The sequence below is a fragment of the Asterias amurensis genome, chromosome 12 (genome assembly GCF_032118995.1).
Source record: "Asterias amurensis chromosome 12, ASM3211899v1".
Lineage (NCBI taxonomy): Eukaryota > Metazoa > Echinodermata > Asteroidea > Forcipulatida > Asteriidae > Asterias > Asterias amurensis.
The window spans coordinates 13635669-13696616 of NC_092659.1; the positions used below are offsets into that span (position 1 = coordinate 13635669).

A 60948-nucleotide genomic window follows, 5' to 3' on the forward strand; every position below is an offset into this window, starting at 1 on the left:
CTTCTCAAAAACTAAAGCACCCCCGCAAGTAATTATAATAGTTAAAAGGCAGTGGACACTATTTGGTAATTACTCAAAATAATTATCATCATAAAACCTTTCTTGATTACGAGTTGGGGAGAGGTTGATGGTATAAAACATTGTGAGAAACAGCTCCCTCTGATGTGACGTAGTTTTCGAGAAAATAAATTTTCCACGAATTTGATTTCGAGACCTCAAGTTTAGAGTTTGAGGTCTCGAAATCAAGCATTAGAAAGCACACCGATTCGTGTGACAAGGGTGTTTTTTCTTTCATTATTATCTCGCAACTTCGACGACCGATTGAGCTCAAATTTTCACAGGTTTGTTATTTTATGCATAATTATGTTGAGATACACAAACTGTGAAGACTAGTCTTTGACAAGATTACCAATAGGGTCCACTGTCTTTAAGGGAAGCCTTTTACTATCATTGGCTTCAAACTGTGTTATTATAATGTAAATCTTAGGCGCTGTGTTTAGGGTTTGATTACCCCACTCCTTTAAAGGTCACGTTGCCTTGGATCGGACGAGTTGGTCTATAAAAAGCGTTTAAACCGTTCGTTATGAAATTCATTATGGTTAAAAAGATGTAAAAGTAGAATATAATGACCCAAGTATAACTCAAAACTGCACGGTTTTCCTTTTACGTCGCGAATTAACATTTATGGTCAAAAATTTGACTCCCATAAATGGCCGACCGTGTTAGTCGACGGGGTAAAAGGAAAACCACGCAATTTCGAGGCATATTTGTGTAGATCCAATTCACTTCAATTCAACTCAATTCAATTTATTATAAACATCACTTTAAAAACATGAACATTGTTTTTTAAAGTGCATCTTTCTTACAATAAACAACCCCGAATGGGGATAAATTTGTAAAACAGAAAGTAAAAAGATAGGCGGGAGAAGATCGGCTTGCGATACTCATTATATGTATATTTATTCATATGCAAATGAATAGGCGAGTTCTCTCTATCTCCCTCTTTTCAAACCTGTAAAGGTATTATTGAATCACTGTGACATTTGCTCTCTTGTTATAAAACCAACCCCTAAGTTTCTAGTTCTAATGTTACCTTGTTGTTCCGTCCTAGCTTGTTAATGTTAAAGGCTTCGCCTCGGGAAAATAGAACGCTCCGGGGATCCCCTCGGGAGTCATAGTTTTAACCATAGCACTCGAAGCAGTCAATATTTGTATAATAACACCCCAAACATTTCTAAATACTTTACTATTATTATTAAGTTACAGACCTGAATGCTACAATCCACGGACGACGCGAATACAGATTGCAAACACTTTTACTAACTGTGTTGCATGTAGTGCCGTGCAATCCGAAATGGTTACAGACTATTAATTTATCATCCTCGTACACGCAACGGACGTCTGGGTACTGCACGCCGTGTGCTAGTCTGTTGGACTAGCGCACGGCGCAAAACTAAGACAGGTCATGTGACGCGCTCTAAACCAATGAGCAGGCAGAATACTTGCAAGGGGTGTTATTATATAAAACATTATGAGAAACGGCTCCCTCTGAAGTCACATAATTTTCGAGAAAGAAGTAATTTTCTACGAATTTGATTTCGAGACCTCAGATTTAGAATTTGAGGTCTCGAAATCAAGCATCTGAAAGCACAAAACTTCGTGTGACCATGGTGCGACGAGGGTGTTCTTTCTTTCTTTATTATCTCGCAACTTCGGCGAACGATTGAGCTCAAATTTAACAGGTTTGTCATTTATGCATAAAATATGCCGAAATACACCATTTGTGAAGACTAGTCTTTGACAATTACCAATGATAGGGTCCAGTGTCTAAAGTAGCGATGTGTTTTTCTGTCGAGTTTCGTCCCTGTCTGTTTTGTTTTTCTGTTCAGTTTTGTTGTCCAATTTGTTGTTGTAAGGCATGGTTTACAAGATTTCGTCTTTTGAATATGCCTCCATAACTGCACCTGTTTCATTGTTTCTCATGTAGTTATTATTCTAGTAGTTAATTACATATCTTTGTTCAGTTGACATTCTTCACATATGAGTTTCTAAGTTCTAAATAGCCATATTGTGCCGTCCTGGCTCGTATAGGTTACGTTTGCTTTGTTTGCTGTTCTTCCGTCCCTGATGTACGTTATATTGTTCTGTTCAGTTGATACAAGAATTTGGCCCAATATCATAAAGCTGGCTAAGCACAACAAATTTGCTTAGCATGAAATTTCCTCCTTGATAAAACAGGATTACCAACCAATTTTACATTTTTTGCATATTGCTTGTTACTGGTACTCAGATGTTGTTTGCTTATCCTAAAAATCTCGTGGAAATTTGGTTGGTAAACCTGTTTTCATCAAGGAAGAAATTTCATGCTGAGCAAATATGAGTAGCTCTATAAAATTGGGCCTTGGTCTTTTGACTATGCCTCGATGTCTTTATTTCATTGTGTCTCCTATGTGGTTATTTATAAACGATTGTTCAGTAGACATTATTTGTATTTACTTATACACAAGTACATCATTGCAGTATAGAAATAAACGTCAACTTGAATTGAATTATGAGCTGAATTAAACAACCTCTTATATAATCCCCTAATGTTGTGTATTTCAATTAAAACCTTTCGAAAATGTTATTTTAAATAAAAGGCGGTCAATTATGTATTTAAACAAGATTCTTATTTACATTCATAATACAGAATGTGAGGTTTAAAATGAAGATGTAGTCAAGTGTTAACTACCAACTCCGTTTTCATTAAAACCGCCAATGGGGCCCATTTTATATTTGTTCACGTTCAGCTGGAAAATAAACAAGCTGCCACCAGCCATGTTCCTCCCGAGGGCAATTAAGTCCCCATGGCATCTCAAGAAACTACACAAAACTTGTTACTCCCTCAGAAATATTGAATATTATGTCTAGTCATACGAGTCAAAATCATAAAATGCTCTTCCACCAACAGGGCCCATTTTCACAGCGCTGCTTACGGCCGGTTTTGTACTTACTGTACAATCATACAGTGCTGCTGCAGTAAACGAATGACGTCACAGTGCAAATCCATGGCGAATGTGCAAGCTGGGCTCAAATTCATAAAGTCTGCAAGCATAACAAATCGCTTAAAATCAGAGAAAAGTATTGCTTTAGCAAAATCAGGTTACCACTCCAAATTAGTTTGCATTGTTGTGGCTGGTTCCCTGCTCAATTTTTGATTAGCAAAGAAGTTTCTTATAGAAGGAGTATTTTCTGCTTAACAGCTCTAGCAATGGGCCTATGAAACTTTTTTTCTTGCTAATCTGTGAAACACGCTTACAACTGAGCAGTTTTGTCTGTTATAAGCACGATAATTTGTTCACCGTAATGCAGTGCAGTGCTATGGAATTGGGCACTGCACAATACGCGGCTATACACTCGACATTATTTGGGAGCGAAAAATGCGCGTAAAATTTATTGTCATGTGTGTTGAACGCCTCCCTGTATTAAACAACAAGACACAAACCCATAACGTGGCCAAACCAGGGCTGCCTTTTCGCGGTTGTAACCAAGAACCGTTTAAGTCAACGGTCAGTGATCAACCAAAATGGAAAGTTAAACCGTAACAGTTACCGACACCCCAAGACTTGTGTGATGACGACGGTAGGTCAACTCAATCGAAAATTTTAAAGTTTCGTGAAGCAAACATGGAGTGGTGTTGTCCATAACTAGGCCTACATCGTATTGTTTTAAAAGGTTACTCGCAGCACGACTTAACAAGGCTCGAACTTCCGCTTTCTCGTGCCAGTTGAATACGGAGGGGAAACAAATCGCGCACTCGAACAGTTCTAAGGACACTCGCAGACTATTGCATAGTATTTAATTAAGTTCAATTTGGCCACCCAAGGGTGCGTGCTCAGCAAACCATAGCAGAAAAGAGCAGACTTTCTCTGAAAGGTGGCAAGGTGCCGATGAACGACTCACCTGAATGCAAATTTATCAAGTTAGTATTTTCAAGCAGCGCCATTTTTTACGTTAATTGCCCGTTATCTTGCACGTGATTGAATTCTACAATCGAACGCAACGTTTGATCTTAGTTGCCATTGATGTTGATAGTGAAACACAAAATAAATAACACTACCATTTATAGGCCTTGTAGAGAGTAGTGTTGTTTATTTAAAGGACATGGCTTGGAGTCAGATTATGTTTTACCCCAAATGTTGTATGCATTGAACTTCCTTCTCTTGTGATTAATTTGGTAATTAATACTTTAAATATAAATCACAATTAAAACTTACTTTGCGATGTGTAAAGGAGGAAGTACTTTTAACTTTTGAAGGCACTGGACACTATTGGTAATAATTGTCAAAGACCAGACATATGAATAACGTACGTAGTCTGTGAAAATTTAAACTCAATTGGACGTCGAAGTTGTAGGAAACAATGAACGAAAAAACAACCTTATTGAATAAACTTGTGTGCTTTCAGATGCACAATAAAGGCTTTAGACCTTAAGGCTTTCTCAGACTCAAATATTAGTGAAAAAAATTTTCTTTCTCTAATTTAAAAACCATTCCAGAGGGAGTCGTTTCTCACAATGTTTTGTTCAGATGCATGATTAGATAAAGGCTTTGTTCAACAAGGGTGTTTTACTTGCATTGTTTTCTTGCAACTTTGATCACTTTTCGGATTTGTTATGCAATGCAGGTAACACCAAGTGAGCATACCTGGTCTTCGACAATTACCAAACGTGCCCGATGCCTTTAAAGGTTAAAAGTACTTCTTGTGAGCGATTGCTTTGGCACGTTGTGATTGTTCATAAATTGCGAAATTAATCATCCAACTTCAGCTCCCCCTTAAAGGCACTGGACTTTGCTCTACATTTAAGGGTGTCCGACACCTTTGGTAATTGTCGAAGACCAGTCTTTTCACTTGGTGTACATGCACAAAATAAGAAACTTGTGAAAATTTGAGTTGTCGAAGTTGCGAGGAGAAATGGACGAAAAAACACCCTTGTAGCACAAGTTGTATGCTTTCAGCATGATGCTTGATATCGAGACAACAGCTGTGAGGTCTCGAATTCAATTCAAATATTATTTCAGTAGGAAATTATTGCTTTCTCAAAGACTACTTCACTTCAGAGGGAGCCACCTCTCTCAATGTTTTATACTAATCAACAGCTTCCCATTGCTTGTACGTTTTTATTCAAACAATTGTTTGAGTAATTATCAATAGTGTCCACTGACTTTAAGTTCACGAAGTACACGTTGTGAGGGTTGACAAATTATTGATGAGGTCGACTCAATTATTTATAAGCAATCAAGTGTTCGTTTGGAAGATTCATCAAATAATTGGCAGTGTTATCTTCCTTTCGTTTTTATTTGAAACTTGATCAATATCAGCTTTAGTTAGATTATTAATGAACTGCGATACTGATGAACCGCTGTAGTGTAAACAAAAACACATCAGCGAGGTTTCGTTGGTGCACGGTTAGAGTGTACTACTATATATCAGGAAATTGTTTTGTCAAAAACTCACACGTTTTTAGCATGTGTGAAGTTACCATTTTTCACGTTAGGTACGCACGAGCAGACGTCATAGTATGTAACAAGCTAAAAATGGTGACGTCACCTAGAAACAACACATTGTTTAACGTTTAGGTTCAAGATTTGCTCGCGTAACGTGCAGCATATGCTCCCTACTATTAGCTATCCGTACGCGTAACCGTTCCGATACGGCCGGTTACGTTTTAAAAAAGCTACAGAGAGCGCAAAATGACAAAACAGCCTACCGAAACTAACATAATTATCCCCAAAGAACTCAAACCTATTATGAGTTAATAAAGGACCATCAGTATCTGTCTAATGGTAAATTTATATTTCTTTTGAAAAAAAATACAGGACATATTGATGTATTGTAGTAACGTTTACAATTTTCTTTTTAATGCTTAAGCCGCAAATACTAGGAACGAGGAAACCTTTACATTATACACTTAACCAGATTGTGTAAAACGTCACAAATGCGCAAAGAGTGATGACGTCACAGACACTAAAACTCGTCGCTGCGCTAACTGTACGCCAACGTAACCAAACTTTAAAGACCTGCCGTCGATTTCACAAAGAGTTAGGACTCGTCTTATCTCGAGTTAGGACGAGTAACTCGTCCTATCTTAGGATTAATCTTAAGGTCTGCATGCTACAGTGCAGGGTTGGGACACGTCCTAAGTCCTAAGATTAATCCTAAGTTAGGAAGAGTTTTGTGAAATCGACGGCTGGGCACCTTTGGTAATTATCAAAGACCAGTCTTCTCACTTGGGGTAACTCATCATATGCACACAACAACAAACCTGTGAAAATTTGAACTCGATTGGTCGTCGAAGTTGCTAGATAATAATGAAAGAAAAAACACCCTTGTTACACAATACTGTGTGCTTTCAGGTGCTTGACTTCGGGACCTCAAAATCTGATTCCGAGGTCTCGAAGTCAAATTCAAATATTTTAGTGAAAAAAAAACTTCTTTCTCAAAAACTGTACTTCAGAGGGAGCCGTTTCTCAAAGTTTTTCAGACTATCAACAGCGCTCCATTCACAAGTTTTATGGTAACATTTTTTGAATGACTATAAATATTATATAAAACTATAATTTGTCGTCGTGTCTGTCGATTCGCCACGTGCACATAACGTAGTTATATAAATAGACCTATCCCATTCGTGCCCTACTTCCATCTCCCTTTTTTTGTTCCATTTTCTTACCCGAACGCCTTGGTTTTTAGCGCCAAAAAGGCAATCACAAAAGCAGAGTTAAGATGTTAACAAAACAGACGTGAAAAGCAAGTAGACCTACCTACTCAGAGTCAAAATGCATTTCACTTGGGAATACAGAATACCGGACGTATCAAGTGCACTCCCAATACGTGTTCATCCTTATTGCATGCCAAAATTAGAAACGACTGTTAAAATGGTATAGGCCTACTTCAGATCAGATCTACATACGAAACTCGCCATTGTTTAAAGACCGAAACATTGTCCAATCCAATAATCTGCCTATCGAAGGTCAAGGCATGACTTACATTCAATCGGGATTATTGCGGAAAGAGTAGTCCAGGTAAAATAAGCCGACATCCGATTTTATCAGTTTTCTGTCCTTGATAACTCCAAGTTTTAAATGTAGATTCACGTGTGAGGGGAACTAATTGGTAAGGGGGGTCAGGCCCTTGCGTTTTAAGTCTAACGTATCTGGCACGTGCTTATTCACTTTGTAGGTGCACAATGCTTAAAGGTGCACAGTTTCCATGAATGACATTTAGGGGAAAATGCTGTTGCTGGTGTGTTTTCTCTTTTTTGGGGATTCAAATGAATGTACGCCATTGGTGATCCTGGACGATTGCTGCTCCTTGCGCGAGTAATAAAGGAATCAATGTGTGGCGAAGAGGTTTTCAACTAGTGGTTTAATCCCAACGAGGCCTGGTTCTTGATAATTTTACCGAGACGAAGTCGAGGTAAATTATAAAGAACCAGGCCTCGGCGGGTTTAAACCACTAGTTAAAAACCGATTCAACATACTTTGATTCCCATTCATAAATACCTTTTCGTTCAAAAACGTCATCACTTTTTGGTCAAAAAGTAAAATAAATGCAAAAATTATAATTGTTTTAACAATTATAAAATGACTTCTTTCAACACAACACCCCTCCAGCTATGAAATGGTAAAGCCCTCCACCGCCCTCGGGTAAACACCTCCTTATAAGGGAATGCTGTGCGCGTCGCGCGTATCGCGTGATGTGACACAACACTGTTTCAGCCGTTGCTCTCGACCAATAGGAATGAAGAAACTGTCTTAAAAGAACAGGTGCACGGTCGCGTGTCACGCCCATGAATTAACCCTTTTTACCGGTCATAAACAAAGGTTTATACACACCCACGTGACGCGCTCTCCACCAATAGGAATAGCGAAACTGTCTGAGGTATTTATGAATATCCATTTAAAGAAAATATACTGTACTGAAAGTGTTGGCAAATTGGCCACTACTGGTGAAAAAATACTCTTTAACGAGGCTGTAAATGTACGTTATCTTGATTCAAGGACATGTAACAAAAACACGTTAACAACTGTGCACTGAAAATGGTGGCAAAGCGGGCACTATATGATTAATATGTATAATGTACTTTATCTTGAATCAGGAACTGGTAACAAAAACCATCAATGTGTCAACAACTGTGTACTATCTGAAGATTCACAACATCAGCTGCTTGTAAAACAGATATGGCCTCATTTATTGTTGATAATATTAATATATAAATACAAGTTTTATTTAACGATAGTGACTGCGTCATCTCTAAAAAGAAGATTTTTAATTGGGCCATCCTTTAAAGTAGTATCAAGAAACTATATATTAAGTACAAAATACGATATAACATTACAAGAAGGTAATAACAAGTTTGATAAAATTGCAAGAAGAAACATCGAAACAAAGTAAAAACGTAGTTTAATAAACCATCACAGCCCTGATGGAAAGGCATGGCACATTATTTAAAAACATCGAAATTGAAAATTTCTCTATCTGTAAATTCCCGTATAGCAAAAATAGGTTCATAAAATCATCTGCTATAGGAATATAGACATGGTGATTCCTCATTTTCTCAAGAACACGTCACTGAAGGTGGAAGTATCTCAGGTTCGACAGGTCGAAGGACTTCATCGTTGAGTCCTCATGGCCAGGAATTAATAAAATGTTCCATCATAAATACACGTAGGCGTGAATGTGCAGTGAATCGGATGACTGGAGGCCTTATATAGTGCCAAGTATTAATGTTTAATGACAAGCTGTGAATTTTCTCTTGATTAAGGAAGTATAGTTTTACACATTACTGAAGATATCAATCGGCTTCTGTGTTCACCCCATGTACATGTGAGGTTATGGTTGCCAAATTGTAATCTAAAAACTTGACCTTTGGAAGAACAATTCCGTGTGATGCTGAATATTAAAGACAAGCTGTGGACCGGAATTCTCTTAACGATTGCATCTTCGTGAAAACGGTGACGATTTGGAGCAGATGGTAATCTGTAAAGTCAAGACGTGCACGAGAGATTGCCATTTCTATGCAAGCTGGTTGGCCTCCGTACGCGCGGGTAATCACCTCATAATTAGAAACCTTCTTAATTGTCAAAGACCAGTATTCCCACTTGGTGTATCCCACTTGCTGTGATCATTTTTGCTCAATTGGTCATCTAAGTTGCGAGAAAATGATGAAAGCAAAAACACTTTTGTTGCACAACAAAGGCTTTCAGATGCCCGCCGAGAAAGGCTCTGGCCTTTATGAAGTCTTTCTCACAGATTCAAAAATTGTAGTACGAAGTCACCCCTTTCCCGAAAGCTACGTTACTTCAGAGTGAGTCCTTTCTCATAATGTTTTATACTATCAACAGCTCAAAGTATTTTGTTTATGCTAATAAATATATTTATAACACCCCTTGCAAGTATTGTGCCTGCTCATTGGTTTAGAGCGCGTCACATGACATGTCTTAGTTTTGCTAGACGACGGCCGTGTGATAGTGCGTCGGTTTGCCATGCGCTAGTCCGAAGACTAGCACATGGCGCCGTGCGCTAGTCCGACAGACTAGCACACGGCGTGCAGTACCCAGACGTCCGTTGCGTGTACGAGGATGATAAATTAATAGTCTGTAACCATTTCGGATTGTCCGACACTACATGCAACACAGTAGGTAAAAGTGTTTGCAATCTGTGTTCGCGTCGTCCGTGGATTGTAGCATTCAGGTCTGTAACTTAATAATAATAATACAGGTTTTAGAAATGTTTGGGGTGTTATAAAACAAATATTGACTGCTTTTACTCGTGCAATGGTTAAAAACTATGACTCCCTCGGTGATCCCCGGAGCGTTCTATTTTCCCTCGGCTTCGCCTCGGGAAAATAGAACGCTCCGTGGATCACCTCGGGAATCATAGTTTTAACCATAGCACTCGAAGCAGTCAATATTTGTATATTAGCTGTTTCGTAGCGCAGCGCAGCGAAAAAGCTATTGTTTTTGTTCGGTTTTTTATTTGGTTGTTTCAGGATTATTCAGTACTCGCATTTTTTTGCATGGTTCCTAAAGAGCAATTGCAATGAAACTTTCAGTGGTGAAGGGCATTGGTGCAAGGAGGGTCCTAAAATAAATTCGTCATGATGACGTCATCACCGGTCACGTGACGTCATCTTAAAGGTGTTTTATATAAATCTTTGAAAATCTATATCAAATCAACCACAAGAGACCGTAGCTTTCTGTTAACGGGATTGGGTAGGGATCAATTGGGTCTTCATTTTATTTTATGGGCGTGACCTCACATGACCTCTACTTCCGGTCGAAACGGGCCAAAAACGGAAGTGCCCTGTAACTCAAAAGTGGTAACTATTATGAAGTTGCTTTCCCTGGACGTAAGTGTCTAGCGAGGGTGGGCAGTTCAAAAAAAGTATTGATGACGTCATAAATTGCAACAGCGCCCTCTAGTGGCAGGTTGAAATTTCTTCAAAATGGACTTTTTGAAGATGTCTGTGGCGAAGTTTTTTGTAATCACTTTAAATTGTACACACACGTTTACTGTCTGGCAGGCATCATATGTGTGAAGTTTCAGATCAATAACGTCATCGGGAGTTACGTGACGCAGTATTAAAGGTGCACTTTTTGAAGTCGTATAACTCTCAAAGTAATGACGTCATTATGTTGAAACTATGTACATTGTTAGATATTGGTAAGTTCTCGTGAATTGTGGAATGACGTTATGATGACGTCATCACATGATTTTTAATGATTTTTTCAATGTTTACACCTTTAACACATCAATTGCTATCTGAACATGGTATAATCCAAATTATTTCTTTTTTTTATGCCACTTTGGGCAAATTGCTTTGAATACACAACAAATTTAAAACTCAAATGAGAAATTTGAAATGTTATTGACGAAACAGCTATGTATTTGTGCAATGCCATAAGGTTGCGTGCCATAGCCTCACGCACACATTGCCATGCCAATGTGCGTATAATGCCATGCCAATGTGCGTAATCATTTGTACACGCAGTCAATGCCATGCCAATGTGCGTAATCATTTGTACACAAATACCATGCCGTGTCCTTTGTACACACACCCGATTGCGTGTATTCCGTATGTAGTTGCATTTTGTACAGAGGTAATAGCCTCATGCACATTCTTAACTGGACACAAGCAATGGCAAGCTCCGTCATGAAAGGTATTGGTCCTATGATGATGATCCTAAAGCAAGGATTCCATGATGACGTCATCACCGGTCACGTGACATCATCTTAAAGGTGTTTTATGTTAACTGTTTGAAAATCAATCTATATCAAATCAGCCACAAGAGACCGCAGGTTTTTGTTTGCGGGATTGGGTAGGGATAAATTAGGTCTTCATTTTATTTTGTGTGCGTGACCTCACATGACTTCTACTTCCAGTCGAAACCGGAAGTGCCCTCTAATTCAAATGTGCAAAAGTGATGAAGTTGGTTTAACGATGATAGTGTCTAGCAAGGGTGGGCAGTTCAAAACAAATATCGATGACGTAACTAAACGCAACAGCGCCCACTAGCGGCAGGTTGAAAACTCCTTAAAACGGACTTTTTGAAGATGTGTGTGGTGAAGTTTAGTGTAATCACTTCAAATTTTATACACACGTTTACTGTCAGGCAGGCATCATATGTGTGAAGTTTCAGATCAATGACGTCATCGGGGATCACGTGATTGCACTTTTTGAAGACGTATAACTCCCGTAGTAATAATGCGACTTTGTTGAAACTTGGTTGGTTGTAAGATATTGGCAAGTTCTTGTGAATTATAAAATGCCGTTATGATGACGTCATCACACGAATTGTTATGATTGATTAAATTTTTGCACCTTTAAGTCATCAGTTGCTAACTAAACATGGTATAAAAGGAATTTCTCTTTTATTTATGCCTAATTGGGCTAACTGCTTTGAATACACACAAAAAATCTAATTCAGTTGAGAATTTGAAAATTTATTGACGAAACAGCTATGCATTTGTGCACAAATGCAATTATGTCTAGTTTGTATTTGGTTTGCGGTAACACCATGTGTGTATCTACTTGCCAGGTAGAGTTGTTCTTAGGGAACTGTCTTGCTTTATTCTACTGCCGCGGAGTAGATAATCGGAGGTTCGGGAGACTTCTTAGTTCTGAAAAGAACTGTCCTGCTCTTTAACTATTACCAGGGCGGATGGTATAGAAAATAGACTGGACTAAAGCAAGACAGTTCCCTAAGAACAACTCTACCTGGCAAGTAGAAACACACATGGTGTTACCGCAAACCAAATATATATTGATACCTCACCATGCAATGCCTCAAATCCTATATAAATATATTTTGAGTAACTACCAAACGTAGCTAAGGCCCATTCACACGAGCGCTGCAAACGAGGGTCCCGTGCGATTTCATAACATCGATGTTATGAAATCGCAAATCCACGTCGTGTGAATTGTTTGTATGTTACGAAATTACCTGGGTCCCGTGTTGTTCATAACACAGATCGAGACCTCCTCCAAAAAATCGCATCGATGTTATAATCATGGGGAGCCATCGTCTGAACCGAATGCCTGCGATCGTAACGAGGGACCGCTGCGTTGACACGTGTAGAACTATGGAGGAAGAAATGGGCGAACTATAGCATGCATATGTTGGGCGCGATCGGTCAATCTGCGCGATCAACCGATCGCGCTGCGCTATTGAACGATCAAATTATGATCAATTGGTCGCGCAGCAATCGGTCGATCGCGCAACAATCGGTCGATCGCGCAATGACATCTTTGCGCGATCTTTGCGATTGACCGATTGCGCTACGAGTATTTTTTCCCGTAATCAGCGGATCGCGCAGGAAAGGCTTTGCGCGATCTACCGATCGTGCAGGAATGGGTTTGCGCGATCGACCGATAGTGCAGGAAAAGTTTTGCGCGATCAACCGATCGTGCAGGAAAAGTTTTGCGCGATCTACCGATCGTGCAGGAATGGGTTTGCGCGTTCGACCGATCGTGCAGGTAAACTATTCCTTGGGGCAATTTCTCAAAGCAATAAAATTCATAGCAGGACAAATTTTTAGTATCACCATAGTGATTTATATAGTGACGTCATACTACGATTGATTTGCAGTTACAAAGAATGTTACACCTTTGTGAATTCGGCCCCTGAACATCAGCCGATCGCGCCAAACAATTCCTGCACAATCGGCCGATCGCGCAAAACCATTCCTGCACAATCGGCCGATCACTCATAACCATTCCTGCACAATCGGCCGATCGCGCAAAATCATTGCTGCACAATCGGCCGATCGCGCCGAGCCATTCCCGCACGATCGGTTGATCGCGCATGTTCGTTGCCGAATGTTGCGCGATCGACCGATTGTTGCGCGATCGACCGATTGTTGCGCGATCGACCGATTGCTGCGCGATCGACCGATTGCTGCGCGACCAATAGATATTTCAATAGCGCAGCGCGATCGGTCGATAGCGCAGCGCGATCGGTTGATCGCGCAGATTGACCGATCGCGCCCAACACATATACATGTACATGTACATGTACAATACACGTGATGTATATCTGCTCAACGCTGGACAACGATCGTTTGGCTGGTGGGTTTTGTGGCCGGATGCTAGACCAGTCCAAACCTTGAAGCAAAAACATCGTTCAATGGGGAGCAGAATACGTCTTTTGGCAAAGCTTTTCGATGTTTTAATTGACCATTTGTTATGTCTCATCAATAATTCCATATCTACAAAACATTTTCATTCAACAATGTAGCGTTTTTAACGTCAAAAACTCTATTTGAATCGTGGAATTTTGTGTTTTTCTTCGACTCGAACATGACTCGACGTTGCTGGATCGCTGCATTTCAAGAAAAGCTCAAACCTTGAAGCAAAAACATCGTTCATTCGGAAGCAGAATACGTCATTTGGTTAAGCTTTTTGGTGTTATAATTCATTATTTGGTATGTGTCATCAATAATTTCATATCAATAAAGCATTTCCATTCAACAATGTAGCATTTTTAACGTCCAAAAAGCTATTTGAATCGTGTTTTCTTTTTTTAGCTTCGAAAACGTAACCCCCTTCCCGCCGGCCGCCGGGATGAGAGTTACGTTATCGCAAATGTTTGTAAAATATTCTACATTTTATGTGACTTAAAATGAAATTGATTTCAATGAAATTGGTTTATTTTATTACTTTTAACTGTAATTGCTTGTAGACTTAAGTCCATGCAGTCAAGCCTACCCAAAACGAGGGACGTATGTTTACATGTGTGTGTGTGTGTGTCGTGTGAATGCTCGCTAAAAAATCGCACGCGGTAAAGGTGACAGACGGCTGGCGCCCTTAACCAGGGACCCTCGTTTGCAGCGCTCGTGTGAATGGGCCTCTAGTGCCTTAAACGAGCTTTGATGCTATTGGGACAGTCTGATGTGGATGAGCTCTTACGAGCATGTCTTCAACAATCATCAGTTTCCAATAGATGGATTGCACAAAGCGTCATCGACACCAATAAACAATGGGAAAAGAAGCTCACAACTAGCTCTCAGCTACTGATATCCTTGAATGCGTTCACAATTCATCAAAGATGGTCGTCAATGACGTCATGTGCAATCCATCTATTGAAAACACGTGCTCGCTGCCTCCAGGTTTTCTTCAAAATGTATAATCCCAAAACGGTGCTATATTTAGGTATGTGTAACGTCAATTGAAATGGAACTGATTTAAGGGATGTATGCTCGATTGGTCACTGTCAAGTCATCTTGAGAAATATATAAAATAGCTTAAGGGAACCAAAAAGTAAACTTTGGTGCAGTATTTAATCTTGCTTTTAGTGGACAGACGGCACATTTCTTGCGAACGGTGAATTTATGTTTCAGTTTAAACTTAAAAACGCTTAACTGGGGTTTGATGCAAGTTTATTAAATGGATTAACACAGTCAAATTGTGCACCTGTTTCCTGACCTCTCCTATTATTACCACAATCAATTTACATTTAGCGCGAACCCTTCACCTTGAGTTAATATGCGGTTAGATCAAAGACAAAGGTGAGGCCCTATGTGTATCACGTATTTGACAATGTCTTCAGTGCAGAAGAATTGTTAGGCAGAGACAACATGATGAAGGGGCTGGTTAGGTGTTGAACCGCAACGGATTAGTCGGAGTTTGATGTATTTTTGAACAATCTTATTGCGCTGGTTAAATAAAAGTAAACCATTGATTTTTACAACAATTCGATGGCGTAATCCTATACCACAACTATTCATGTGAAAATTCGTATCAAAAGGTATTTTTTCTTAGATAAAAATTCGGGGCGAATAATCCGTAGTTGAAACACCTAACTTGAAAGGCGTTACTGTGAGTAACGTTTTTCAGATTCAAACTTGCTCCTGTTATACTTCTAACCAAGTAAGTTTGTATTGCCATTAATTTTTAAAGACACTGGACACTATTGGTAATTGTCAAAGACCAGTCTTCTCTCTTAGTGTATCTCAACATATGCACAAAATAACAAACCTGTGAAAATTTGAGCTCAATTGGTCGTCGAAGTTGCGAGATAATAATGAAAGAAAAAACACCCTTGTCACACGATGTTGTGTGCTTTCCGATGCTTGATTTTGAGACCTCAAATTCTAAATCTGAGGTCTCGAAATCAAACTCGTGGAAAATTACTTCTTTCTCGAAAACGACATCACTTCAGAGGGAGCTGTTTCTCACAATGTTTTATTCCATCAACCTCTTACCACTACTCGTTACCAAGTAAGGTTTTATGCTACTAATTAGTTTGAGTAATTATGTCCACTGCCTTTAAGAGTGATTACCAACCAAACGTATACCTTCCATGCACACAAAAAGTAGCTGAACACTACATAATTTCGCATAATACCGGAAAAGGGTACCAGCCGAAGTGCCTTGTCGCATGTACTATATGTGACTGAAATCCTGCTTAAATTTTTGCTACCAGGGGTGGATTTAACAAAGGTAGTCCTAACTTAGGACTAGTCCTAGGCAATGCTAAGAGATAGGACTGGTCCTAAGTTAGGACCAGTAACTCATCCTAACTTAGGACTGGTCCTATCTCTTAGCATTGCCTAGGACTAGTCCTAAGTTAGGACTACCTTTGTGAAATCCACCCCAGGGTGTCTAATCTCTTTGAGCATATAGTGTTGGTTCTAAGAAGAACCAGTGGTTTGACAACGTGACGTATCGATCTGTATGCTCTGTTCTTCTTCAAGAGGTCCTAAAATACTGATCGAAACGTCCAGTTATCAACCACTAGTTTTCCTCAGACCCACTCAAACAGATTTATGCACATTGTGTCACTGCAAACCTCACTCGATTGTACTCCCACCAAGTTTATTAAATGGATTAACACAAATCCCACTTTAGAACGTTTCTAAGCAATATTTTCTGCTTAAAGACACTGGACACTATTGGTAATTGTCAAAGACTAGTCTTCTCAACATATGCATAAAATAACTAACCTGTGAAAATTTGAGCTCAATCGGTCGTCGAAGTTGCGAGATAATAATGAAAGAAAAAACACCCTTGTCACACGAAGTTGTGTGCTTTCAGCAGCTCTGAGGTCTCGAAATCAAATTCGTGGAAAATGACTTCTTCTAAAAAACTACGTTAATTCAGAGGGAGCCGTTTCTCACAATTTTTTTATACTATCAACAGCTCCCCATTACTCGTTACCAGGTTAGGTTTTATGCTAATAATTATTTTGAGTAATTACCAATAATGTCCACTGCCTTTATAAGCAACTCTATAAAATTGGGGCCAAAAAGTATGCCAAAATATGACCCGTTTACTCAGTGTGTTTTTATGAACGCAATTAGAGACATTTCAGTAAAAAGGAAGACAAATAGAAGGGCCGGGGAGTTTATAAGTGAAAACCTCGACCCGATTTCTCATTTTAAGTGTGGGTTTGTCACGTCAATCCGCTGAGTGCAGGTCAAAAATTAGGTCATTGCAAAAATATTATACCCACCTTATGCAACAATTTTTTTCTACAAAATAATATAGTGTGTGCAAGTTCTCAATAGTCCTCATAACTGCACTCGGGTGGAAACCTTCCTATATTTTCTGGATACTCCTACATCGAGTTAGGACGATTATTAAAACTCGTTCTAACTTAGGATAGATTCAATGCGTCCTAACGTCTATGGTTACGGAACTTAACTTGTCCTTCGTCCTAAGATAAATCCCAAGTTATGAGAGTTTGGTTAAATCGACGGCAGGTGTTAAAAAAAACTCAACATGAGTTTTGGCCATTACTATGTTATCGTATGAGTAGTTTCGGCAAGATATACCTTTGGTAAACCGATTTGTAAAAAGTCTATATAAATTACATTAAAATTAACATTCCATTTAAAAAGATGATAGCATGTTTTTTGATATCGCCAAAAATCTGGAGTGCTTATGTCCGCACAGCAAGAATTTCATTCGTAAAAAAATGGATTATCAATGGGGGACTTTTGAACACTAGGTGGCAGCAGACTTACCAGGTAAATTCTCATTGTTTACGTAGTTCTGAGCACGCGCACATTACCGAGAACAATGGATTTTACCTGGTAAGTCTGCTGCCACCAAGCGTCCCATTCGGAATTAGATAATTCAATCTGAGATTGAATTGTTGTTGGACCCTTCTCTCTTAAACCACATTCATTCGGATTGAATTGTTTATATTGTAGAAGGTTGTTTATTCATCATTGGTGATGATGCTTCCAAGGGTAGGATCATTAAGTCCATTTGGGAGACGTTTAAGTGGCACTTATTGGCGTACGACCTCCTTGTCTTAGAATGACAACCCATTAAAAGGTCTGAAGATGTAGATAGGTATCCATGAAGACCGCAACTACTTTAACTTCTTGGAGATGTAGGCTAAGTAAAAAATCATCGAGTAATTATAAATACAATGCCACCACCTCTCAGTGGCGTATACTATAAGTGGTGGGGGCATATGCCAAATTGATGGCCGTGCCCCCTGGGTGCCCCGCCCCCTCCTCCCAATTGAAATCTAGATCTTGACTTCAAAGTTTCCAAGAGTAAAACGGTTGCATTTTTTACGCTTTAATGTGATAATTAAATGTTTTTAAAACCATTTGTTTTCTTCATTTACGCATGAGTAGGTATACACATTCAAACCGGAGACCTATAACAAAATAGGACAATAGAGTCCACGGTTCGGGAAAGGTGGACAAAACCAATGGAAGCTGTTGCAAAAAAAATGTTAGTATAAAATATACAAAACAGCTAGGGGCAAACATGAGGTCCACTGTTGAAGGCGTATACATGCTTTTGTGTAATTGTTTGACACTCACGCCAGGATATCTTATAAAAAGCAGTAAATTACACTAAAAGGGCGTTGAAGGGGGAGTGACGAAAACTTGGCCAGGGGTGCCCCAATAAAGAAACTGTTCCCCTTGTAGCCCCTAAAACGTTGTCTTATAGTTAATGCGCTGCCATCTCGACATGCAAAAGGGGATCATACCATTCATCTACAAATTAACTTCAAACTTAAAATTTTATTTTTTTTAAATGTATGTCAATGTATGATTTATGAAATGTATGATTTGGTATAAGCACTACGGACACTATTGCAACTTACTCAAAATAGGTGTTAGCAAAAAAAATACTTGGTAGTGAGCCATGGAGAGCTGTTGGTAGTATAAAACATTGTGAGACGTGGCTCCCTCTGAAGTAACGTAGTAATTTTTTATTAAAATAGTTGAATTGAATTCGAAACCTCAACTGAAGTCAAAATCAAATCAAACCGAAATCAAGTATCTGAAAGCACACAACTTAGACGACACGTGTGTTTTTCTGCCATTATTCTCTCGCAACTATTACGCACAATGATGAGATAGTGAAAAGACTGGTCGTTGATAATTACCTAAGGTGTCCAGTGCCTTTAACTCTACCCTTTTTGAGAAACTTGCATATTTTGTTCAGGTTATGGACTAAAACAACTTGTTTACTTCTCGTATATACTACATTTACATCTAATGTTTTACCTCCCATGAGGTTTTTGCAAAAAAGGTTATGGCAACTTGTCGATTTCATAATTTGTTATTTAATCGATCACATGAAAAATAATCACACGTGACTTGACATTGTATTATTAAGTGCCTAAGTTTTTAAAGCTCATGTAATGATATATTTTGTTATTTTATAATGATTGAGTGAAAATAAATTAAACTACGAACTATGAACTTAATCTTACAAAACCAAATCCATGACCCTATACCGTAACCGGCTCGACTTTTTTGTTCATTGTTCTTTTCTTCAATCAAATGACGTGATGAGATTTGTGTTTTGGGAAGAGTCAAAGCCAGTTCCGACTATTATACTACTACAAATTAGTCCGAGAGTCGAATAGAAAAACGCAATGTCATAGCTATTAGTAACTTTTCGAAATGATATTCCATATATCTGTAAGTGTATTGTACTTAAGGCCTTCAATCATTTGAATTGGTTTTGGTGAAGAAGTGGGGGAAATTGCAATTTGTTCATGCTTCATTTTTAACGATTTTGTATGGTGGGATTTTGTTATGAATTAGTATAGTAATGCAATCAGAAATCCTTGAAATTACACAATAATATATATAGGCCGATGGTTCAAGCTATAGAAAAAAGGTATCTGGGGGGAGGGACAGTAACTGAAGCTAAAGTTGAATGCTTAATACGTCACAAAATGACATCCTTAGTTACTATGTCATAATCCCCAGAGAAGATTGCTGCTCGATTTTTTCATTTTCTTAATTGGGAAGAGAATATTGCTTTCTTCACTCGATCAGGCAAATCATAGAAATGCGCTGTGCTCTTATTGAGTAAATGTCTGATGCAGAAAAAGTAGCAACTCGAAATGACATCTACAAATGGCATTCATACAAAGAAACTTAACAATATTGTTGTATTAACAAAGGCATTGTCAAGCCTATAGCACGGATTGCTTACGCATTACGATTGAAAGAAAACCGCCAAGGCCTGTGACGTAAATTTAGCAGTGATTAAGGTTCTTTATTTTCCTTGATAGAGAGTGGACTGTTGTGTGATTAGGTTTCGGCCCCGCTCATTTTAGTAATTAATACAGCTCATCAGCTCCTGTCAGACAAGGTTGTTTGAGAACGTCTTATCTATTGAAGACGAAACTCGCTTCTTTCGGTCAAATTTGACATGTGAGCCATTCGTAATTACGTTACTGATTGGACAGCATGAATATACCATTGATACTGTTACGGGTGCAGTTTGAATGACGGCAAGTCAATGTGCACACTCGCCACAACTGGGGTTTTGCATTTTGAATTATTTAAAGGCTCTGGACACCTTCGGTAACAACTCAAAATTATTATCGGCAAAAAAAGTTGGTAACGAGGAATGGAGAGCTGGTGATGGTATAAAACTTTGTGAGAAACACCTCCTTCTGAAGTAACGTATTTTTTTATTTTTTTTATTTTTTAGAAAGGGGTAGTTTCTCGTACTTCACGACAGAAGCCTATCTCAAGCATTTGAATTATTTTAGCACACACTAATGTGCAGCAAGGGTGTTTTCTGTCATTATTTTCTTGCAACTTCGATGACCTAATGATTCACGATTTCCACAGATTCCAGTTGTTATATGCATGTTGGGATATACCAAGTGAGAATACTGGTCTTTGACCATTACCAAACGTGTCAGGTGCCTTCAAGAACGTGTTGTTGTTTTTAAACTTCGCTTTGGAGCAGACATCTTGCAGTTTTGTTTTAACTTTAACGCAACAAAATCATAACCGTTTCCAATAGGGAGGAGGGTGGCTACGACTGTGACTGAATCCAAAATTTATGCATTGAAGCATAGTCTGTCCTTAGCAACAGCCCCAGCTGCAGCCAGTTCAAACCCGAGCTGACTGAGACTGAAAGTCATGCTAGTCTGATACCATTTTGTTAGAATAGGGAATTATTGCTATATTTCTTATTCCGTCTGAGGATACCTGACCAAGATGGGAATGACAGTTTGCAGTTTCTGCAGACTCAACCTTGTCCCCATGGTTTACTTATTTTCAACCATGTTTACAATAGTCAACCCTGGGATGGAAACTCCTTACTTGGACCCTGATTTGACAACGACTTAACAATATTAGAATATGTTCCATATTCATAGATACAGCCACCCGCCGGCAACCAACAATGTACAAACAAGCTATTAAATCTGGTACCGTACTACTAGATTATGACGGAGGTGTGAATTTAGAAAAGTAGCCAGACTATTTGAATTTGCATACGTATCCCAATTCCAATACCAGGGTGAGAGAGCGGTCAACCTAGTAACCGCTCGACGTCGACACACCCTGGGGACGAGGTTGCTGTAGTATTTCCTCAGAACCAATAACTGCATGCTATAGGTTCTCCGTGACACCTGTACCGATAACATGAACTGGAAGCTATATAGGTAAACTCACCAAAGGAAAACAAAAGTTGAGAATTGTATTGTTGTAAAGAAAGAACACAATTCAGCGGCACATGTGTCGTTTTACTTGTGTTTTTCATTTGTTGAAGGAATTATCTAGAAAGAAAGTGACACCACTGCCGATAACATATGAAATTGAACCTAGTTACCTAGGGAAACTCCACCAAAGGAAAGCAAAATAATTCATCTTTGGTGTGTTTAGGCTCTTCCACCTCTGTATTTTTAGGATGGTTGTAAATATGTCTAGGAATCTGTGTTATTTTGTGCCGTTTATTTTTTATGCATTATAGTTTCTATTATTTATAAATTTTGCAATTTTGATCGTTGATGCACACTAGAATAAAGAGGAATGGAAATGATAGTTTAACTTTTATGAAATATATTAATTACCCCATGGATGTCCCCATGGTAGTGAAGGGGGGGGGGGTGGGGGTTGTCCAACATTTTAAGTCTCTAACCGATAGTTTAAATTGTGTATTTAGTTGCCATTGTACTCGATACTTTTCCAGTTTGAAAACATTCAATGACTTCATTCTAAGGAAATGGGTCTGTACATATCTGTATATTAAGAATATTTTGGTTCAGTGCTGACTTTTTCAGATTGAAATTTGGAACATGAGGTTTTTTTTATTTCAACAACATTCCAAGGGGGAATATTTCGTCCGTCAAAATGTCAGATTCAAGGCTGTTTTGATTGAATATCGTTGAAAGACAGGAATGAACCAAAATATCCCGTGCATAAGGAACAGACACCAAAGTTTCCCAGAATGACCTCATCAGATGTCTTTTTATGATTAACAAAATCTTAACTGATTTTGGGTTAGGCTGATCCATATCTGGGTCAGAAATGGGTCAAGTCTGACCTCGAAAGAGTTTAGGCCCATTTAGGGCCATTTCATACTAACGTTGCCATGTTTCTTTGCTGTATATCATCACAAAACGCGCTGTGATCTCGATAAAATCGTCATCATCATCATCATTTAGGCTATGTTCATCCAGTGTAGAATGAAAAGCTCCCCCACCCCCACCCCTCATGTCGACGCCATTCGTTTATATTTCTTGCAGTTCTGGTCCATGTTGTTCCTGCATAATGTGATCTCTCCATCTTCTTCTCTGTCTACCTCTTTTCCTTTTCCCTGTCATTGGTTGCCAGTCCATTATTCCTGTTGCCCATCGGTTTTCATGTCTTCGGGCAGTAGTCATGAAATGGCGGTTTTTAAAACATTGTTGTATTAAGGATGTTTGTATGGGACCTAGAATCTAGGTCGATTTTATGACCCGGGAATGATGTTTTAAAGTGTAAGGCACTTCAATTTAATGTTCTAAAAGGACATATATAGTTCAAACACAATTTCAAAGCCAACAAATTTGTACCGCAACAACACAAGATAATCCTTTATCTGAAACATTGCAATTCAAATGGAGATCTATATAACTCGGCTCGGATACAGCTGATTGAATATGTCGAAGCTGTTTGTTGACTGCTGCTAAGCTACGTGACCTTCGAAGTCTGCTGAATCTGGGGGAAAATGCATTAAAAAGAGCCTTGGGCGTCATATTATTACAATCTTTAGAAAAGAGGACAAACAAAGAAATAAACCTCGTCAACGGCTTTGAACGGATACCCATATCAGAGCTATGTCAAAGTTGCATTGAGCTTCACTTGTGGCTTTGGAATTAACAGCTGTTGGATCGGTATTGTAAGGACAGCTTTGAATATAATGGCGTGGTATATTTAAGGTTTTTTAGAAATGTGGATTTACATTTTTGGAACATTAACAGGCTTCCTTTTGGTGTACCGTTCGTCGTTGCAAATTTCGTCGTCTTCGTATGGTAAACGTTGGTCTCTCTGCTTTTGAGAGGCAGTACTGGAGAAGAAAAGGGGACGTACAGGTGAATATAACAACAACAACATTGCTGGTAAACATGTTCTTGTGAAACAAATCAAAGATGTCTGAATGGAACTTTTCATCCGTTTTTTAAAGGCACTTTGACACTATATTGGTAACAACTCACTAAGTAATTAATAAACTTACTTGGTACCAAGCAATGGAGAGCTGTTTATAGTATAAAACATTGTGAGAAATGGCTCCCTCTTAAGTAAAGTAGTTTTTGAGAAAGAGGTAATTTTTCTCTGAAACAATAAAATACTGCAGGGCCGAAGCCTTTTTATGCATCTGAAGGCACACAAACTTGTGCAACATTTGTGTTTTTTGCTTCACTATTCTCTTGCAACTTCGACAACCAATTGAGCCCAAATTTTCACCGATTTTTCATTTGATGTTTTATAGTTTTTGAGAAATGGGTAAAACAATGTCACCAAAATAATTTTTGTCTAATCAGTGAGACGGTAATTGTTTTATCATGTAGGCCTACGACGGATTTACGCGACTTTCCAGAAAACATTGCTCTGTGATTTTCACCTTTTTTTTTCTTAAAAACTTGACGGCTAATGAAGCTGAAACTTCTACAAATAAATTATGTTACAGTACATCTTCATTCACAGCGGGTAGGGGTTCATGTCATTGACAACTTGATCTACAAAAGGTATCAAAACTTTTTAACATAAGCAATATAAATGTCGATATTATTGTTGTTATTACTTAGAACACTCAATTGTACTTTTAATTCTGAAACTCGAAGCAATTGTTGGGAACTGAACAACATTCCGTGTTACTGACATATAAATATGGGCTTAAAAAAACATGGCTGCGCCCATTTGAGTTTTCTTTTTCATTTATGTCCAACGAATTTCAACTTCTTTGCATTCAAATTAAAGATGAGTCATGGCTTTATGAGTAAACTGGAAGTTAAAGCTCCTTTACTAACACACATGATGTACTTTGTAAGAGGCGTTTCCATGTACTTTTCTTTATATAGGTTTTCTCGGTCAATTTCGGAGCAGCCAATTTAACCACCAACCTATTCTATTTCGCACGAAATCGAAAGCTACTAAAAAAGGGTCATTCGATTTCATTTTAAGACTAGTAAAATTTACTTTACGTCATTCGATTTAACAAAATAACCATTCAATTTAACAATTCATCGAAGCTGCAGACAAATTCGCAGGAGTGTTTTTTAGGCGTGTGTTTAGTCATTTAATTTCATTTTGAGGCAGTCAATTCTGATATTTGTGCAGTCTTAAAAACGCTTGGTTAACTTGTTATGCGGTTAATTTTTTGGCACTCTTGGACATAATATGCCAAGATGTCTGGCACGCCAACAGATGGTTGGTGAATATTCACAAAAACAACAACTGGAAAAACATTATATAAAAAACATAAAAATAAAAAAAAAACATTCAAAAACATTCAAATGTCAGGTCTCCCGAAAAAATAAAGAAGAAAACAACCCTTATGGCGCCCAAGGTAAAGTCTACTGGAAACATAAAATAAAGAAAATAAGGTTCGCTCGATTTAAAAGTGAATGTACGAAACGGTTTGCCTTATACAGTTCATCTGTTTATTCGTATTTCTTTAGTCGTACTTATTTGAATCCTCGCGAAATTGATTGCCTCTTAACGAAATTGAAAATGATTAAATCAACAAAATCTCTAGACGAACCAGCTTTGCTAAATTGAATGATGATTGTTTGCCATAAAAAATAATGAGTGTTCTAGGAACTTGAATGCCTCAAAACGAAATTGAATGACCGAATTCTTAATTTGAAACGCAGTATTCTTTTTATTTTTACCAAATCAATCATCAGATGTGCCGCATGAGTGAACAATAGCTAATTACTTTTGTTTTTCAGATTTTAATTGGCTTGCGCACAAAAGTGAAAGGGTTTTAACCGAATCAAACACCGTATAGTGGGAAAGGTGGGGTATGTGCTTTGCTGCTCGCAAATTTGTCATGATGTGACATGACAGAATGTCAAGCTTTTATATAAAACTGATAGTCATCTCTGTACATTTCAACATTATGCACTGAATTGAGTACAACGTGGTTCGTCCACAGTACACACAACAACAGAGATCCTTTTTTGGTATTAGAGTACCATTGTACTAACAGTGTCTCTGCGGTGCTTCCAGGACACCCAACCGTGCCACGAGTAACAGTTTACAAAAATGTTAGGAAGTACCAGGCTACTGGGACAAGTTTGAATCTGAACAAGGAACGATCTGGCCGACCCAGAACTGGTCGATCTGCTGCAAACATCCAATGTTGCATTCCTCATGATGATTTCCATTTGGCCTGCGTCCGAACTTGGTAGACCCATGGAGGACTGAGGGTTCGTCCAATTTCCTATAGCAAATTTGTGAGCAACAAAGCAAAAACCTCACCTTCCATACTACGGTGTTTGGTTATGTTGGACTCCTCAGTGGCACTGACACTGACGTCCTACCAGGGCTAGGTCTAAACATGACAACCCCCTGGCAAGTGACAGGCGAAATGGCACAATTAAAATGCCCTAGCTTCAGATTGTGAACTTTCCCAAACCCAAGAGCAAATTATCCGTTTGTTACTGTTTGTGTGAGCATGTATACGCATTCAAACCGGGAAACCATAACAAAGAAGGACATTCAATCATAGAGTCCACGGTTCGGGAGAGGTCCACAGGTAGAAAACGTGTACAAAACCAATGGGAGCTGTTAACAAAAAGTTACGAGTAAAAACAGAGAGGGACAACAGGAGTTCCACGGTTGCAGGCTTCCTGGGTGTGTGCGTGCTCCTATTAAGTACCATTTAAAAACGAGAGAAAATATACATCAACCATTATACAAACGCCAAGTCCAATAACATCTCACCGGAGTACGAACGGCTTTACTAATAGCCAATTTAGTATTGAAATTCTATCTGATCATCCTTTATATAGGATCTGTAGGGACATAGGATGTGCATTTAACCGAAAGGAAGTACTGGCAATTAAACTGCATCTGGACAGCTTTGCATGGTAAACAAAGCTAGGTTTACTTTTCGCGCTGACAATTTAAACACGTTGTGCAGGTTTTTTAGCAGATAGCATACGAGTTGTAGAGGCTATGACATTTTTGTTTGTTGGTTTGTTCGTTTGTGCCCCCCCCCCCCCGGTTCACACACTCAGCTCTTCTAAAAATTACGTCGCAATAGGTAGTTGTGCAATGCCACGTGTCTTGATGAAAACCTTATCAGTTTTTGTTTGTATTTCTGTCGTATAATTATGATGTTTACATTGTTACTGAGCAAAACCGGATTAAAAATACAGCATGGTAGTTGGTCACAGTGAAACCAAATGCGAATCTATTATACTTATGTATGTTTTTATTAAAACATTGAAATAACTCGTTCATTTAGTTATTATTGCCAAACATGTGAGAACCTACAAGAAATTCATAAGTTAAATCAACCACCTCCCCCGTAAAAGATAATTGAAATTATGATTGGCAACATGCATGCATGATAAAGGTAAACAACCTGTATATGGTGCTTAAAGCCTTTATACACTTTCGGTAAACAGTATTGTCCAAGTTCCACACTTCGTGTATCACAACTTATGTATATCATAACAAATCTGTGAAAATTTAGGCTCAATCGGTCATCGGAGTCGGAAGAAAATAACGGGGAAACCCACTCTTTTTTCCGCACGTTACGCCGTGTCATGACATGTGTTTAAAATAAATCCGTAATTCTCGCTATCGAGAATTGATATTGTTTAAATGTTTTCTCAAAAAGTAAAGCATTTCATGGATTAATGTTTCAAGAGAAGTCTTTTACCATTACCTTCTGTAAACCCTGTAAATTATATGTAAATCTGTGAATTTTTTTTTTCTGTACCGAAAGTGTAAAATGGCTTTAAAGGGACTTGTTGCCTTCGTATTGTGTGCTTTTGATATACATTATAAAGTAGAATATAATAATTCACTTAAAATAATAAGTAATGTTGATCATTTCTAGTGCGCAATGTCTGTCAATGATGACACTCCTGTCGCAAAAAAAAACCCAATATTACACAATATAAGTGTGCCTATTCATTGATATTGTTTTTTTTTTTTTTTTGTATGGTAATTGGGACAGTCAAAACAGTGTCCGCTATCTTATAGAAAAAAAAAATTGACTCGAAAAAAGGGCAGATCGTATTTTCCGCTGGTTGTATGTCAAGAGATGGTAGTTTATGTTTTTGTTGATTTTACTCACTTATTACAGCAACTGTAGGTGTTTTGTGCATCATTAAAAGGGAGGGAATCAATTTCAAACATCCCTTCATTTATCCATCCCTCATCCCTTCATTCATTCATCATTCATTCATTCATTCATTTAATAGTTTTCTATTTTCCATGTCGATAATGATAATAAAGCATACAGTTTAAAACAAATGTTAATGAGTGTATTAATGAAAGAGGGATTCCACATTATTTAAGCAGCAATACCATGTATAGACATTTCAAAGATAATATCTGCCCGCATTGTGACACTGTCTAGAAAATCCTGTTCTATCAACCCCATTCTTAAACAACTACACTGGCTCCCTATCTCTCAACGAATCATCTTCAAGCTGATGCTAATGGTCCACACAGCTCTTAATGGCAAGGCTCCCACTATATTTCTGAATTTCTTCAAGTTTACACTCCATCAAGGAATCTTCGATCAAGTTCTATGCTTCTCCTCATTGAACCCAAGTCTTGACACTCATGGGGTGACAGGTCTTTTGCTTCAGCCGCGCCACGCATCTGAAACTCTCTACAATAAATCTTCGATCTTGTCTTTGTACCTCAAAATTCAAGTCTCTTCTTAAAACTTATCTTATGTCACAGGTTTTCAATGATTAATTTTGTTGTGTCTGTTTTTCTTTGTGTTGTGTTTTGTTTTTGTTTTTTGGTTTTTTGGTTTTACTGCGCCTTGAACACCCAGCAGGGTGGATATGTGCGCAAAACAAGTCTTATTATTGTTATTATAGGTTTTCTCGGTCAATTTCGGAAAAAGAGCAGCCAATTTAACCACCAAGCTATTCTACTTCGCGCAAAATCGAATGCTACTGAAAAGGGTCATTCGATTTCGTTTTGGGATTAGTCAAATGTAATGTTGCGTCATCCGAATTATCAAAATAGTCATTCAATTTATCAAAGCAGCATTCAAATTCGTAGACGCTTCTTGAGGCGTGTGTGTCACGAAAAAGAATGACGCTACGCTAAATTGAACAGAGTGCTAAAGGAATTTGACTCGACCCAAAACGAAATTGAATGGCCGAATTCTGAATTTGAAACGCAGTAACAACTGGAGAGGCAAAACAGCTTAAATTCGAAAGCATGAAAATGAATGCTCATTTGCCGAATTTGACCGAGAAAACCTATATTATTATTATCTAGTGAAATGTACGTGCTAGGAAAAAGGTTTGGCGTAATGATTTTGTGTATTTCCCTGAGACAGACAAGAACTCTGACACGACAAGAAAGGGGGAAAAAAAACAAAAAACAATGAAACATCAACATTTTGAGAAATTTGAAAGACACCTTTGATGCATATCGGTGTACGGGTTAAAGAATCAATATTTGTTACCCTCGATACAAACTTAATCAAATGTTTAGTCTTTCAAACATTAATGTTGATAGTGATGCACTCATATAGATTTTGGGGCACTCTTTTAGTTATTTTATACCCGAACATGGTGTATTGCATTAATTGTTCCAAACATTATCTGGGCCCTACCATTTTTTGCCGAACCTTTCAAGCTTTTATTCTCCTCTATTAAAATAAAAATATTTAAAAAAAGATTTTGCCCTCAATCTCTCGCAGTTCATATAGAAAGAATGCAGAACAAATGTTAGAAAATATAATATGCATATACACTAAAATGTTTGTTTTGTTCATTTCCATCTGTGCAGGATAATCACGTTGTGTTTTACATGGAAAAGACAAGAAAAGAAAACTTAAATCTGAAGGAGATGTATATCTGAAGTCTCGAGGAAAAAAGTGATAGCTTAAGATGAACAACAGTACAACACAAGCAGAGCTACATACTACATCAATAGCAAGAGTCTAGCAAAATACAATTAATAGCTTTGAATGAGCAAATAGCGACTGTGTTTGCGAAGCGAGACTTTGGTTTTAGTGTCGTCTGATTGCCAGTATATCTGTGTGGATTGTTTCTAAGAAGTTGTGATAGATTGTTTCTTTTTTTATAATGGCTCCCGTCCAGCGGCATCTGAGGTTGCTTTTGGAGTAGTGGTAAAAACAACGTCATACCATGGAGCAACACACATTATACTCAAGTGAACATGAATTATACTCACGTTAATTCCCATTGACAGGACGCCAGTCCACATTGGGTATAATTCAGTTTAAATGTCACCTTTTAATTAGGAGCAATTGTACTCAACACAATACACACGATTATTTATGCATGATCTAAACGCATTAACCTCGAGATACTTTCAACGTCTAACATGGTAGTCTTATTGGATGATACCTAATTGGGAGAGTACTATAAATTGCGAATGTGAATATCGACTTCAAATCAAACTTGCGATTAGATCTTTACATTTCGAACATATTTTACAGTAGTAAAAATGAATCTCAAAGCTGCAGCACTTTTATCATTGGCAATAACAATACTTGTGAGTGTCTTGAGGTCCAACGGGGACGAGGATATAGTCCTCGGACTTCTGTTACCCTTCAGTGGGGAGCGACCTATCGGTAGGTACATCGCCGGTGCGATGACCATAGCTGTAGAGGTCATCAATAACAACGATACGCTTCTACCCGGACGCAATCTGTCCTTCGTCTGGAACGACACGGAATGCATTGGGAAAGTCGGACTCCAAGAGACGGTGGACCTGTTCCTGAAAGTCCGGAAACTCCATGGGTTCATCGGTGGCGGTTGCGATGAAGTTTGCGAACCAGCAGGATTACTTGCTTCGGCGTGGAACCTCCCTATGGTATCATGGGGTTGCTCTAGCATACATCTCTCAAGCAAAGATACCTATAACACCCTGGCCAGGACTGTTGGTCCCTATAACAAAATGGCACCGTTGTTCTCCAAAGTTATGCTGCACTATGGCTGGACACGAGCGTATATTTTTACATCCAGTGAGAGCGTATGGCAGACCGCTTCTTTTTCTGTGAAGTTGAACTTGGAGGAAAACGGGATTTTCGTAGCTGGTTTTGTGACATTTAATCCGGGGAATGAAAACATCCACGGAAGGGATTCTTTTTCAAAACTGGAGATCGTGAAGGCGGCTAAAGACTTGTCAAGAAGTAAGCATTTTCAAATAATGTCTGGAAGTCAAAGTTAATGGGATTTGCACTTTTAAATGAAATTTATACGGATCCGGGATCTCATTTGGCGCACGAAGTTTGATGGGGAGGCACCACGTTTAATTCTATTCAGCCGACGGTTTCGACCCCCCCCCCCCCAAAAAAAAAAAAAAAAAAACAAGCCCCGCTTACACGGTGTTACCGAGAGGCTTGGTAGGGGCTTGACCAATCATGTTTTGTGAAAACAATAGTTTTTTTACAAAACTAGGGAGACCACCAAGATAGGGCTATCTAGATAGCCCAGTTGGGCTATCTATATAGCCCAGTAGCATGAGATTTGCCTGGTCCCCCGGTGGAGACTACATCACCCCATTATTTTGGAGAACTGTGTACAAACTTTTTCTGATATTAATTAAGATACTGAAACTGAATGATTGAGTTATGTATAAATTAGCAAGGCTAGAGGAGCGAGTTTGTTCAATATTTATAATTAGGTTTTATCGGTCAATTTCGGCAAATGAGCAGCCATTTTAACCACCAAGCTATTCTATTTCGCACGAAATCGAATGCTTCTAAAAAAGGGTCATTCGATTTCGTTTTATGATTCGTCAAATTTTATGTTGTGCATTCGATTTACCAAAACAATAATTCAATTCGTCAAAAGAGCATTCAAATTCTCAGACGCTTCTTAAGGCATGTGTGTCACGAAAAAGAAAGACGATACGCTAAATTGAACAGAGTGATAAAGGAATTTGACTCGACTCAAAACAAAATTGAATGGACGAATTCTGAATTTCAAACGCAGTATCAACTGGAGAGGCAAACCACCTTTAATTCGAATGCATAGAAAATTGACTGCCCATTTGCCGAATTTGACCGAGAAAACCTATATTAAACTTCTACTGTGCCCTCTTGACATTAATATATATTTGTTGCAGTAATGCTTCTCTTCGGCTACGGAGCTGACATCCGGGACCTGATGCTGAACGCGTATGACGTCGGTATGACCGAAGGAGGTTACGCTTTTATCTGTGTGGACATACTGGAAGACGCCTACTTGAGTGCAAATACATGGATGGATGGAGATGGGAGAGACGAAGAGGCTATACAGGCTTTCAATGGTATATTGAATGTCCACATTAAGACGCCAGAGGGCGATAGGTATGATACCTTCGCAGAGCGGGTGCGTGAGCAGACGGGGATGGAGCCATTCAACCGACCAATGTTAAAAGATGAAGAGGTAACGTTATTTACTTAAATTGTCATATTATACCCACACACATCCTTGTTATTTAAAGCCATTGGACCCTTTCGGTACCCCCCCCCCCCCCAAAAAAAAAAAAAAAAAAAAAAAAAATCACAGATTTACAAATAATTTACAGGGTTTACAGAAGGTAATGGTGAAAGCCTTCTCTTGAAATATTAGTCCATGAAATGGTTTATTTTTAAGAAAACGGTCAAACAATATAAATTATCGTTAGCGAGAATTACGGATTTGTAATAAACACATGTCATGACACGGCGAAACGCGCGAAAACAGGAGTGGGTTTGCAGTTGTCACTGGTTTACAATCGATAAGAGTGGACTGCAAACTAAAACTTTACGAGAGCACGCGCCCTCTGGGGCGTGTCATCCAGTATTTTGCAATGTATTTACTGCATCGACCCAATGAAGTGTATGTTCGATAGGGCGCACGTCCAATAATGGGTGCGTTCGTTAGCTTCCCTGGGTCGACCCCGGTATGTGACGGGTTTTTTCCAGGACGAACGTGTGCAGATAATTACCCACTATCGTCCTTGAAAAAAAAACGCCATACACCGGGGTCGACCTAGGGAAGCTAAACGAACGCACCCACTGAAAAAAGTTTGAGGCATCACAGCATCGTTCTCAAAAAAAATCATTCCCGCCCGTTTGTTATACACGAAGTCGTCAACGTTGAAGAAAGAGTTTTTGATTTATGGGTTGAACGAATTATTTGCGTCAGTTTTGTGTTTATAGTGAACATAACCTCGAATGACAATGATCTACAGACGTGTGAGTTAAATTAAACAAACATTGAAAGTATGTTGTTCGTGCAGAATACAATGCAGTGTGTGAAATGTGGCATTATATAGTCGATGATGCATCTCGGGTTAATTATTTTAACGGGACACCATATCCAATATTTTGTATAGAATAGCCAGATTCGATTAAGGGGAACCTCGTATTGAACCAAAGCCGAGAATTGGCGACCCAAAACAGAAACGTGTTCCAGCATTGGCTCATTCGTTTCCCCGTGTTCGGTTCATTAGTTCAGATGGGGAGACGTCCCACTTGGTTGGGCTCGGCTGGGATTGGTTCGGTCTTACATGGGCTTACTTGAGGGCTTATTATGATTCGTAAAGCCCGGTTCATACTTCATGCGAGTGCGAATGCGAAGCGAATTTTTACGTCACAACCCTCCTTTCGCAGCGATATTCGCAAGTGAGTTGAGCGGAGTGGCCCTGCTGTGAATTTTTCGTTGCGAATTTGTGACGTCAACATTCGTATCGCAATCGCATTCACAGGAAGTATGAACCGGGCTTTAGGCTTAGATAGGGATTGTTGTGCTTGTTTGGGCTATACAAGTTGGGCTCGGTTTGGTTTTTGTTTGGTTCAGCTGTACTGTTCACGGGTTGGGCTAATAGTTGGGCTTTGTTGCGCTTACTTGGGCTTGTTGTGATGCGTTTAGGTTGCGCTTAGATAGGGCCTGTTGTACTTGTTTGGGCTATAATAATTGGGCCCGGTTGTTGCTTGGTTCGGGCTTAGTTGTACTGGTTGGGCAATTAGTTGGGCTTTGTTTGGGCTTACTTGGTACTTACAAATAATAACAACTTTCGATTTATATGGCGCCTAATAACTAACACTTAACTCTCTAAGCGCTTTACATTAGTGCCCTGGTCATAGGGCCAATAACATCCCTTTTTAATGTTTCTCAACTCCCTTGGGAGTATACAACCTGGGCAACAGTTTATATCACTCCAAAGGCTTTTTCATTCACAATATCAACCTCTACCCTCGCAGGTACCCATTTATTCCCCTGGGTGAAGAGACGCAATTATAGTAAAGTATCTTGCTCAAGGACACAAGTGTCACGACCGGGATTCGAACCCACACTCCGGTAAAAACGCACCAGAACTTGAATTCAATGCTCTTAACCACTCGGCCATGACACTCTACAAAGGTAGTCCTAACTTAGGACTAGTCCGAGGCAATGCTAGGATGAGTTACTGGTCCTAACTTAGGACCAGTCCTATCTCTTAGCATTGCCTAGGACTAGTCCTAAGTTAGGACTACCTTTGTGAAATCCACCCCTGGACACCTTCGGTAATTGTCATAGACCACAGTCTTCTCACTTGATGTACCTCAACATATGCACAAAATAAAAAACTGTGAAAATTTGAGCTCAATTGGTCGTTGAAGTTGGGGAGATATTATTGAAAGAGAAAATATACATTGTCACACGAAGTTGTGTGCTTTCAGATTCATGAATTCGAGACCGCGAAATCAAATTAAATTATTTTAGTGAGAAATAACTTGTTTTTCTCGAAAACGACGTTACTTTAGAGGGAGCCGCTTCTCACAATGTTTTATACTATTAACATCTTTTCATTGATTGCTAACAAGTAAGTTTTTATGCTAAGAATTAGTTTAAGCAATTACCAATAGTATCCAGTGCCGTTAAAAGTTGGAATTGTGCTTGTTGGGCTTGGTTAGGCTGTGAAAATGTAAAGCGTACGGTGGCTCAAAGTGGTTGACTCATATAAACCCTAGACTTGATTCAAGCCTCGTTCTCGTGTGAGAGGTCCCTACATCGCGCCAACTGCACTTCTGAAAACAGGCCGATAGAAGTGCGAGCTCGCCGTCAAAATGTGGTCCAGGTGGGGGAATGCTGGCGATGACACGGGATTGGGACTTGAGCCAAGTCTAATAAAGTAATAAAAAAGGGGGGGGGGTAACCACTGACCATTGTTGTGACTGAATTTGATTTCAATGAAAATGGTTTTCAGGTTGAGATGGATTACGTTAAAATGATTTGAAACTTTGTTAGGTTGATGTCCACGCGGGTACGCTTTACGACGCAGTGGTATTGTATGCCTTGGGTCTTCATGACGTCATATCAGAGGGAGGTGATGAGTATGATGGAGCAGCCATCGGAGTTAAAATGAGAAACCGACATTTTTTGGGTGAGTGTTTAATTTTTCTTAAATTGTTGATGCACATTATTTTTTTGTAGATTAATCATACAGTTATCCCTTCTTTTGTTTGGCTTTAATTTAATACTGACTTCTCTGTCAAGATCTATAAAATGGCTGCGGTTTACGTTTTGCCCACGGCCACGCCCGAATTGGCGGCTAAAGCTACGGCTATGGCTAGATTTCTGCGTCACCACGCGGTTGGGTACTATGGCGTCCTTAGCAACATCTTTAGCAATAGTCATAGCCGTACATGTAGCCGCCAACTCGGATCCAGCCTTAGTCTCAATGTTATGATTCAGCCGCAACCGCTTAACTATTCCAAAACGACCCAAAGGCCTTTTCCAAACCTAGGCTTAGGCCCCGGGTCCAGATTGGACTCCGTCAATTAGAACCGCTGCTTCCACCTCGGAAGGAGGCAGAGCTGCGGATCTTAACCCCTAATTTGGAAAACATATATACGTTTTTATTTTAAGGTATCGATAACTATGTGACGATCGATGGCTCTGGAGACCGGGATCCAGACTTCGCACTGCAGGACTTCCACGATTCAAGGTTTGAGGACTTTGTACATTACGATCACATAACCAAGGAGTTGACTTTCACACCGAACTTTATACCAACCTGGCCTGGAGGAGAAACCACACCACCGAAAGGAGAACCAGACTGTGGCTGGGATGAGGAACATTGTCAATCGAATACAGGTAAGAGGCTGATCTCAGTAAACGCATTCCCTATTGAGTAAACCGTTCAACCAAACTGATATCCTGGAAGACAGGCACTGGTCTCTCATATCAAATAGGGGACTTCAGGGACGCTTGGTGGCAGCAGACTAACGAGGTAAAATTCATTGTTCTCGGTAATGTGCGCATGCTCAGAACTACGTTAACAATGACAATTTACCTGGTAAGTATTCTGCCACCTATCGTCCCAAAGTCTCATATTGGATACAATGATTTCATTGGATAACCGTGCAGTGACGTAAACTTTCCATGTCTTGATTGGTCCGATGTTTGTTAGCTGTTACTCTCGATCTCTGCATGCAGCGTGTGCATATTATATTATATGTTTTGTACATCTTGTAGTGTTATTTTAATCACCGTTAAAGTAGTACGAGTATATTTACGTGTGATTTGGCTGCAAATCTCCGTGTTAAATAAATACAAGGTCAAAGGTCATTTTGGCAATATCCGGCTGCCTTTCAGCTTGTTGAAAGTAAGACGGTTTCCGATTTCGGCAGTGGTGGCCATTGTTACAGGGAAATCAGACCCCTGAGATTCTGTACCCAACATGGGAAGTTAACATGAGCTAGTGGATGAGGAGAGTTCAAAAGAAGTCGCTACAGATTAGAAGAAGGTTTCACACAGTCCGCCATTTATTGGGGGGACATAACCTCCGGGGGCAGAATCTTCTGGCACGCCGAAACGCCATTTATTTTTGTTGACTTATTCCATACCTAATTTGTGATACATTTGTTTTGCCAGAAACCATCATTATTATTATATCCTGCTGTGTCTTTGCACTTGCTGTGGTCTGCTCATCTGTCGTGACGATTTTTTATCGGTAAGCCCTTTTTTTTTATTGGCTGAAATTTTAGTTAGCAGAAAAGGTTTCATCATGGTACAATATAATAAGTTTTAACACAAATCATCTTTTATTTTACGCAGCAGTGTCATAGAAGAAGACATGAATGAAAACACTATTTGAAAAAATACATGATCCAGGAGCAGATTTCATAAATAGTGTTATAATGTTATATAATGCAAATTACTGCAACCTTTATTAAAGGCACAATTGGTAACTAATCAAAATAATTGTAAGCAAAAAAGCTTACTTGGTAATAGACTGTGCAAGTCTCGCACGTAGCGAAAACGAGAACTTAATTCGAAAACAAGTATATTTTGTACAAAACCAAATTGTATTGAAATTGTTATTTGTTAAAAAAATCTTAAAGATTATTATTTTTAACGTACTTTTTGTATAATTATTATTTTAATATGTGTACATAATAATTGTTTTGTTTAAATTAACGTAAAAATTATACATTTATCGGGACGAGGATCGCTGTTCGACATCGACCTGGATGGTTTTTCTAATACACCCCGTTTGTGAATCACGTCCAATTGGTGCGATCATCACATAGGTTCAGCGATAATGGGAACGTCAATTGGGTAATATTCTTAATTGTTTAGAGTAAACCGGAAACTGGAGCGGTTATAATTCATCTCTTCCTAGTAAAAGTAATTTTGCTTAGAATGAACTGTTTGGTTCTTCTTCAGGCGCTTGAAGAATGAGGCCAGATTACAAGCGATTAACCTTTGGCGAGTCAACTACTACGATATCGTATTTGACACCAAAAAATCGTCGTCATTTCATTCGCCAAACATTGGGGTAAGTTGTTATTTTTGTTTTCTCCATTTTAAACTTACTTTCCGAATTCAGTATCCATATCTTGCTTTCAAAAGCGTGTCAATTTCTTCCATTTTAACAGATTTTTCCTACTTCAAAGCAAAACAGCTATACTTGATTGAAAATGGCTACTTTCTAAAGATTTTTAAGTTTCGTTATTTTACCGGTCTAGGTAAGTATTTTTAGTTTCAAATATAAAGAAACAAGTAGTCGCATCCCGTTTAGGTGATCCCATGGCTGCCCATTCCCAGTTTGTTTTTTATTGTATGTGTTCAACCCAAAACGAAGTAACATTTTCTTGTGATTCGCGTCCCCTTTCCGTTGAATTATTAAAGTCACAGTCGTTTAAAGACCATCTCTCGATCAGAAGCGGCACTTTCTCGGGAGGGCGTCAAACTGCGTCATCAAACTGCACCGACATACAACGATTCTGCAACTACGGTTTGTACAAGGTAAGCATTGATCGCAGTCGGGATCTAAACCAATTGTTTACAAGTTGCAGAAAGACATAACATGGGTAATGACTCAAAATAATTATTTTTAGCATGTTAGCATAACTTTGTGACGAGCATCGGAGAGCTGTTGATAGTAAACAACATTGTGAGAAACGGCTTCTTCTGAAGTAACGTGGTTTTTTTTTTTTTTTAGAAACAGATCAATTTTTACCCTACTATAAATCATCTGACATCAAACAAATTTGTGCAACACAGTGCGTTTTTTATTTCATTACTCTCAGCTCTTGCATTTTCGATGACCAATTGGGTCCACATTTTCGCAGATTTGTTATTTTTTTGCATATTATGTTGTGATACACAAAGTGAGAATAATTGTCTTCAACAATTACCAGAAAGGTGTCTGGTGCCTTCGAGCAAACCAGAAGATTTAAAAATATACCTACCTGATTAATGTTACCAGCCTAAATGACATTTCACATGTAGGCCTACCATCTAAGACTGGTATCCTGCCCATTCGTTAATAAGCAGCAATTTGTGAATTAATATTTGGTGCTTTGCAGCAGCTGTATCAATTTCATGCCACCACAGAATTCTGCACGCATAGTCACCATTGATGAGCTTCTGTGCTAGCTGTAAACAAAGACGGCTTTAATTGTAACAACCAAATTTGCCTTAATAAACCTGTAAAATACGCATATTATTATCTCAAGAGCGAATTTTTATATTTCCGTATTAAGCACCAAATTTCGCTTACATTATATATGCAGAGCTATTGAATTAGGCCCTCTGTGTAAGTTGATTATTGAGAGCAAGACCCAAGGGCATAGGTTGGTTTAAACTTGATGTCGAGTCGTTAGTGTCTATTACTGTGAACGATGAGCTTGGTCTGGGAGAGCACATCTTTTTTGATGACAGTTTTTGGACTTTTGCCCTTCCCTGGACGGCCTGTGCTTGTTTTATTGTTTTGCTTTTTTTGTCCGAAGAATTAAAATAAATAAATAAATAAAAATAAAAATACGCAGAGCGGAGGGCGGCGAAAAGAACCGCACAACAATTACCGAGTTGATTTCAAGACTAAGGTTGGTCTAGCGACTGTCTGGCAAGCTTTTGACTTAGGTCCCAATTACTGTCGCCTTTTATTTTGCCAACGCTATTCACTCAATCCGTAGCCAGCCTCTGTCGTTTCTACAGACATTTTCATGGTATGTGCAACCAGTGTGTCAAACCTGGTTCCTTCTATAGTATAAGGGTGTTTGAGCATGAAACAGTTTTTCTGCATATTTACGTTAACCTATACACTCGTGCTTTACTGGGCCCAATTTCATAAAGCTGCTTTAGCAAAAAAATTTGCTTAAGCAAAACAATACTTGCTTAGTCAAATCAGATTACCGGCCAAGACTCAACTCAATTGTTATGCTAAGTAAACAACCGCTAAATACCAGTCATAAGCGATGTATATGGCATTAAATTTGGGCTAGTAACATGTGTAAAATAAGCGAGCTATTTTCGTGCTTAAGCAGCTCTATGAAATTGGCCCCTGAGATGTAAAACAAAGCCATTCCAACATGCACGTACTGCATCTCTTTGGAACTCGTGCTTTTTCCGCCCTCTTACAATTTAGACTGCTTTAAAAGGAATATCAATTCATGCCTTTAACTCCCCTCCGTTATTTCCATCTTAAATGTATTCTTCTTGTAGCCCCTAACCAAGAGTGGCATCAGCCTTGGGGTAAATTAATATAGGCCAACATGAAAATAGCAATTTTCCCCTCACTCAGCAGATAACCAGATCATGTGAATATCACGCCGAGTTATACCATACTTGCCTTTGTACCAGTATGTGCGTAATTCCGGGTCCCGGTGGGCATTATCCATTATTTTGAAAAAAATTGCTCATAAATTGGTAAAAGGGAATTTTACTTGGATTTTGACAGGAAATCTGGGTTATACACAGACCCATAACTGGGTCAAGACAACTGGGACCCGGAATCGAGAAAATTCTGATCCAGGAATTTTTCTTTTTAGAGTGCACGAATTAACGTTAATCCTTTCCCGTGTGCTTTGGATCCTCACAAAGCAAACATTTAATGGATTGTGCAAGCCTCGCATGTACTCGAACATTGATACCCGAAAGTGGGCGAGTTTATTTCCTTTACTTGTTAAAGCAATGCTTCGAAAATTGGTTCATTTGTGTATAATTTGTTTACTTTTCATCTTGTTGATGTTTTGTTGTTTTTGTTTGTTTCATCAGAGTATTTTTGTAGCGATTAAACAGGTGAACAAGAAGGCCATTACCCTGGAAAGAGACCTTTTGATCGAAATTTCAACGGTAATAAGTAGCACTCGTTAAAATTTAAACATCTGTTTAGGGTTATAGCGTTAGGGTTAGGATATCTTAGGAGTCGTGTGCAGTGTGTACATCCGTGCACGTTCCAATTGTTTTTCATCAAAGATGGTGGACAATGACGTCACTGTGCAATCCAGCTATAAGTTCATACTTTATTGCTATAATTTCTAAAGAAGCTGCATGTGTTACAAAACATGTTACGTCTGCATCCTTTTAAGGGAACCCTTAGAGGAATTGGACTGTATTCTACATAAATTTTGTCACATTCCAGTCATAGGAAGACTCCAAAAAGTATTAGTTTCAACTGAAACAAATAAGACGGCCTCAGTCAACAATAATATTGCATGACGTTAATGTTCCGACGTTTTGAACCTGCAGTCTTTCTCAAGAGTAAATGGCCGCTGAACACACAGATACAAGTATACGGTTTGTTAGGCCTTTGCAGTGACATGTGTCAATCTGTTTTAAAGTGTTTGTAACTGACGTTTTGATCAGTGTGTTCTGATGGCCGAAACGTCCAGAAATCAGATACCACACGATTGTGTCACCCAAAAAACATACACCTCTTCCACCATGCAAAACTTCAAGTCGTATACAACGAAAGGTCTTGTTACAAATTGTTGAATTTATACCTTGGGTTATATTTGCTAATTCTTGAAACTGAGAGGTTGCATAATATATGTTTTTAATTTACATAGGCAAGGAACATGAAACATGAGAATATAAACTCGTTTATTGGCGCCTGCATCGATCAGCCCAATATCTGCATCCTGATGGAATACAGCAATAAAGGAAGTTTACAGGTATGTCGATCAAGACAGGGGTTTACCTTTAACTTTCTTGTTCACGCCCGCTGAGCGAGTCAACCAAAAGTTTGGGTCGCCAGTTTTTCACAAAGCTTACAAGTATTGATGCACATAATTCTCGAAGCGTCAAACGAAACAACAAAAACAGCAACAACGGAAGTGAAGTTCGCAGAGTTTTCTTTTGGAACGACCTTATCCCCTAATAAGTTCTGCACTTAATACTCTTTTCCTCAACAACCACTTTCTTGGTTTAATATTTGATGATCGTTTTTTAGAACTTCTGTGCAATGAAATCTTCGGTTCAACAATCGGTCGACGACGCATATAAGTCAATCATAATCACTCTACAGAAGTACGTACAGTGACGATGGACAATGTTATTTTTCGTCTGTGTGATTATGTTACATACATCTTCATTCACAGTGAGTTGGGACTCGTATCGTGGCCAAACAACTTGACCTATAAAAGGTATCAAAACCCTTTGATTATAATACACTTTTTTTATTTTCATCAAAGGATGTTCTTGAAAATGATGACATCAAACTTGACGACAATTTCAAGCTGTCTTTTGCCATGGATATTTGTAAGGTATTGTTATGCTGATGTAATGATGGATTTTTCATTAAACAAATATATTTCTATCCAAAACTCAAAGTTCCTTTACAGGATTGGTAGAGAAAAAACCCAACATATTTTAAGTCTAGTTTGAAAGCTTACTGATTGTGAAGTTCATACTCATTTTCATAATGAGGTATATTATTCCCTTTGAAATAAAGTCATAATAATTCAAGAAAACTGTAACTGAATATGCATCAGCTGAATGAAATTCGTTTGTTACAACTAAAGTTATTAGGGAAAATGTGTTTACATGCTGACAATTTTGAATGGTTTTGGACTAATTTCCCCTGACTATACACATTGGATTAAGCCAAAATGTCTGCAGGTTTTGTTATTTCATGTAGTCTGTTTATCACACAAAACATGAACACTATCTATGGTTCTTATGTCATCTCCTCAAAACCTGTGTAATACCTGTTAAAACACCTTGACCTTTCCCAGGGTCTACAATACCTCAGTAGTACCTCACTGAAATCACACGGCAGGTTAAAATCCTCAAACTGCGTCATCGATAAGAGATGGGTGTGTAAATTGACTGACTACGGGTTCGCACTCTTTAAACAAGACCAAGACGAGACGGGTGACCTGGATCACGACATATATAAAGGTGCGTCAATAGTAGTCTATGATACTTTATTTGGTACTTGTAGCGCCCTCTATTGACTTATTCCAGAAAGAACAAAGAGCGTGTACACAATAACTTTGTTTTAGAGACTGAAACATTATTCACTCCTATACTTTGTGCACAAAATTGTACAGACATACGGACCTAGCCAAATCTGAACACACCGATAGAGGGAGCCACCTGTTTTATAGAAGCAGGATCCCGATCCCGTCTTGCTGACAGCCTGTGGTTGGTCATGTAGTGCCAAAACACTAGAGCGATTTCGCAAGGCCCCTTGCTAATTTTGGCATTGTCAAAATGTTGCTTTAATTCTCTTGTTTAATTTGCCTGTCATCCTCAAACCCGTTTCACACTAGAGCAATTTTTAGCAAGGGTCCCTTGCTAAATTTATGCATTGTTGTTCAAGTGTGCTTTTTGTGAAATCCACGCCCGGTTGGTTTGAGAATATCACAATATTTTTCTTAATGACTTTTCTATCCTCGTCTTATGCAGCCTCGTTATGGACGGCACCGGAGCACCTCAGATGCCCGCCATCAAGTCCATACGGATCAATAGAGGGCGATATTTACTCATATGGGATCATACTTCAGGAGATAGTAATACGTGGGGGTCCTTTTTGTACACAAAACTTGGAAGCAAAAGGTTTGTATTTCTTTACCCGAAGGGTTGTTTTACCGTTAACTTTATTTAAACCAAGTGTTTTTTTTTTATTTTTCATTATTCTATATGTTTTTCTATATGGTGGAGTCCCGCAGTTGACACTTTAATTTGGCCATAGACAATCGGGTAAAATCTCGGGCTGTGACTTTGCTCGCTTAATGACACGGCGCTCTATTCGTAGCAGCAACCGCAAAATTTAACAAGCCTATAAAATCTAAAGTTTTTTTTGCGTATGATTTGGTCTTTTCACAAACCGCCAATTAAAGAACCTTTCTTGAATCTTTAGAAATTGTGACTGCCGTCAAGATGGGTGCCAGACCACTATTCCGCCCCGTTGTCCCCAGAGATGCCTGCACGCCCAAAATGTTGGATTTAATGGAGATGTGCTGGCGGGAGAAACCCGATGATAGACCATCTTTGTCGCAGATTAAATCAGCAGTTACTAAACTGTCCGGTGGCAAGTGAGTTTTCCCGCAGTGTGTTAGTTTTATTCTTCCCAGTCACTTTTTTTTATAAAACCTTTAAAGGTTATAAGCTCCTCTACACACAAACACTTTGATACAGAAATATAAGATCCGGAAGGACTAGATCTCGAAGAACAAGATCCCGAAGGATCCCGAAAGTCTAAACCCAAATTATAAGATCCTGAAAGACTTAATCCTAAACGACTGGATCCTGAAGGACGAGATCCCAAAGGACTAGAACCCGAAGGACTACATTAGATCCCGAATGACTTAATCCTTAAGGACTGTATCCTAAAGGACTATATCCTAAGGACTTGAGCGATCTTATGACTTGATCCTGAAGGACAAGATGATGAAAGACTAGATCCTGAAGTGCTGGATTCTGAAGAGCTAGAGCCTGAAAGACTAGATCCCAAAAGACTAGATCCCCCAAAAATATAGTCCCCAAAAGACTCGGTCCTGATGAAGGACTTGCTCTTGAACGACTAGATCTCGAAGGACTAACACCCGAAGGACTACATATGATCCCACAAGACTTAATCCTGAAAAACTAGATCCTGAAGGACAATACCCAAAAGGACTAGATCCTGATGAAGGACACGATCTTGATGAAAGACTAGATCTCGAAGGACTATATCCCATAAGACAAGAACCCAAAGGACTACATAGATCTCGAATGACTTAATCATGAAGGACTAGATCCTGAAGGACAATATCCTGAAGGACTTGATCCTTAGAACTTGATCCTGAAGGTCTAGATCCTGAAGGTCTAGATCCTGAAGGTCTAGATCCTGAAGGTCTAGATCCTGAAGGTCTAGATCCTGAAGGTCTAGATCCTGAAGGACTAGTTCCCAAAGGACAAGTATCTAATCAGACATCATTCAAGGTTGATTTTAACAAATATTTTAACACAAAGTTTTTGTTCTCTTTTTAATTTAAAAATGCAAATGAACAGAACGCAGAATCTTGTTGACAACATGATTGGGATGATGGAGAAATATGCTGACCATTTAGAGGAGCTCGTAAATGAAAGAACGACTCAGCTGGAAGAAGAAAAGAAGAAAACCGACCAACTACTTCATCAGATGTTGCCAAGGTTCGCCTCGTTGTGTTTATTTCAAAATGTGTTCACTTTATACAATACTTCACTTTAAAGACCTTGAAAGAATGTTTCAGTATTTTGACAACGGACAATGCTTAGTATCTCACTATACTAGTCATACAACGAGGGATAAACTAGCTGGTAGCAATCCCACAGTCTTCCAAATGGTTCAAAGATTATATTTCCCTGTTCCAGTGGCGGACCCGTGAATGTTTGTACACGTAGGGTCAGGTGTGTCGAACATTGTACAATTCAATGAGGAATTCCCAAGGGACAGAGGACCAGTGTATGATGTTAAAAAAAAGCGGGTAAACGACCTTGCCATGGCCACTCAAACTTTAAAGTATTCTCTCAGAAGTATGGGAAAATCCTTATTGGCCAGATGCTTGCTGGCTGTGTAACGCTCTACGGATTATTAAGATGAATGTAGTGATTTGTTTTGTAACATCTCACCCCTTTAGTTTTTCTTTTGCATTCATGACTGTTCTCTTTCGGCCTGATTCAGGACGGTAGCCGCTCAGTTGAAACGTGGCGATGTGGTCACCGCAGAACAGTATGAACAAGTTACCGTGTACTTTAGCGATATCGTTGGCTTCACCAGATTAGCCTCAGAGAGTACACCATTTCAGGTATTAATAACTAGTTTTTGTATTGCCTATTTGCTTGAAAAAAAAAAAATTCTCGAAAGAATTTTGACAAATCTTTAGTTATCAGACTTATTTATGTAACACACGGGTTTACAATGTGCTGCGGCGCAGATGACACAGCCAGAACTAACCGGGGCAAACTGGGTGCTTCACCGTACTAGAAGCGAAATCATAAATTGACTTTATAACATGTTTTTACCCACGCCGCATTGCAGCATAGTACGTGCGTTATGGATAGGCCTTGGCCCAGTTTCATATTGAGCTGCGTAAGTAGAAGAAGTAGCCGACGAGCGCAACAAAATTATGCTTACCAGAATATGGTTACCAACCAAAATACCATGTCATGTGTACCATCTGTGACTGGTGTCTTGCTTACTATTGCTCATTGGAAATATTGTATGACGAATAACAGTGTCTGGATGGTGTAGATTGATGATGTACGCAATTCCTGTCTATTATTAGGTTGTGGAACTACTTAGTGACTTGTACACTTTGTTTGATGATACAATTGACAACTACGATGTTTACAAGGTAAGATATTTGTACAATGAAGGCATTCAGATCGAAACGTCGAAACATTACATTTATACATCAAGCTATAGTCTAAGCCATCTCAACATTTTTAAAGAATTTGCTCTAGAATGGCGGGATGTGGGTTAGAATCCCAATCGCGTATATCAGGACTGAGGAAAACACCGAGTATAGCTTATCACAATCGTATTTGTAATTACTAAATCTGTTAAACATCTGTATTTGATAATTAAACATCGGTGTGGGAAGCTACATTTCAATAAACTACTCAGATTAGGCTGTAAATATTGCTGTGCATAATTTTTAATCCATGCTAGATACATATTTTAAAACCGCTATTCTTAAATAATGTTTTTATCTGTTTGTTTATTGTTAATTAATTTTGAGCGGTTTTGTTCTGTACTGTTTGAATCATGGCCAGTTTTAATTTCCCCAGTGCACTGGGAAAACTGGTACACTGCAGTGTGGGATACTAAAGTTCTTATCTTATCTTATCTTATCTTATATATTTCTGGTAATGAAACCAAGGGTGTATCCTATATAACTAATCACTGTAGAACGCAAGCATGAGGAAACAAATCAAGTGTGCTTGTTGTGTGAACCCAAAACACTGAGGTGTTCTTTGACGGGCACACCCCTACCAATCATACACAGAACCCACGACTTAATGTCCCATACGGAGAAACAAAACAATAATGATAAATATTAATTTTGGTTTTTACCCATACACCGATGTTTGTAAGCACTGTATACTCAGTACTTTCCCGAGTCCTGTGAAAAAAATATCACAGGAATGCTACTCAGGTGGGATTCGAACCCACGACCCTTGCAATTTTAGAGCAGTGTCTTACCAACTAGACTACCGAGGCGGCCGGTAGTTGGAGGTAGTTTAATGATAAAGTCTCATGCTCAAGGGAAACAAGTGCAGCGACAGATTATGTCCCTATGATGAAAATTAACATGGGTTGGACAAGGAGGGTTCAAAAGAGGGCGCTATCAGAAAACGTTTTTACACTGGGCGCGTTTGTTTAGCGAATCCCTTGGTCGACCCCGGTGTGTGGCGTTTTTTTTTGTTTTTTTTTTTTTTTTCTAGGACGAACGTGGGTAATTATCTGCACACGTTCGTCCTGGAAAAAGAAAACGCCACACACCGGGGTCGACCCGGGGAAGCTAATCGAACGCGCCGAGAGTATGCTGTATGTCGGGACAGAGTCTCCGGGGACAACGGGCTCTCCTGGGGACAAAACCTCCTGCCACACCGGGACTCGAACCCACACTATGTTGATCAGAAAAACCAGAGTTTGTATTTATCTCTGCGTCATTGTTTAGGTGGAAACCATTGGTGACGCATACATGGTTGCGTCTGGCGTGCCTGAACGCAACGGTAGCAGACACGCTGCAGAAATCGGCGGTATGGCCTTAGATCTCCTCAGCTCAGTTAAATGCTTCAGAATGAGACATCGTCCGAGTGAGCAGCTGCAACTACGCTCCGGTATGCACACAGGTGGGTGTACATATTGCATCAATCATACTAAAAAGATGTCTGAATATTGTACAACCGCCATATTAACAAAATACCGCAATGCATCTTGGGAAACCGAACACGGTTAAACGATGAATACATTTGTTTAGGGTGAGTGCCTTGATGTAGGTAGTTTACATGTAGGTTCTAACTACGTCAGGTTTTACAATTGTGTACCGCATTGCTTCAAAATCAGTGGGCCATAGGGGTTGCTGGTGTCTCTTGGGCGAAATCTGTCCCCCAAGAGATTCCGTCCCCCATAAAGTTTTGGGAAATTTACATGGTGCAAGATTATTCAAAAGAGCGCGACGATACACAGTTCACTGGGGAACAGAATCTCCGGGGACGGAAAGACTTGTCTCAAGTCCAAAGTCTGTGCCATCGCCAGAAAACTATTGTTTAGTGATAGTCTGCGTCCCCCCCCCCCCCCCCACCTGTTCCGCATGCGGGACAGGAACTTGACGATGCCTCAGTCGCATGATATGCAAATGTATTCACTTATGAGTATGAACTTGCTGCGTGATACGCGTTGTCCAAGTAAAATGCATTCAAACAGAAGACTCGCTCATTTGTTATTTTTGGGGCTTAGTACTTCGATGAGGATTGAAATACATTTTTGTTTTAAATCCAATTAATTATAAAAAGAAAGCACTGAATGTTCATTTAAATCTACGTTGTAACATACATTTGGGTCGGTTTTAATTTGCAGAATTTGAACTTTGGGAAGTGTAATTCCACGACTTATACTACCAACAACCCTTCTTGCTATTGAGTTTGTATTTTAATAATTTGGCGTCTGAATGACAAATACTGTTCGATGTTGTTTTTAAAGGTCCGGTGGTCGCTGGCGTTGTAGGACAAAAGATGCCTAGATTTTGTCTCTTCGGGGACACCGTAAATACTGCATCCCGCATGGAATCAAACGGATTAGGTAAGAATAGTTAAGTCTGAGAATTAGAAGCAAATTTTTGTATTGAAAATAAGCGTAATTCACCACGGTACACTTTTGCTGATGTAATACCACTGAATGTTTCCACTTGTCCACGACCTTTTAATTAATTCAAAAGCATCTTATCGATTTCGGGGAAAATACAGCATTTGGGTTAGTTTGTATATAAGGTTCATTTTTTTTTTTTTTTTTTTTTCGTCGGTTTGGGATTTGGGTCGCTTTTTAGTTACAGTATGTAGACAATAATACTAATAGTCCGTAATGATATATATAATTTCTTTCAAGCATAACATTGTTCGTGAGAGGGTGAATGTTCTACCAGTTATTTCATTATGTATTTGCCAGAACAACAAATATATAAAGTTTTCTTACATTGTTTCTTATAGCTCTTCGGGTACACACCAGTTCATCCACGTACGCCGTCTTGAACCAAATGGGAGGCTTCAAACTGGAGCTACGCGGGGAGATCAAAGTCAAAGTAGGGCGCCCTCACTTATTCTTACTTGATTGTTTGATTATTTTCATTTGCAGTTGTTTTACCAAACTCGTCTTTGCTAATTGTTCACTTTTCAGCTTAAAAAGACCACTCAATCAATTTCAATTTGAAAAACCTTTTTTGCGTAAAAGGTTTCTCAGATTGGGTGTTCCAATTACGGATTATTCTTCTGTGGATTTTTGGCGTTATCTCAAAAACGCGCCCACTTTTTGAAATGAATACTTCCCTTTGAACGACGAGCACAAGTTGGAAGGAATTCGATTCATAGCTGCACAATGATTTTATTAACGCCGCACAGACTCAATTAAACGATTGTTTGATTTTACCCTAACAACGATGTGTATATTTAGCACTGTACACTTTCCCGAGCTCTTTCTTGAGGTCTTTCCCGAGCTCTATGCAAAATCACAGGCATGTATATACGCGGTGAGATTCGAACCCACGACCTTTACCAACTATAGACCACTGAGATTTCCTGGTAGCTAGAGTCAGTTCGAGAATTTTGTCCGCATCAGGAGTAGACTGCCCTCAACAACCGTCTGAATCTTTTTACAGGGTAAAGATCCAATGATCACCTACTGGCTGACTGGCAAAGACAAATCCGACTTTGATCTACCGGACCTCCGCCTGGCCAGGAGTCCAATTGATGACACGTTTCAAATAGATGAACTTCCGGGTATTGTGACTTAGACTCACCCAATTGATGACACCAGGTCATGGGTCATTCCGAACTTCCGGGGAATCGCTTCATCAGCCGTAGATACGTAGAAGCAGACGTCGTTACGCAATTCTCTCCAGTTTTCACTCGACTCTGAAACAAGGCACTAACTTGATGCAAAGAAAACTATTTTTAAAATCTTGCATGAGTCATTTTGTGAACTAATGTGTTTTATTAGATTGGTAACATTATAAACTAAAGCAATTCAAAATTGCTGCCACTCGTAGTCTATACAAAGTGTGTGTTTTATTTATACAACCGTACTCAGAATACTGCAATATTTTACAGCGCATTTCTTGATATCGAATGTTACACACTGCACGTGGATGCTGGCCGGACGCTTTGGTCCAAATGCAGCATTACCCCAATGTCTGGTCTGGCACCCTGCATATTTACACACATGCGTGTTTTTGTCGCGACGCTAAGTTAACCTGCGCCCTCTGTTGCCACTGTCTTTCAAAACATTTTGTTTTACAGTCCAAAACTTAAACTGGACCTTCAGACCATTGAAGTTTTTTTTTTTTTTTTTAGCTTTTCATTAATTTTAGCCGAATCGTTCTAGAATATAACTGTTAACTTTTTATTTTGCTGCTTGAATGTTTTTGCCCGAGGCGATGTAGGCCTACTTCTTCTTAAGTTGTTTACATGTAACAATCAATTTGAATGTGATTGAAGAAAAATATTCTGCAAAATATTGATTTAATGTCAGAAAAACATAAACATGACGTCATTGCTTTACTTATAAGTCCTGCAAGACTATGTAGGCTTAAAAATCTTCGATGAATTGTTTTCATCTGACCTACAAACCAATATACATAAAATATGTACAATAATTCAGAGTATATATATTTACTGTGTAAAATTTTAAGCATCTTCCCTCAGGATTTTTCGTAACTATCACTTTTTATAGAGTTGTGCAATACACTTTGTTTAAAATGTAATGAAGTTTTCGATAGACCGTTCTTCAAGAGAGGCGAACGTGTTTTCTAAAGGATTTTATTTTTGGTACTTTTTGTAACACAAAACACAATGTCCACAAATATACGTTAATCTCACACAGCTTGAAGATACCGATATTAGACAGTTTCCCTTAAATTATTACTTGCTGGGATGCTGTTGTTTTTGAGAATTGAGTATAACAATGTCACGAAAATACGTTTTAAGCCTACATGCTAAAATTATGTTGTGACTTGTTTTACTCATTTCACAAAACGCCAGCACCTCGGTTAATAACATTTTAAGGGAAGCTTTCTTTCATCACTATGTTCGAACCGGGTTAATCTGTGGACATTGTGTTTTTTGTGTCCTACAAAAAGTACCAAAACTCTTAAAGGAACACGTTGCCTTGGATCGGTCGAGTTGGTCTTTGAAAAGCGTTTGTTATGATATGCATATGGGTAGAAATATGCTGTAAAAGTAGAATACAATGATCCACACAAACATGCCTCGAAGTTGCACGGTTTTCCTTTTACCTCGTCGGCTAACACGGTCGGCCATTTATGGGAGTCAAATTTTTGACTCCCATAAATGGCCGACCGTGTTAGTTCGCACAGTAAAAGGAAAACCACGCAATTTCGAGGCAAACTTGTGTGGATCATTGTATTCTACTTTTAAATTATCTTTCCAACCATATGCATTTTATAACAAACGGTTACAAACGCTTTTTTATAGACCAACTCGTCCGATCCAAGGCAACGTGTTCCTTTAAAGTGTATAGGTCGTAATGTACAGGCTTTCTGAAGTCAAACACTTTACGCACAAGCCAAGCACATTTTTGCCATCATTCCACCTTGAGCGTGCAATACATAAGTATCAATCGTTAAGAAAAGAATTTATTAATTTCCGTATACTGTATTTTTGTGAATAAAAGTTACATCAACAAGTGCGATGACCACACAATTAATTAGCGGATGAGAACTAATTTACTCTGTAAAAGCAATGATGCATTCGAGCTATGGCGACATTTTAGTTGATAACATCATTGCCAAATTGTGTGAATTTTTCCAACTTGGTGTAATAACCATTAAAGAAATTGCCTGTTCTATACAGTTGGTATGGCAACGGTTTTATGTGCACAGAAACGTTTCTATGTTAAATTGAATTTCTAGTTTTAATAAAATAAAATAAAAGATTTACATAAAGGGGTCTCATAATTCAAAAACTAAAATGATATCTGGATATAAATGATAAAAAGCGACTTGAGACGCTTTTAAATAAAGCGCTAGTTAGTATTATTATTTTCATTATTATAGTTTGTCACTCATTAAAGCCATTGGACACTTTCGGTAAACAGTGTTGTCCAAGTCCCACACTTCGTGTATCACAACTTATATATAAAATAAATAACCTGTGAAAATTTAGGCTCAATCGGTCATCGGAGTCGGGAGACGGGAAAATCCACCCTTGTTTCCGCACGTTTCGCCGTGTCATGACATGTGTTTATAATAAATCCGTAATTCTCGATATCGAGAATTGATATTGTTTTAATGTTTGGTCAAAAAGTAAAGCATTTCATGCAATAATATTTCAAGAGAAGTCTTTCACCATTACCTTCTGTGAACCCTGTAAATTATTTGTAAACCTGTGAACTTTTTTTTTCTGTACCGAAAGTGTCCAATGGCTTTAATTAAGATAGTGAGCCTGGTAGTTATTGTAACTTGAAGTTACACTCAGGCTTGTGCAATAGGTTGGACGTAATAATACACTTAAAAAATTGTTTATCCGTCCCTTTTTCAACGAAAACAAAACGCTGTAAGATGAAACTTGTAATAAATGTTGGCGCATTTTTGTTTTATGATTTTGACGACTGTTTTGGCGATCGTTAAAGACGCTGGACATTATTGGTAATTGTGTGTATCTCACCATATAAAGAACAAACCTGTAAACATTTAAGCTCACAATTGGTCGTCGAAGTCGCGAGATAATAATGGTAGAAAACGCCCTGATCGAAGTTGTGTGCTTCCAGATGATTGATTTCGAGACCTCAAAATCTAATTCTGAGGTCTCGAAATCAAATTCAAATATTAAGTTTTAGCGAGGAATTCGTTCTTTCTCAAAAACTACGTTACTGTAAAGGGAGCCGTTTCTCACAATGTTTTATACTACCAACAGTTCTGCATTGATCGTTAACAAGTAAGTTTTAAGCTAACAATTGTTTTGAGTAATTGCTGTAGTGGTCAAGCCTTTAAGGCTTTGCCCGGGCTAGGGGCTGCGGCTACCGCTGTTGGTATGAGTGTTGCCAAGGGCAGCCTATGCGTTCACATCGTGATCCGGCTGCCTTTGCAGCCGTAGCCGTTGACTTAGAAAAAGGCCTAACTTAATAGCAATTTTGACCTTTTTCAGTTCAGTACAAACAACATCAGGAAATTAGGGGAACAGCTTGTGTGAGGGAGTGCATACACTCTAACTGGGCAGTGTTGACCCGTATCCGGGTCACATGATGGTGTCTGACCAGTTTTTAGATCAAGTATGACCTGAATCTGTGTCAAAATGACACAGAAATGGATCTACATGACGCAGAATCCGAGTTAAATATAATTATTAACCCTTTTCCTGGTCAGTCTGACTCGAAAAGGGTCAGGTCTACTAGAATGCAGAATTCGAATAAACTATAACCCAGGAGTCATTTTATAGTTATAAACCAACATTTGTTTAGGCCCAGGATAGGCTTCGTACAGCTGTCTTAAGCAGAGACCAAGCAATTATTGCTAAGCAATCAGGGAATCAATCACCAATAACACAACTCGGATGGTATTTTGAGTCTTATGGAAACCCAGTTCTGCTAAGCGAACTTAATTCATGCTGAAGAGATCTAATAAGTCTTCACTGTATCCGAATGCCGTCATGAAATAATAACTATTGAAATAACTTGGTACTGTAATCGATAAAGTGTGTTAATTAATTAAAAGGGTTATTACTTGCCAAGTCATTAAACAAGTGTGTTGAACTCCTATGTTAATTAGTTTGTTCATGAATTAAGAACCTTACACTGTGCAACAAATATTGTGTCCAAAAAATATGCTTCATTTTATTAATATATTTGTGTGTCTACTTGATATCAGGATAATCATAAATTAGTAACAACAGGGTCGTTTGCACTCTTGTTGTTGCATCGAAGATGACAATTTTTTTTTTTTTTAATGTCCAATTTTGCAAAAAGGATTTTCGCCATACATGTGTCAAAACAAAACACGTAATTTTGTTTGCATAATATCCCATGGACAATACAAAAAAATGTTACCTCCGACAATAATTATGTTTTTGCTTGTAATAAAACCGTTTATTTGAGTGGATTTTTTAAAAAGCTACTAAGAATTTGAACCTAAATTTTTAGGTCAAATCGGCCGAAAAACTAACTAGGCATTTTCTTAGGTGAGTGGTTAAATTTCAAGGATATGCTTTGCTTTTTTCCGACAACTTGCATACAAACTTTGTTTAACACCAAAAGCAAATGTATGACTAAGAACGCAAATTGTTGTATTCTTGTTCTGTTTTGCTTAAGTTTGTATGTATTTTTCTTTTCGTTAAAAAACAATTATAAAGCAATGTATAAAATGCAAATATTCAAACCAACTCAGCACCCAATTTCCTGCTTAGCACCACCAATAAGCAGGAAACCAGTCTTTAATAGATGAGTGGTGTGGTGTTTTTGGCTAGTGACCTTATTCCAGTTAAATCACATATGTTTTCTGCCCAACCATTTTTATCCTTAAAGGCACTTAACACTTTTGGAATTACTCAAAATAATTGTTAGCATAAAAACTTACATGGTAATGAGCAAAAAACTTTAAAACCCGGCATAGCCAAACAAGAGCAGAAACACCAACCAGGCGAACTAAATTAAAAATAAAAACAGTAATACACAATAACACAATACACAACTAAGTTAAAATAAGAAGTTACAATTAGTAACAACAAGACTGAAGCCTTTAATTAGGCATCTGAGAACACACAAAATTGTACAACGTGGGGGGGGGGGGTGTTCTTTTATTATTCTCTTGGAACTTCAATGGCCAATCGATTCAAAATTTCACAGATTTGGTGATGTATGCATATTTTGGGATACACCAAGTGAGCATACTGGTCTAGAGTAAACACCAAACGTGTCCAGGTCATTTAAAGGGAAGGTACAGGTTTGGTAATTACTCAAAAAAAATATTAACTTAAAAACTGACTTGGTAACGAGTATTGGAGAGCTGTTGATAGTAACATTGTGAGAAACGACTCCCTCTGATGTAACGTTGTATTTGAGAAAGATAATTTCTCACTAAAATAATAAAAGACTTCCCGCTAGAAGTCTTTTATTCCTATCTGAAAGCACACAAATTCGTCCAACAAGGGTGTTTTTTTCTGTCATCATTTTCTCGCAACTTTGATGACCGATTGAGCCCAAATTTTCACAGGCTTGCTATTTTATGCATATGATGGGATACACCAAGTTAGAACACTGGTATTTGACAATTACCAAACGTGTACAGTGCCTTTAAGCATCTCTATGAAATTTAGCCCAGATGCGCTCAGTGTGTCAAATGAAACACACAGCGCTGTCAAATTGATTGCCTCCGTAACGTACGACCTTCATGGGATTATGCCTTCAGCAGATATTGACCAAACTTTAATACAAACCATAAATTAATATTGCCGGGCTGTAGTTCTTGAATTGTATTACTTCAATTAATTAATTGCTATGAATTCTACACAAGGTCTGGGGTCTGTATCCCAAGTTGGTCCTCACACTGAATGGACACTATTGTTAATTGTTAATTATTGTAAACATTGTAAAAAACGGCTCCCTCTGAAGTAACAGAGTTTTCGAGAAGGAGTAATTTTCCACGAATTTGCTTTTGAGACCCCAGAATTAGAATTTGAGGTCTCGAAATCAAGCATCTGAAAGCACACAACTTCGTGTGAAAATTGTTTTTTTCTTCTTTCATTATTATCTCGCAACTTCGATGACCTATTGAGCTCAAATTTTCACAGGTTTGTTATTTTGTGCATATGTTGAGATACACCAAGTGAGATTACTGGTCTTTGACAATTACCAATAGGGTCCAGGGTCTTAAAAGATAATATAAGAGAAGAACAAATAAATGCAATCGTGTTTTGTCATCATTACGTTCAGAACAAACTTTGTTTCAATATCACGAATGGAAATTGTAAAAACAAACGACCCACAACAACGCAAACCATTTCTGTAATTACCTTAAGCGTGTGCCTTATGGTTAAGCCATGCCTACAATTAATCATGTCTGTGACATACGATTGTACTTTTTGTCAATTCAGTTTCCAAACCTTTACCTTCAAAGATGACAGCAGTAGTTTACACATATGGTAAATAATGTTATTGTATTCAACCAAATAGTATATGTTTAAATTTAATCGATTTGAAATCATATGGTTTTGAATTCCGGAACCAAGCAAGCGTAAGTAGCCCTTTATATACACCCGTTCCGTTTGTACTGCCCGGATGCGCCGTTCCGTTAGTACATTCAGCAGCCAGGATGCGCCGTTCCGTTTAGTTCATTCAGCCCGGATGTGCCGTTCCGTTAGTTTCGCAGCCCTGGAGTCGGTAGCAATCGAAGGACTCTGAGCGAGCGCAAAACGATCCGAGCCCATTCGGCGCTAATCGAGTTTGGCAGCCAGCTCATACCACGACAATCAGCTATACAGCCTCCCATCCAATCTATATAGCATATATAAATTATCATATTGGCTGGTCGTATCAGGTGTGTGTATCATTGTGAATGGACCGGACGTCTGGTTGGATGGCAGACTATATCCACCTGCCGCAAGTGAAGATACAAAGACTCAACATCTGCCACTAAAAGCGGTTCAGCCAATAAGCAAGGCGCTCTCTACCGTCTGCAGAATGACCTATTGTTTCCTACGCAGATGTTCACCTGCAACATTGTATCACACTTTTGAATAGAATGAAATTACTTCAGCAAACCGCTTAGAAAAAAGCACCATCGTTGTTTGCCTCTCTGTACAAAAGTATACATTCTTGACAAAGATAATCAAGGCAGAGGCGCAGTGAAAAGAAAGCAATACCACTTGAGGACAATACACATCGACAAAAATTCCTGAAGTATATCACTTTGGGAGTTCTCTTGGCTTCGCTGGGTTTGGAAATTGTTTCGCAGCTCGGGTATTTTCTTTGCTGTTGGCACCCAGCCAAGGGAGTTGATCAAGATGGCAGGCAAAAGAAACCAGGTGAGTTTCAACAGACACTAACAAAAGTTTGCATTTTTTTCAAACTCCATTATTGTTTTTGTACTCAGCGTGTTTTAGATTAAGATGTGACAGCATGAGATCTTAAGACCAGTGCTTGGTTTGTATTACGCTAAGGGTGTCCATCTCGTCAATCTTTTATTGAAACATAGCCAAAAAAGTATGTAGGCCTACTGTGTAAACTAGTACTGCCGAACTGTTCTATACTGTACTTAGTGAAATTTAAATTGTGTAAAATTAGTGTTTACTATGGAAACGTATTGCCGTCGCATAAATAACAAAACATTACCATCTTATCGTGTACGTACACGACGTTAACAGACATTAAAACTAATTGTGCACGTACACGATTAGCCTAAACTATCTAGTACGTACCTCATTGTCCATGCGTATCTTATCGTGTACATACGTAAAGTATCGTATATGTACGTAACTCATCGTGTACGTACATAACTTATTGTGAGTGTACATACGTTAGGTATCGTGTGCGTACGTAACTTATCGTGTACATACGTAACTTATCGTGTACATACGTAACTTATCGTATACGTACGTAACTTATCGTATACGTACGTAACTTATCGTGATCGTATGCAACTAATCGTGTACATACGCGCTAAATTCAAACTACCGTGTACGTACACAATAAGATGGATGATTTTTATTCATGGGCGGCAATACGCTCCCGTAGTTTTCAAGTTGAACGTAAGCTGAGGAATTTACTTTCAGTCAGACGGATCATCGAGTAAGTCACCATAAGACATCAAATCTCATTAGGCCGATGTGATGACCACCCACACATTAGGCCTATCACCCGTAGTACTATAATTTCAATCTAACTTAAACAGTTGATGTCTGGAGCGCTATTTTCAGCCCATAATATTGTCCCTTGGCATGACAGAGCGGAACTTCAAACGTGTGTATACTGTCCTCCGATTTAATCGATTACAGAGCAGGAAATATTTCCGTTCTCTATTTTATTATACTTGACAGATGGGTAAAGGGTGTCTGAAGTTTATACAAATAAATGTAGCTGGTTTTAGAGGAGGGAGTTGAAGTTCAACAATGCTGTGACAGTTAAATGGCAAAGCAATTCAAACGAGACTGTAAAAAAAAAAACGTGTACATTGGTTGGATATGTGATATCAAAGGGATTTCCATATCATTTTCACTCTGAAAGCAACCGGGTCAGAATCCGGCTCACGGGGCTTGACACATTTCTGGATCAGTATGGGTCAATGTGAGACAGAGGGAGTTAAACTTTACCATTATTCCTCCATGAACTGACACAGATTCTATACTTGCTGTTAAAATTTACACCCGTGGGTATTGTTATTTGTTGTTTGTTTGATTGTTTGTTTGTTTGTTTGTTTGTTTGTTTGTTTTGTTTTTGAAATCAGTCTATAATTAATATTTATTTAGAAACAATATTTGGTACAGTTTAGGCCTATACCGGCCGTTTACATGGTCCTATACATTGCATTTTATCAATTGATCTTGTATATACAGCCATACATTAAATCATATCAGGCTGGGTTTGATTTCAGTTTATACAAACGTCAGAGCAGTTTCACTGTCAGCTAAAGACCTTACGGTTGAGCCGTGATCAAACAAAACGAATTATTGAAATGTAAGAGATACGCGATCAGAAATGCCAATATTTGTTTTAACAAACAGTCTTGCCCTCAAGTCGGCTGCGTTGCGAACGTGTCCCCTCTGGTAAAGGGAGGGCACGTCAACATTGTCTAGCATTTCGATGAGTGAGCCATTGCTGTTTAAAGTGGATGCTTGAGTATGTACGAATGTTACAAATGAAATTGGTCGTCGAGGAAGTTAAACCTTTAATTTAGATGGTCCGAGTGTTTTATTTCGACTTAATGACTTCAGATGTGCATTTTGCTGACGACCATTGAAACATATAGACGAAACGTTGGACATATTCACAGTCTGCTCTTGTTATAAACGGCTTTGAAGCATATGGAATGTTTGTCAACCCAATGGTTACTGGGAAAATATTACAAAGTATCCACCTCTATGTTTTCATAACCTCAAAACTGTCAAATGATGTATTCGTGTGTTGTTAACTGACTGTATTTTGACCCTCACGGTGGCTGCGTTGGCCCACGGGGCGCCTGAGAATCACGCCGAGCGAACTGAACAAATTACGGTGTAAATTCTAGCTCAAGGTTGGTCTGGTCCTCGGTCTCCTCGCTCCTTCAATCACTCATACGTTTCATTGACATGTTTTGACGAATACTGAATTTTGTTAATTTTTTTTTACCTTATGGTTCGGTTCACAAATCCGGAGACTTAAAAAGCTCGCGTGTAAATTCTGATTCGGACAAGAAGCAGGTTGTAGACTTGAGTACGAATTCAAGTTTTTGTTTATATAGGCCTATAGAGTCGTCATGACAAACAATCAATCGTCATGATTAATCATTACTTCCTCAATAGTTTCAAATTATGAAGAGGTATGGCCTTTCGGTACTTACGACTAACTACATTAATCAGGAACGTATTTAAAATAATTTGATTAATTTATTATTATTGGCTTTTTGTATAACTTAGTGACTGGACTATGACAAAAAACATCCATTTACCATAAGCTATATCAAATTGGTGAGTTATCAATAAAACCTTAACTGCCTCCGTTTAATGTACAAATTGCATATTTCCGAGTACCAAGCTCAGACAAAAATAAATCATAAAAATTACACAATGCTAAATTGACGCAGCTTTAACAAACTAATTGAATTTGGGACTCGATGGACCAAAATTAGAATATTAACTTAATATCGTAGGCCGGGCAATTATGTTATGTAGTTTTTATACTGTGGGTAAACATCTGTCGTTGAGTATAGGTTTATACACTGAGGCGATAGGAATAGTATGCAAGTTGGGTTGGATACAGAATCCTTGTCTGGATATACATGAAGGCAACGGAGGCCATCGCCGCAATCCTTTGCCTCCTCTGTCCCCCTGGGCCTATTTTGCTTAAGCAAAAAAAAATCCTTGCTTAGTAAAATCAGATTACCGGCCAAGACTCCACTCAATTTTTATGCTAAGTAAACAACAGCCAAATACCAGTCACAAGCAATGTGTATGGCGTGAAATTTTCGCCAGTAACATGTGTAAAATAAGCGAGCTATTTTCGTGCTTAAGCGAATTTTTTGCTTAAAGGCAATGGACACTATTGGTAATTACTCAAAATAATTATTAGCATAAAACCTTTCTTGGTGATGAGTAATAGGGAGAGGTTGATGGTATAAAACATTGTGAGAAACAGCTCCCTCTGAAGTGGCATAGTTTTTGAGAAAGAAGTAATTTTCCACGAATTTGATTTCGAGACCTCAGATTTAGAACTTGAGGTCTCGAAATCAACCATCTAAACGCACACAACTTCGTGTGACAAGGGTGTTTTTATTTTCATTGGTATCTTGCAAGTTCGATGACCGATTGAGCTCAAATTTTCACAGGTTTGTTATTTTATGCATATATGTTGAGATACACCAAGTGTGAAGGCTAGTCTTTGACAATTACCAATAGTGTCCACTGCCTTTAACGTGCATGCGATTCTTTTTCTTCAAATACTTTCGTTGTGCGTATACTTTATGTCTATAACAATTATATTATATTGTTGGAAATGTATAACATAGCCTTGAAATAATAGGCACGTCATAAACATTTAGTTTTTATAGCTCTCGTAAGCGGTTTTGAGTTGACTGTCGAATCCCCTGATTCGGTGTACGAGATTCGCAAAATCTAAACATTGGGTCGGGTTTCGTATTGCGTAGCGGTATTGTCGTTTATGTTTGTAAAAATGTGACCCGCTCTGTGAAAATGAGTCAGATGTAGGCAATTTCAGGAATTGAGTTATATGCATGGCTGGAAAGAATACATCAGCAGCAGTAATTTGGTATGTGTCTAAACTTTGGGGTGTATCGCGTTGCTGAGTTACTCCCGTTTGAAATTAGCCACTACACCATTTTTTGTGAAAAACGAATTACAAATAAAATGATATTTTAAACTATACCATTGTGTGCAAAAGGATACAAATTAGACATAAGTATAATCACAAAATTGTTGTATTCATAGCTTTATTGCCTAAAAGTAAGTGTTCTAAAGGTTAACCATGCAACTAAAGATCTTAAAAAGAAAAGAAAAAAAGATGTTTTTTTGTTTTTTTTTTATATTTTCCACCTTAAACTGTCCATAACTTAAAACTGCATTGGGGGACATGTGACTCATTTTCACAGAGTGGGTCACAAATAGTGTGTCTTAATTAACTTACGTTTATCTGACCTTGAACTTCCTGTTTAAACCGGAAGTGAAGGCTTCACCTCTATATAAGGTCACAATACTGACGAAAATTTGTTTACTTGAGTGCACTGTCATGCCAAATAAAAATAAAAGTACAACACTTTGAGCTTGTACAAACATCCCTTTTTGAAATTTATTTTTATTGGAATGACATAAATGTTAATGAAATATCCGCCAGGGAAGTAGGCCTACTGTACTTTATTCAGATCCA

General features: G+C 38.6%; 1 protein-coding gene and 1 non-coding gene across 2 annotated transcripts; one reads left to right on the plus strand and one right to left on the minus strand.

Moving 5' to 3' along the window:
* The first annotated feature begins 30181 nt into the window (after positions 1-30181).
* LOC139945136 (atrial natriuretic peptide receptor 2-like) lies at positions 30182-49552 on the plus strand. Its single transcript, XM_071942414.1, has 20 exons — positions 30182-30625; positions 31564-31865; positions 34695-34830; positions 35316-35543; positions 36324-36402; positions 37119-37230; positions 37584-37700; positions 39954-40031; positions 40748-40852; positions 41372-41443; positions 41915-42080; positions 42591-42740; positions 43045-43210; positions 44166-44318; positions 44830-44953; positions 45434-45502; positions 46832-47006; positions 47857-47955; positions 48360-48451; positions 49025-49552. The coding sequence occupies exons 1-20, from the start codon at positions 30304-30306 to the stop codon at positions 49157-49159; spliced, it is 2880 nt and encodes a 959-aa protein (XP_071798515.1). The 5' UTR covers positions 30182-30303; the 3' UTR covers positions 49160-49552.
* Positions 46297-46371, minus strand: Trnaf-aaa (transfer RNA phenylalanine (anticodon AAA)). Its single transcript has one exon. It is a non-coding gene; the product is annotated as a tRNA-Phe (tRNA).
* Positions 49553-60948: the final 11396 nt, after the last annotated feature.

Bases quoted from the DNA above. Each gene is read 5' to 3' on its own strand.
- LOC139945136 (XM_071942414.1), top strand. From the start codon at position 30,304: ATGGTATCATGGGGTTGCTCTAGCATACATCTCTCAAGCAAAGATACC. The intron at 31,866-34,694 runs GTAACGTTATTT...AAACTTTGTTAG, and splicing joins CAATGTTAAAAGATGAAGAG to GTTGATGTCCACGCGGGTAC. The intron at 36,403-37,118 runs GTAAGCCCTTTT...GTTCTTCTTCAG, and splicing joins GTCGTGACGATTTTTTATCG to GCGCTTGAAGAATGAGGCCA.